We start from the raw sequence: 72,089 nt of genomic DNA, 5'->3' as shown, positions 1-72,089 counted from the left end.
TCTCGCACCCTCGCGATCAAGACTGTTTAAGCTTATAGGTAAGGCAAAGTAATATGTGGAGCTGCAGCAAGCGACTAGCATATATGGTGGCTATCCTGTTCACAAAAGAGAGCGAGAAGAGAAGGCAAAGCACGAACGAAGAACTATGATCAAGAAGTGATCCTAGAACAACCTACGTCAAGCATTACTAAAATACCGTGTTCACCTCCCGGACTCCGCCAAGAAGAGACCATCACGGTTACACACGCGGTTGATTCATTTTAATTAGTTAAGTTTCATGTTATCTACAACCGGACATTAACAAAATTCCCATCTGCCCATAACCGCGGGCACGGCTTTCGAAAGTTCAAATCCCTGCAGGGAGTCCCAACTTAGCCCATCACAAGCTCTCACGGTCAACGAAGGATATTCCTTCTCCCGAGACATTCCGATCAGGCTCGGTATCCCGGTTTTACAAGACATCCTCGACAATGGTAAAACAAGTCCAGCAACACCGCCCGAATGTGTCGACAAATCCTGATAGGAGCTGCACATATCTCGTTCTCAGGGCACACTCGGATAAGCAATCCGTACAACTAAAACCAGCCCTCGAGTTTCCCCGAGGTGGTGGTGCAAGGGGCTCTAGTTTGGACCAACACTCAGAGGAGCACTGGCCCGGGGGGTTTAAATAAGATGACCCTCGGGCTCCGGAAACCCAAGGGAAAAAGAGGCTAGGTGGCAAATGTTAAAACCAAGGTTGGGCATTGCTGGAGGAGTTTTATTCAAGGCGAACTGTCAAGGGGTTCCCATTATCACCCAACCGCGTAAGGAACGCAAAATCCGGGAACATAACACCGATATGACGGAAACTAGGGCGGCAAGAGTGGAACAAAACACTAGGCAAAAGGCTGAGCCTTCCACCCTTTACCAAGTATATAGGTGCATTAAGATAACAAGATAATATAGTGATATCCCAACAATAAACAATGTTCCAACAAGGAACGATCTCCAATCTTCACCTGCAACTAGCAACGCTATAAGAGGGGCTGAGCAAAGCGGTAACATAGCCAATCAACGGTTTGCTAGGACATGGTGGATTAGAAGTTTGACATGGCAATTTGGGAGGCATGATAAGCAAGTGTTAGGCATCATAGCATAGGCATAGCAAAAGAGCGAGCATCTAGCAAGCAAAGATAGAAGTGATTTCGAGGGTATGATCATCTTGCCTGCAAAGTTGTCAGACTTGACTTGATCCTCGTAAGCAAACTCAACGGGCTCCTCGTTAGCGAACTCGTCTCCCGGATCTACCCAAACAAGACAAACAAGCAAAAGGAACACAATCAACCATGTGCAATGCTCGAACAACATGATGCAAACATGGTATGCTATGCGGGATGCGGTATGTGATGCATATGAAAGATTTGACAAGGAATGATTGAACCTGGCCTCAACTTGGAAATCCAAGAGTGCCACTGGAAAGGTGAGGTGATTTCAGTTGAAATCGATATAAAGATCACCGGAATCGGATGCACGGTTTGGAAATGGCAAGCAAAACAAATATGGCACCGATCTGCGATAATCAGCAAGTAGCCATCTAAATGCATCAAGATAAATATGCTACAGCACTCAAACATGACAACAAAATATATGGCAGGGATCCACTCATGATGCTTGACAAAAGATGAACACTGAGCTACGGCTAATTCATCCATTAACAGGTTCAAACAAGCATGGAAAAAATGCAAATGATAACAGGTTTCAGACTTCGTGAAATTAACACAAGTCTGGAATTTAACATCAGGTAGCACACTTTGGAGCATAAAAACTACATGCTACAGGAACTTAACATGGCAAAGCAAGGCATGTCATGGAGCTACTATAAGCACTTAACAAAAGTCCCTTAGTGACCTTGAGCCAAAAGAGATCAGAAAATACAATTGCAAGCATGTGAACATGGCAAAAACATAATCAGATTACAGACTTGGTGAAAACTGGAGCATGCAAATCAGTTAACGAGTAGGCATGTTCACGAGCTCGATGCACTCACTACAGAGCATGTCATGACAAACTAAGCATACACCCATAAATAATACATGGCATAGAAGCTAGACATGGCAAGAACAATAACATAGCATGCACGGATCAATAGCAACATCCTCGGCAAAATCGCTAACAAGTCAACAATCTGCCAGGAATCACGAAATAGCAAAAGTAGAGCTCGATTGACTTAGGCTAGGTTACTCCATAATTGCAAAAAAAGAAATGGATGGATATAGCACCACAATGTTAACAAAAAATCCTTACTGATCATCCTCAAAAGAGGTACGGATCACTAGGAAACAACATGAACATATGGCATAATGACAAAATCAGGACAAGGACTTAGAGAAATTCTAAGTCCCTGAAATCAGCATTACCGATTGCACTACTTTGCAAGCTTATGCTAGTCACCACACATATCACAAGAATACATGGAAAGCACCTCTGTAAAGATGGCATGGCATATAACAAAACTCATGTAGAGCTCAGGAGCATATCATGCACACATTAAACATGGCAAAAAAGACAAATAGCTATTTGATGAAACAGATCTGACAATTATATCACATAGCCCTCTTCCAACAGCATTTCGGGCATCAAGATGAGCTCAAATGAAAATGATGCAATGATATGAAATGATGTACTCTCTGAGGCGAACATTTTGGTATGCTACATGCTCAAATCAAAGCTACGGATGCGGAGATACGACATGATGAAGTATGCATAAAATTAGGGTTTTGGGGACAAAAGTCAACCGGATCTGGATCGGATCTAGCGGTTACTGTAGCTGGATCGGGACCTCGCCGGAACGGTGGTTCGCCGTCGCCGGAGATCAACGGAGAGGCGGCCGGAGGTGCTGCCGGAGTCGAGGGAGGCCGGAGATGGTGAGGAGGGGCGGCGCCGGCGTTGAGCTCCTCCACGGGCACGCGGGCTCGCAGGGGTCCAGCGACCGGCTCGGGCGGCGCAAGCGCAGGGCGGTGGGCGAGCTCGCCGGCGAGCAGGTGGCGGAGCACGGCGCTCCGGCGGATCGAGGCGGCGGGGAGGAAGAAGAAGGCGGCGCGCGCGGGGCAGCTCGGGCCCGGTCGGGCGACGGGAGGGCCCGGCCTGGGCCTCGCGGGCCGGCGGGGCTGAGGCGGCGATGTGGGCACGGGCAGCGTCCAATGGGAGGAGGACACGTGGCGGCGGACGGGCGGAGCGGACGTGTCCGCCCGTCTGGATTTCGTCCGGCGGCTGGAGGAAGAGGGGGGCTAGGGTTTCGCTAGAAAATTTCGGGGAGTGGCCTATTTATAGAGGTAGAGGGAGCTAGGAAGCTCCAAATGAGGAGTGGTTTTCGGCCACGCAATCGTGATAGAACGCTCTAGATGATGGAAGGGTCTTTGTTGAGTTTTGGGCCAAATTGGAAGGGTGTTGGGCTGCAACACACATGAGGCCTTTTCGGTCCCTCGGTTAACCGTTGGAGTATCAAACGAAGTCCAAATGGCACGAAACTTGACAGGCGGTCTATCGGTAGTAAACCAAGGCCGCATGACAAGTCTCGGTCCAATCCGGAAATGTTTAAACCCCCACACACGAAAAGAGGTAGAAAGGACCACCGGAGGAGATAGGAGCGCCGGAATGCAAAACGGACAACGGGGAAAATGCTCGGATGCATGAGACGAACATGTATGCAAATGCAATGCACATGATGACATGATATGAGATGCATGACAAAGGCAACAACACACGGAGACAAAAACCCGAACTCGAGGAAAATAAAATAACTTAGCGCCGGAAACGGCAAGAGTTGGGATACATATAAGGTAAATTACATCCGGGGTGTTACAACAATCTCATGGTCTAAGGAAATGATACTTGACATTCGGAAAAGCTCTAGCAAACGAACTACACGATCTTGTGCTATGCTTAGGATTGGGTCTTGTCCATCACATCATTCTCCTAATGATGTGATCCCATTATCAATGACATCTAATGTCCATAGTCAGGAAACCATGACTATCTTTTGATCAACGAGCTAGTCAACTAGAGGCTCACTAGGGACGTGTTGTGGTCTATGTATTCACACATGTATTACAATTTCCGAATAACACAATTATAGCATGAACAATAGACAATTATCATGAACAAGGAAATATAATAATAACCATTTTATTATTGCCTCTAGGGCATATTTCCAACACCTCATCAACCCCCCTCTGGGGAGGAAAACAGTCCGGACGAAGATGCACATATCATCTCGGAAAGGCACCTGGAACAAGCGAACCTCCGTAGCAGGCTTATTGCCACAGCGACGAGTCTGAAGAAGCAGAAGCAAAGGCTTAAGGCCGCACAAAATACGCTCAACAATAGGTGGAACAAAGTGCTCGACAACAAAGAAAGGTATGGTGGAAGTTACCACACAAAGAGCTATCCAAAGCGCAAGCTATTACCTGAATTCGATGATGAGGCCTTAGAGCCCACACAAGCGAAAAATAAAACAGCCAACTGGCCGGATCAACCACCTTGTGGCCGCGATAGAGCGGCTAACAAGGCCGCACATAAGTCAACACACGATCTACGTGAGGACTTGCGCCAAAAACCCAGTATGACCAGATCCATCTATGGATCTAGGAAGCGCGCTCCGGCACAAAATCAAAACGGAATACTACAACCGTCTGAACGCCATGATACATCCAAATATAGGGGTGCCGCACACCCCCTATGTTTCACCGATGAGGTGCTAGACCACGAATTCCCAGAAGGATTCAAACCAGTGAACATAGAGGCGTACGACGGGTCCACAGACCCTGGTGTCTGGATTGAGGACTTTATCCTCCATATCCATATGGCTCGCGGAGACAATCTCCCTGCCATCAAGTACTTGCCCCTCAAGCTTAAAGGACCAACTCGGCACTAGCTGAAAAGCCTCCCCGAAAACTCAATTGGAAGTTGGGAGGAGCTCGAGGATGCTTTTCGGGCTAATTTTAAAGGGACCTATGTTCGACCTCCGGATGCAGACGATTTAAGTCATATAATTCAACAGCCGAGAGAGTCAGCCCGAAAGCTTTGGAATAGGTTTCTCACTAAGAAGAACCAAATTGTCGAATGTCCGGACGCTGAAGCCTTAGCATCTTTCAAGCACAGCGTCCGAGATGAATGGCTCGCCAGACACCTCGGCCAAGAAAAACCGAGAACAATGGGAGCCCTGACAAGCCTCATGACCCGCTTTTGCGCGGGCGAAGATAGCTGGTTAGCCCGTAGTAGCACCAGCGACCCAAGCACATCTGAAGTTAGGGATGGCAATGGAAGACCACGACGCAGTAAAAGCAAGCGTCGAAATAAAGAAGACAGCCCAGATAATACGACGGTAAACGCCGGATTCAGGGACTCTCGACCAGGTCAGCGGAAAAAGCCTTTCAAAGGCAGCAGAAATGGATCGTACAGCCTAAACAAGATTCTAGACAAACTATGTCAGATTCATGGCACCCCCGATAAACCTGCAAATCACACCCACCAAGAATGCTGGGTCTTCAAACAGGCCGGTAAGCTAAACGCCAAACACAAGGGGAGGGAGACACCAAGCGAAGACGAGGACGAACCTCGCCAGCAAAGCATCGGAGGACAGAAAAAATTCCCACCAAAGGTTAAAACAGTAAACAAGATCCATGTGACGAAGAGGAGAAGAAAGCACGCGCTCCGAGACATATGTGCCGTAGAGCCCGTCACCCCTAAGTTCAACCCCTGGTTGGCCTGCCCGATCACTTTTGATCGCAGGGTCCACCCGACAAGCATCCAGCATGAAGGATTGGTTGCCTTGGTGTTAGACCCAATAATAAACGGATACCATCTCACACGACTCCTTATGGACGGCGCCAGTGGTCTAAATCTAATATATCAGGACACGGTCCGCAAAATGGGGATAGACCCGACAAAAATCAGCCACAGTAATACTACCTTCAAGGGAGTAATACCAGGCCCAGAGGCCCGCTCCACGGGCTCTCTAATACTAGAGATTGTATTCGGTTCACCCGACAACTACCGAAGTGAGAAGTTAGACTTCGACATTGCTCCATTCCGAAGCGGCTATCAAGCACTACTCAGAAGAACAACTTTCGCTCCTTTTAATGCGGTGCCACATTACGCTTCTCTTAAGCTTAAGATGCCTGGTCCACGTGGCACCATCACCGTTGGTGGAAATATTGAGTGTTCTCTATGCGCGGAAGAACGTGCGGTGGCTTTAACAGCCGAGCACTAGACGGCCCCACCAACTAGAATAAATGACAGGTTGTCAAGACCGCGGACACGATTAGACGAGTCCGGCGCATCACTAGATATACCTGAGATCGGTTTGATGGTTAAACCCTCATAGACGATACCACGGGCTTCCTGCGTGTAATCAGGGCTATTTCGGCTCAACTTGACTTATCTTTAATTTCAATGGTTCATCGAGAATAACCAATTTTTTGGCACGACAACTTTCACCTAAGTTCTTCTCTTTTACAGATGACAATCGTGCTACACCCGTCTAGGACACGGCACAATGGAGGCACAGGTGTAGCCGTGCAGCAGGGACCCGCTCAAAGGTTTCTTTTTAGATTAAGACCCTGCGTAAACCTTTTTTTACTGTCTCGTGTTGTTCACATCCTCCGGATACTCAATACAACCGAGAAGGATGCTGACGTTATTGGCATTTCGCCACGTCAGAATATTGCACGTACCTGGACACTCGGGGTTTATTATTAAGGGTATTGTTCAGCCCGGCATATGTTATAAAGACCGAATACCTTAGGGAGTGTTCGGTGTCGTGAGTTTGGCCTTATATGCATCAGCTCCGAATCATGTTTTTGGTCAAATGTTGGGTTTGCCCGGCTCCCGCGTTTTGCTACCTTACGTTCCGCTCTATCGGCTAAGGCGGCACCGGGAGAACTACTGCGATTGTGCCCTGGTTCATCCGGATGAGCACCTCAGTAGAGAAAGCCAAAAAATGACTGTCATGATAAAGCGCGAGACTGGTCAACCACTCGATGACTTAGCGGAATCTACGGGATTCCTCCGCATTAACGAAGGGCCGTTTCCCGGTCATGTACGTACGCGCACCATATTCGGACAAGCGCGGAAGTACCAGGGGCTATATAGTAGTCTCACCGTCAAACTCCTATGGCTAAGTGAAAGTGTTAAAGCAATATAGTCTGATTGCCTCGTTCGTTGCGCTACCACCTCCTTAATGGACCAAGACGTTGGATCAAGTGTGAATACGCGTTTTTTTGCGAACACCCCTGCATATACGCGTGGGGGCTGAAGCCAACAACTGCAAACTTTCAGGTTATATACATATATACATAAACGGTCGCACAGGAGGCATCATAATACTTTCAGGCAAAAGTATAAACACAGCCTTTATAATTCAATAAAACATTGTTTTTACAATGGGAATACATGTCACTAGAACATAATATTCTTCGAGCACTGAGCCTCTATTGAACGAGCGCCTTCAAGGACTTCTTCAAAGTAGTGCTCGGCAGATACTCGGCCTACGGCCGAACTCTGGGTTGCAATAGTGGTGGCCTCCATCTCTGCCCAGTATGTCTTGACACAGGCAAGTGCCATCCACACACCCTCTATGCACGCCGATCTCTTCATAGCGTTGATGTGCAGCACAGCACCAATGAATTGTTGCACTAAACTAAAATAACCATTCGGCCTTGGCCCTTCCGGCCACAGATGATCCACAACGGACCTCATGGCAAGCCCGAACAACCTATGGAGCTTGGCCCACTTGGTCATTCACTCATTCAATAGCAGCGGACGCACTGGAACATGGAACTGTGACCAGAATAGCCTTTCCACTTCACGATCTTTTTGATCCTTGAAGTACTCGGCCGCATCAGCAGCACTGGCTGCAAAATCCACGTATGTGTCTGCAGAACTCCATAGTTGATCAAGAGGGGCATACTTCGGATCTCCAAACTTCGTCCGCAACAAAAAGGGCTTCCCAGCCACGATATCTCTAGCTTGACGCAGCTCCTCCTTCATCACTCTGATTTAAGAGCGGGCTTCCTTGGCTGCTACCATGGCCTTCTCCAGGTCCGTCGCCTTCGCTCGACTTTCTTTTTCAAGAAGCTGGTAACGGTCGGCGGCATCTTTCAACTCAACGGCCTTCTTGGCCATTCTTTCCTTGCTTTGGCAATGCGTGGTTTGTTCGCCCCTCAGCTCTTCGACCGCCTTTAGAGCGGCCGCATCACTATTCCTGGCTTGTTCCTTGGCTCGGGCAAGTTCCGCTTGAAGGGTGTCCACGGTGGCAGCTCCATCTGCAGTCACAACATATTAAAGATACTGGCATCATGCTCCTCTTACTATGTGTTGATCACCGGAGAAATCACATACCCTGTGCCTCGTCAAGCCGCTTGTTGACAAGCACGATGTCGGCATCTGCCGCATCAAGTTGCCGCTTTAGCTCGGCAAACTCATCAGTCCGGCTAGCCACCGGACCTTCAGCCACCTGCACATGAAGGCGGCCTGATTATTACCTGGGACTATGATCCTCTATTTGCCGCCGTTCTCGACGGCAACCAGAGTCTCAGGGGCTACTATCTGCATAGGGCACACCTAACGTGTGCGGTACTGTCAAAAACATACACTATTTCACGTACCTCAAAACCTTTCAGTAGACTCATAAAAGCTTCATGCAACCCACTTTCGGCGGATGAAATCCTTTCAATCACCGTACCCATTAGCGTACGATGCGCTTCTAAGATGGCCGCTTTCTCCAGAAGATCCTTCAGTGCGTCCGACCGCACACTGTACGGTTCCGGACTCTTTCTATTGCTCTCTTTAGGAGCCGAATACTGAGGACTTCGGGTGGCCAAAGGATTAGCCTCTGGCCTTGGCGGATCAGGAGAAACCCTCCGTGACGACACTTCAGGGTCGCCCGCCTCATGAGGCGGGGTGGCAGGGGGAGGTGTTTCGCTCTCCATCATCTCCAGAAGAAGATCCCCCGAAGACGAACTCTGTCAAGAAGGGCTATGATCCGAACTACAAGATATATGCTTCGATTATTGTCTTCAGGGGTAATGTAGGATATTTTTACTATTAAGTAGTTTTTGTTTACTTACAGCTTGGTAGAGGGCTGATCCCCTTGCGGACACTGTGCGACAAGAGTACCCTCCGAGGCAGGATGTAACGCCCTCGATGCGGCTATATCTCCTACGTGTCGGAGCACGACTTAGAGGCATAACCGCATTGAAAGCAATGTCGCAAGTAAGGTAATCTTCACAACAACCGAGGTAAATAGATGATAAAGGGAAAGGTACATAGTTGGCTTACACTCGCCACGTCACACAAGGTACATAAATAGCATTACAATCATCCAATCACTCATGGTTCGACTACGGTACCAAAATAAAAGATCAACCCCAACATGCGACATGGTCCCGATCGCCCCAACTAGGCACCACTACTGATCATCAGGGAAAGACACATAGTAACGACGGGAGGCTTCATCGAACTCCCACTTGAGCTCAAACGCATCATCTGGAATAGAGTCATCGGGCCCTGCATATGGTTTGGAAGTAATCTGTGAGCCACGGGGACTCAGCAATCTCGCACCCTCGCGGTCAAGACTATTTAAACTTATAGGTAAGGCAAGGTAATATGTGGAGCTGCAGCAAGCGACTAGCATATTTGGTGGCTAACCTGTTCGCAAAAGAGAGCGAGAAGAGAAGGCAAAGCACGAACTAAGAACTAAAGAACAACCTACGGCAAACATTACTCCAACACCGTGTTCACTTCCCGGACTCCGCCGAGAAGAGACCATCACGGTTACACACATAGTTGATTCATTTTAATTAAGTTAAGGTTCAAGTTATCTACAACCGGACATTAACAAATTCACATCTGCCCATAACCGTGGGTACAGCTTTCGGAAGTTCAAATCCCTGCAGGGAGTCCCAACTTAGCCCATCACAAGCTCTCACGGTCAACAAAGGATATACCTTCTCCCGAGACATTCCGATCAGACTCGGTATCTCGGTTCTACAAGACAACTTCGACAATGGTAAAACAATTCCAGCAACACCGCCTGAATGCGCCGACAAATCCCGATAGGAGCTGCACATATCTCGTTCTCAGGGCACACTCAGATGAGCCAGACGTCGGGTAGGCCAGCCCAGAGTTGCCCCTGGTAGCCCCGGACATCGCTCGGTTGGACCAACACTTAGAGAAGCACTGGCCCGGGGGCTTAAAATAAAGATGACCCTTGAGTCCGCGAAACCCAAGGGAAAAAGGCAAGGTGGCAAATGGTAAAACCAATGTTGGGCATTGCTGGAAGAGTTTTATTCAAGGCGAACTGTCAAGGGGTTCCCATTATCACCCAACCGCGTAAGGAACGCAAAATCCGGGAACATAACACTGATATGACGGAAACTAGGGCGGCAAGAGTGGAACAAAACACTAGGTAAAAGGCCAAGCCTTCCACCCTTTACCAAGTATATAGATGCATTAAGATAACAAGATAATATAGTGATATCCCAACAATAAAACAATGTTCCAACAAGGAACGATCTCCAATCTTCACCTGCAACTAGCAACGCTATAAGAGGGGCTGAGCAAAGCGGTAACATAGCCAATCAACAGTTTGCTAGGACATGGTGGGTTAGAGGTTTGACATGGCAATTTGGGAGGCATGATAAGCAAGTGGTAGGCATCGTAGCATAGGCATAGCAAAAGAGCGAGCATCTAGCAAAGCAAAGATAGAAGTGATTTCGAGGGTATGATCATCTTGCCTGCAAAGTTGTCAGAGTTGACTGGATCCTCGAAAGCAAACTCAATGGGCTCCTCGTTAGCGAACTCGTCTCCCGGCTCTATCCAAACAAGACAAACAAGCAAAAGGAACACAATCAACCACGTGCAAAGCTCAAACAACATGATGCAAACATGGTATGCTATGCGGGATGTGATATGTGATGCATATGCAAGATTTGACAAGGAATGATTGAACCTGGCCTCAACTTGGAAATCCAAGAGTGCCACTAGAAAGGTGAGGTGATTTCGGTTGAAATCGATATAAAGATCGCCAGAATCGGATGCACGGTTTGGAAATGGCAAGCAAAATAAATATGGCACCGGTCTTCGATAAACAGCAAGTAGCCATCTAAATGCATCAAGATAAATATGCTATAGCACTCAAACATGGCAACAAACTACATGGCAGGGATCCACTCATAATGCTTGAAAAAAGATGAACACTGAGCTACGGCCAATTCATCCATTAACAGGTTCAAACAAGCATAGCAAAAAACGCAAACGATAAACAGATTTCAGACTTAGTGAAATTAACACAAGTCTGGAATTTCAGATCAGGTAGCACACTTTCGAGCAAGAAAACTATATGCTACAGGAACTAAACATGGCAAAACAAAGCATGGCATGGAGCTACTCAAAGATCTTAACAAAAGTCCCTTAGTGACCTTGAGCCAAAAGGGATCAGAAAATACAATTGTGATCATGTGAACATGGCAAAAACATAATCAGGTCTCAGACTTAGTGAAAACTGGAGCATGCAAATCTGATAACGAGTAGGCATGTTCATGAGCTCGATGCACTCACTACAGAGCATGGCATGACAAACTAATCATGCACCCATCAAGAATACCTATCATAGACGCTATACATGGCAATAACAACAACATAGCATTCACGGATCAACAACAACATCCTCGGCAAAATCGCTAACAAGTAGACAATCTGCCAGGAATTATGAAATAGCAAAAGTAGAGCTCGATTGACTCAAGCTAGGGTGCTCGATAATTGCACACAAAGACATGGATGGATAGGTCACCACAATATTAACAAATCATCCTTACTGATCATCCTCAAAAGAGGCACAGATCACTAGGAAACAACATGAACATATGGCATATTGATAAAAACAGATCAAGGACTTAGTGAAATTTCTAAGTCCCTGAAATCAGCATTAACGAATGCACTACTTTGCAAGCTTGTGCTAGTCACCACACATATCACAAAAATACATGGATAGCACCTCTGTAAAGATGGCATGGCATATAACAAAACTCATGTAGAGCTCAGGAGCATATCATGCACACATTAATCATGGCAAAAATGACAAATAGCTATTTGGTGCAGCAGATCTCACAATTAACTCAAATAGCTCTCTTCCAACAGCATTTCGGGCATCAAGATGAGCTCAAATGAAAATGATGCAATGAGATGAAATGATGTACTCTCTGAGGCGATCATTTTGATATGCCAAACGCCCAAAACGGAGCTAGGGATGCGGAGTTATAGCATGATGAAAAACGCAAAATATTAGGGTTTCGGGCAAGATTAGGTCAACCTCAGATCCAGATCTGGATCCAGATCGTGCACGGGAATCGAGGATCGCCGGAACGGAGCTCAGAGTCGCCGGAGTAGCTGCGGACGTCGCCGGACTTGGTGGTGGTGGCCGGAGCTCACCGGCGTCGGAGGAGAGCTCGCCGGGGCGGCGATGGGCGGCGGGGAGGCGCGCGCGGGCGCGGTGGAGACCGGCAACGGCGCGGGCCGGCGGAGACCGGGCGATGGCGGTGGCCGGCGCCGGAGTAGCGGCGAGGGGTGGCGCCGGGCGGCGGGCGGCGCGGAGGAGCCGCGGAGGAAGGCGGCAGCGCACGCGGTGCAGGCGGGCAGCGGGCGCGATGCGGGCCGCGGGGGCCCCGCACGGGCCGAGCGGGCCGGCGGCGGGAGGAGGCTGGCGGTGCCACGTGGCGCCCTGTGGTTGGGCGCGGGCGGCGGCGCGGCGTGTCCGGCGGCGGACGGACACATCCGGCGCGGAGAGGGGAAGGTAGGTTAGGGTTTCGCCCGGATTTTTTGGGGAAGGAGGTCTTTATATAGGCATAGGGGGAGCTAGGAGAGTCCAAATGAGGTGCGGTTTTCGGCCACGCGATCGTGATCGAACGCTCTAGATGATGGAGAGGGTTTTGGTGGGTTTTGGGCCAAATTGGAAGGGTGTTGGGCTGCAACACACACGAGGCCTTCTCGGTCCCTCGGTTAACCGTTGGAGTATCAAACGAAGTCCAAATGGCATGAAACTTGACAGGCAGTCTACCGGTAGTAAACCAAGGCCGCTTGGCAAGTCTCGGTCCAATCCGGAAATGTTTAACCCCCACACACGAAAAGAAGGTAGAAAGGGACACCGGGTGACATAGGAGCGCCGGAATGCAAAACGGACAACGGGGAAAATGCTCGGATGCATGAGACGAACACATATGCAAATGCAATGCACATGATGACATGATATGAGATGCATGAGAACGACAACAACACACGGAGACAAAAACCCGAACCCGAGGAAATAAAAATAACTTAGCGCCGGAAACGGCAAGAGTTGGAGTACATATAAGGTAAATTACATCCGGGGTGTTACACAAGACCCTCTGGCGAAGATTTCTTCCCCCGTTTGGAAACCTTTGTTTCCGGGTCTTCAGAGGTGGTCCTCTTCCTTCCTTGGGAAGAGGGAATTTCAGATTCTTCTCCCTGGTTATCCTCCTTCGCGGAGGCGCTAATTCCCCCGGTTTGGATGAATAATGAGTGAGGCCTGCTTTCAACCTCTTTATTCCCTCCTTTATCTTCCCCTGAGGGCGCCTGATAAGGCGCCGGCTCGAGCATTCTAGCTAGTACTGGATTTGTTGAGCCTTCGGGAAGGGGGGCCGAACACCTGATCATCTTCGCCTTTGTTACCCAGTCCTGGACAAGGAGCGACTTTTCATAATGATGTTATGATAAATAAAAAGACAGTGTGTTCGGTCACGGGATTACTTACTTGGGTATAAGGGCGATTACAGCTCAGACCCGCATCCTCGGTGGTGTCCAGACGCTTTATTTGTGGTCCGAAGAACAATTTGTACATCTCTTCGAGCGTCATGCCGAGAAAGTGCTGAATAGTTCGCGGTCCTTCCGGGTTGAATTCCCACATACGGAGGGGTCGACGTTTGCAAGGTGGGACTCGACAAACTAGCATGACTTGCATTACCGTGTTGATCCATGATGTCAGTTGTGGTGGGGGCCCGAGCGAAAGGCAGGGGCGGCTACCCACTTGGCACTTCGGGGAGCTGTGATATAAAACCACTCTCGTTGCCATAAACCAGACACCTCTGGGAAGGAACCCTCTGGCCACGGAACATCAGCACTTTTGCTTATTACGGCACCTCCGCACTCTGCGTGTCGCCCCTCAATCATCTTCGGCTTCACATTGAAAGTCTTGAGCCACATGCCGAAGTGTGGGGTAATGCGGAGAAAGGCCTCACACACGACGATGAACAACGAGATGTGTGTTGGGAACGTAGTAATTTCAAAAAAATTCCTATGCACACGCAAGATCATGGTGATGCATAGCAACGAGAGGGCAGAGTGTGATCTACGTACCCTTGTAGACCGACAGCGGAAGCATTAGCACAACGCGGTTGATGTAGTCGTATGTCTTCACGGCCCGACCGATCAAGCACCGAAACTACGGCACCTCCGAGTTCTAGCACACGTTCAGCTCGATGACGATCCCCAGACTCCGATCCAGCAAAGTGTCGGGGAAGAGTTCCGTCAGCACGACGGCGTGGTGACGATCTTGATGTTCTACCGTCGCAGGGCTTCGCCTAAGCACCGCTACAATATTATCGAGGATTATGGTGGAAGGGGGCACCGCACACGGCTAAGAATATGATCATGTGGATCAACTTGTGTGTCTATAGGTGCCCCCCTGCCCCCGTATATAAAGGAGCAAGGGGGAGGAGGCCGGCCCTAGGAGGGGCGCGCCAGGGAGTAGGATTCCTACTCCTAGTTGCAGTAGGTTTCCTCCATTCCTAGTCCAACTAGGAGAAGGGGGGAAAGGGGGAAGAGGGGAAGGAAGGGAGAGAGGGGCCGTGCCCCAAACCCCTTGTCCAATTCGGACCGGGCTTGGGAGGGGCGCGCGCCACCTCCTGGTCCTTTCCACTATGGCCCATTAAGGCCCATTGCTTCTTCCTCGTATTCCTGTAACTCCCCGGTACCTCCGAAAATACCCGAATCACTCGGAACCTTTCCGATGTCCGAATATAGTCGTCCAATATATCGATCTTTACATCTCGACCATTTCGAGACTCCTCGTCATGTCCCCGATCTCATCCGGGACTCCGAACGCCTTCGGTACATCAAAACTCATAAACTCATAATATAACTCTCATCGAAACCTTAAGCGTGCGTACCGTACGGGTTCGAGAACAATGTAGACATGACTGAGACACGTCTCCGGTCAATAACCAATAGCGAAACCTGGATGCTCATATTGGCTCCCACATATTCTACGGAGATCTTTATCGGTCAGACCGCATAACAACATACGTTGTTCCCTTTGTCATCAGTATGTTACTTGCCCGAGATTCGATCGTCGGTATCTCAATACCTAGTTCAATCTCATTACTGGAAAGTCTCTTTACTCGTTTCGTAATACATCATCTCGCAACTAACTCATTAGTTGTAATGCTTGCAAGGCTTATGTGATGTGCATTACCGAGAGGGCCCAGAGATACCTCTCCGACAATCGGAGTGACAAATCCTAATCTCGAAATACGCCAACCCAACATTCACCTTTGGAGACACCTGTAGAGCTCCTTTATAATCACCCAGTTATGTTGTGACATTTGGTAGCACACAAAGTGTTCCTCCGGTAAACGGGAGTTGCATAATCTCATAGTCATAGGAACATGTATAAGTTATGAAGAAAGCAATATCAACATACTAAACGATCGGGTGCTAAGCTAATGGAATGGGTCATGTCAATCACATCATTCTCCTAATGATGTGATCCCATTAATCAAATGACAACACATGTCTATGGTTAGGAAACATAACCATCTTTGATTAACGAGCTAGTCAAGTAGAGGCATACTAGTGACACTTTTTTTGTCTATGTATTCACACATGTATTATGTTTCCGGTTAATACAGTTCTAGCATGAATAATAAACATTTATCATGAAATAAGGAAATAAATAATAACTTTATTATTGCCTCTAGAGCATATTTCCTTTGGTCTCCCACTTGCACTAGAGTCAATAATCTAGTTCACATCGCCATGTGTTTCAACACTAATAGTTCACATCACCATGTGATTAACACCCATAGTTCACATTGTCATGTGACCTATACCCAAAGGGTTTACTAGAGTCAATAATCTAGTTCACATCGTTTATGTGATTAACACCCAAAGAGTACTAAGGTGTGATCATGTTTTTCTTGTGAGATAATTTTAGTCAACGGGTCTATCACATACAGATCCGTAAGTATTTTGCGAATTCTATGTCTACAATGCTCTGCACGGAGCTACTCTAGCTAATTGCTCCCACTTTCAATATGTATCTAGATTGAGACTTAGAGTCATCCAGATCTGTGTCAAAACTTGCATCGACGTAACTTTTTACGATGAACCTTTTTGTCACCTTCATAATTGAGAAATATTTCCTTATTCCACTAAGGATAATTTTGACCGCTGTCCTGTGATCTACTCTTAGATCACTATTGTACTCCCTTGCTTAACATAGTGTAGGGTATATAATAGATCTGGTACACGGCATGGCATACTTTATAGAACCTACGGCTGAGGCATAGGGAATGACTTTCATTCTCTTTCTATCTTCTGCCGTGGTCGGGCTTTGAGTCTTACTCAATTTCACACCTTGTAACACAGCCAAGAACTCTTTCTTTGACCGTTCCAATTTTTGAATTACTTCAAAATATTGTCAAGGTATGTACTCATTGAAAAAAACTTATCAAGCGTCTTGATCTATCTCTATAGATCTTGATGCTTAATATGTAAGCAGCTTCACCGAGGTCTTTCTTTGAAAAACTTCTTTCAAAACACTCCTTTATGCTTTGCAGAATAATTCTACATTATTTCCGATCAATAATATGTCATTCACATATACTTATCAGAAATGTTGTAGTGCTCCCACTCACTTTCTTGTAAATACAGGCTTCACTGCAAGTCTGTATAAAGCTATATGCTTTGATCATCTCATCAAAGCGTATATTCCAACTCCGAGATGCTTGCACCAGTCCATAGATGGATCGCTGGAGCTTGCACATTTTGTTAGCACCTTTAGGATTGACAAAACCTTCTAGTTGTATCATATGCAACTCTTCTTGCAGAAATCCATTCAGGAATGCAGTTTTGACATCCATTTGCCAAATTTCATAATCATAAAATGCGGCAATTGCTAACATGATTCGGACAGACTTAAGCATCGCTACGGGTGAGAAGGTCTCATCGTAGTCAATCCCTTGAACTTGCCGAAAACCTTTTGCGACAAGTCGAGCTTTGTAGATAGTAACACTACTATCAGCGTCCGTCTTCCTCTTGAAGATCCATTTAATCTCAATGGCTCGCCAATCATTGGGCAAGTCAATCAAAGTCCATACTTTGTTCTCATACATGGATCTCATCTCAGATTTCATGGCCTCAAGCCATTTCGCGGAATCTGGGCTCATCATCGCTTCCTCATAGTTCGTAGGCTCGTCATGGTCAAGTAACATGACCTCCAGAACTGGATTACCGTACCACTCTGGTGCGGATCTCACTCTGTTTTTACCTACGAGGTTCGGTAGTAACTTGATCTGAAGTTACATGATCATCATCATTAGCTTCCTCACTAATCGGTCTAGTAGTCACAGGAATAGATTTCTGTGATGAACTACTTTCCAATAAGGGAGCAGGTATAGCTACCTCATCAAGTTCTACTTTCCTCCCACTCACTTCTTTCGAGAGAAATTCCTTCTCTAGAAAGGATCCATTCAAAGCAACGAATATCTTGCCTTCGGATCTGTGATAGAAGGTGTACCCAACATTTTTCTTTTGGGTATCCTATGAAGACGCACTTCTCCGATTTGGGTTTGAGCTTATCAGGTTGAAACTTTTTCACATAAGCACTGCAACCTCAAACTTTAAGAAACGACAGCTTAGGTTTCTTGCCAAACCATAGTTCATACGGTGTCGTTTCAACGGATTTAGATGGTGCCCTATTTAACGTGAATGTAGCTGTCTCTAATGCATAACCCCAAAACGATAGTGGTAGATCAGTAAGAGACATCATAGATCGCACCATATCTAGTAAAGTACGATTACGACATTCGGACACACCATTATGCTATGGTGTTCCGGGTGGCGTGAGTTGCGAAACTACTCCACATTGTTTCAAATGTACACCAAACTCGTAACTCAAATATTCTCCTCCACGATCAGATCGTAGGAATTTTATTTTCTTGTTACGATGATTTTCAACTTCACTCTGAAATTCTTTGAACTTTTCAAACGTTTCAGACTTATGTTTCATTAAGTAGATATACCTATATCTGCTTAAGTCATCTGTGAAGGTGAGAAAATAACGATACTTGTCGCGAGCCTCAATATTCATCGGACCACATACATCAGTATGTATGATTTCCAACAAATCTGTTGCTTGCTCCATTGTTACGAAGAACAGAGTCTTAGTCATCTTGCCCATGAGGCATGGTTCGCAAGCATCAACTGATTCATAGTGATTCCAAAAGCCCATCAGCATGGAGTTTCTTCATGCGCTTTACACCAATATGACCTAAACGGCAGTGCCACAAATAAGTTGCACTATCATTATTAACTTTGCATCTTTTCGTTTCAATATTATGATTATGTGTATCACTACGATCGAGATCCAACGAACTATTTTCATTGGGTGTGTAACCATATAAGGTTTTATTCATGTAAACAGAACAACAATTTATTCTCTTACTTAAATGAATAACCGTATTACAATAAACATGATCAAATCATATTCATGCTCAACGCAAACACCAAATAGCACTTATTTAGGTTCAACACTAATCCCGAAATTATAGGGAGTGTGCGATGATGATCATATCAATCTTGGAACCACTTCCAACACACATCGTCACTTCACCCTTAACTAGTCTCTGTTTATTCTGCAACTCCCGTTTCGAGTTACTAATCTTAGCAACTGAACTAGTATCAAATACTGAGGGGTTGCTATAAACACTAGTAAAGTACACATCAATAACATGTATATCAAATATACTTATGTTCACTTTGCCATCCTTCTTATCCGCCAATCACTTGGAGTAGTTCCGCTTCCAGTGACCAGTCCCTTTGCAGTAGAAGCACTTAGTCTTAGGCTTAGGACCAGACTTGGGCTTCTTCACTTGAGCAGCAACTTGCTTGCTGTTCTTCTTGAAGTTCCCCTTCTTCCCTCTGCCCTTTTCTTGAAACTAGTGGTCTTGTCTACCATCAACACTTGATGTTTTTCTCGATTTCTACCTTCGTCAATTTCAGCATTACGAAGAGCTTGGGAATCGTTTCCGTTATCCCTTGCATATCATAGTTCATCACGAAGTTCTACTAACTTGGTGATGGTGACTAGAGAATTCTGTTCATCACTATTTTATCTGAAAGATTAACTCCCACTTGATTCAAGCAATTGTAGTACCCAGACAATCTGAGCACATGCTCACTAGTTGAGCGATTCTCCTCCATCTTTTAACTATAGAACTTGTTGGAAACTTCATATCTCTCAACTCGGGTATTTGCTTGAAATATTAAATTCAACTCCTGGAACATCTCATATGTTCCATGACGTTCAAAACGTCTTTGAAGTCCCGATTCTAAGCCGTTAAGCATGGTGCACTAAACTATCAAGTAGTCATCATATTGAGCTAGCCAAACGTTCATAACGTCTGCATCTGCTCCTGCAATAGGTCTGTCACCTAGCGGTGCATCAAGGACATAATTCTTCTGTGCAGCAATGAGGATAAACCTCAGATCACGGATCCAATCCGCATCATTGCTACTAACATTTTTCAACACAATTTTCTCTAGGAACATATCAAAATAAACACAGGGAAGCAACAACGCGAGCTATTGATCTACAACATAATTTGCAAAATACTAACAGGACTAAGTTCATGATAAATTTAAAGTTCAATTAATCATATTACTTAAGAACTCCCACTTAGAAAGACATCCCTCTAATCTTCTAAGTGATCACGTGATCCAAATCAACTAAACCATGTCCGATCATCACGTGGGATGGAGTAGTTTCAATGGTGAACATCACTATGTTGATCATATCTACTATATGATTCACGCTCGACCTTTCGGTCTCCGTGTTCCGAGGCCATATCTGTATATGCTTGGCTCGTCAAGTATAACCTGAGTATTCCGCGTGTGCAACTGTTTTGCACCCGTTGTATTTGAACGTAGAGCCTATCACACCCGATCATCACGTGGTGTCTCAACACGAAGAACTTTCGCAACGGTGCATACTCAGGGAGAACACTTCTTGATAATTAGTGAGAGATCATCTTAAAATGCTACCATCAATCAAAGCAAGATAAGATGCATAAAAGATAAACATCACATGCAATCAATATAAGTGATATGATATGGCCATCATCATCTTGTGCTTATGATCTTCATCTTTGAAGCACCATCGTGATCACCATCGTCACCGGCGCAACACCTTGATCACCATCGTAGCATCGTTGTCGTCTCGGCAATCTTATGCTTCCACGACTATCGCTACCGCTTAGTGATAAAGTAAAGCATTACAGCGCAATTGCATTGCATACAATAAAGCGACAACCATATGGCTCCTGCCAGTTGCCGATAACTTGGTTACAAAACATGATCATCTTATACAATAAAATTTAGCATCATGTTTTGACCATATCACATCACAACATGCCCTGCAAAAACAAGTTAGACGTCCTCTACTTTGTTGTTGCAAGTTCTACGTGGCTGCTACGGGCTTAAGCAAGAACCAATCCTACCTACGCATCAAAACCACAACGATAGTTTGTCAAGTTGGTGCTGTTTTAACCTTGGCAAGGACCGGGCATAGCCACACTCGGTTCAACTAAAGTTGGAGAAACTGACACCCGCTAGCCACCTTTGTGCAAAGCACGTCGGGAGAACCGGTCTCGCGTAAGCATACGCGTAATGTCGGTCCGGGCCGCTTCGTCCAACAATACCGCCGAACCAAAGTATGACATGCTGGTAAGCAGTATGACTTATATCGCCCACAACTCACTTGTGTTCTACTCGTGCATATAACATCAACACATAAAACCTAGGCTCGGATGCCACTATTGGGAACGTAGTAATTTCAAAAAAATTCCTACGCACACACAAGATCATGGTGATGCATAGCAACGAGAGGGGAGAGTGTGATCTACGTACCCTTGTAGACCGACAGCGGAAGCATTAGCACAACGCGGTTGATGTAGTCGTACGTCTTCACGACCCGACCGATCAAGCACCGAAACTACGGCACCTCCAAGTTATAGCACACGTTCAGCTCGATGACAATCCCCAGACTCCGATCCAGCAAAGTGTCAGGGAAGTGTTCCGTCAGCACGACGGCGTGGTGACGATCTTGATGTTCTACCGTCGCAGGGCTTCGCCTAAGCACCGCTACAATATTATCGAGGATTATGGTGGAAGGGGGCACCGCACACGGCTAAGAATATGATCATGTGGATCAACTTGTGTGTCTATAGGTGCCCCCCTGCCCCCGTATATAAAGGAGCAAGGGGGAGGAGGCCGGCCCTAGGAGGGGTGCGCCAGGGAGTAGGATTCCTACTCCTAGTTGCAGTAGGTTTCCTCCTTTCCTAGTCCAACTAGGAGAAGGGGGAAAGGGGGAAAAGGGGAAGGAAGGGAGAGAGGGGTCGCGCCCCAAACCCCTTGTCCAATTCGGACTGGGCTTGGGAGGGGCGCGCACCACCTCCTGGTCCTTTCCACTATGGCCCATTAAGGCCCATTGCTTCTTCCTCGTATTCCCGTAACTCCCCGGTACCTCCGAAAATACCCGAATCACTCGGAACCTTTCCGATGTCCGAATATAGTCGTCCAATATATCGATCTTTACTTCTCAACCATTTCGAGACTCCTCGTCATGTCTCCGATCTCATCCGGAACTCCGAACTCCTTGGGTACATCAAAACTCATAAACTCATAATATAACTGTCATCGAAACCTTAAGCGTGCGGATCCTACGGGTTCGAGAACAATGTAGACATGACCGAGACACGTCTCCAGTCAATAACCAATAGCAGAACCTGGATGCTCATATTGGCTCCCACATATTCTACGAAGATCTTTATCGGTCAGACCGCATAACAACATACGTTGTTCCCTTTGTCATCGGTATGTTGCTTGCCCGAGATTCGATCGTCGGTATCTCAATACCTAGTTCAATCTCGTTACTGGAAAGTCTCTTTACTCGTTTCGTAATACATCATCTCGCAACTAACTCATTAGTTGTAATGCTTGCAAGGCTTATGTGATGTGCATTACCGAGAGGGCCCAGAGATACCTCTCCGACAATCGGAGTGACAAATCCTAATCTCGAAATACGCCAACCCAACATTCACCTTTGGAGACACCTGTAGAGCTCCTTTATAATCACCCAGTTACGTTGTGACGTTTGGTAGCACACAAAGTGTTCCTCCGGTAAACGGGAGTTGCATAATCTCATACTCATAGGAACATGTATAAGTTATGAAGAAAGCAATAGCAACATACTAAACGATTGGGTGCTAAGCTAATGGAATGGGTCATGTCAATCACATCATTCTCCTAATGATGTGATCCCATTAATCAAATGACAACACATGTCTATGGTTAGGAAACATAACCATCTTCGATTAACGAGCTAGTCAAGTAGAGGCATACTAGTGACACTTTGTTTGTCTATGTATTCACACATGTATTATGTTTCCGGTTAATACAGTTCTAGCATGAATAATAAACATTTATCATGAAATAAGGAAATAAATAATAACTTTATTATTGCCTCTAGGGCATATTTCCTTCAATGTGAAGGAGGGAATCCGGGGCCAAGTCATGGAAATCCAGCCCATAATAGAACATGAGCCCCCTAACAAAGGGATCTAGAGCGAGGCCTAGCCCTTGGAGGAAGTGAGAGATGAATACAACGCTCTCGCCGGGTTCGGGAGTGGGAATGACCTGCCCTCGAGCAGGCAGCCTGTGTGAGATTTCGAGGGTCAAATACATGGCCTCTCTCAGCTTCTTGATGTCTTCCTCTGTGACAGAGGAAGGCATCCACCGACCTTGAAGGTTGGATCCGGACATGGTTGAAGGTCCGAAGCGCGTGAGCTGAGCCTTGGGTGTTGAAACTTGAGGCGGGGAAGGATTCGATTGAGTACGAGAGGGAAAAAAGGACATGCCTTGGCCTCTTTATGAAGAGGGTGAATATCAAGCGTCCTCCTCGTGGCCGTTTGGGACTTGCCTGAAATCAGAGGAGTCATACCAATGGGCACGATTAGGTTACCCACGTCCCTATTGATGAGAATCCCATAATAAGGGGGACACGATCTCTGCTTTGATAAGACGTGTCAAGAAAACCGCCTTGCGATATGTGCAGTGCTTGTTGAGAAAAACGGTTCGAATAAAGACCGGGCCATGGCATGATGTCATGTTGCTAAACGTGTCAGCAGATTAGATTTGTGGAAATATTATTCTCTCTACGGTGGTATGTGGAACTTATTTTGCAGAGCAGGACACTATTCTTGTGTTCAAAATCTTCTATGGAGTATTCGGAAGAGGAACCCGCCTTGCAATGCCGAAGACAAATCTGCGCACCGGACTCATCGTCGTTGAAGTCTGGTTCAGGGGCTACTGAGGGAGTCCTGGATTAGGGGGTCTCCGGACAGCCGGACTATATCCTTTGGCCGGATTGTTGGACTATGAAGATACAAGATTGAAGACTTTGTCCCGTATCCGGATGGGACTTTCCTTGGCGTGGAAGGCAAGCTTGGCAATACAGATATGTAGATCTCCTCCCTTGTAACCGACTCTGTGTAACCCTAGCCCCCTCCGGTGTCTATATAAACCAGAGGGTTTAGTCTGTAGGACAACATACAATCATATCATAGGCTAGCTTCTAGGGTTTAGCCTCTACGATCTCGTGGTAGATCAACTCTTGTAATACTCATATCATCAAGATCAATCAAGCAGGACGTAGGGTATTACCTCCATCGAGAGGGCCCGAACCTGGGTAAACATCATGTCCCCTGCCTTATGTTACCATCCGCCTTAGACGCACAGTTCGGGACCCCCTACCCGAGATCCGCCGATTTTGACACCGACACCATCCAATGTGGTCATGTATAGGTTCGCGGCGTGGCCCGGGCGTATTTTCTCCCGCAAACCGGAGACAAACATGGGGGGGCTTTGTGGGCGTCCGGGCAACACCCACGCCTGCTTCTGACTGCCCTGGCCCACCCAAACCCCCACCCGCCCCTCCCGCGCTCTCCTTCCAATGCACACGCCGCTTACCGTGCTGCATTCATGCCGGCTCAGAGCACGCTGTGGACAGCATTGATGCTGCGATGTGACCAGAGGGAGGGCGGCGTAGACCGACATGGCCTCTCGGGAGCCGTCGCTTCAATGCAGATGTAACTTCCTGAGTAACCAACTACGGCCGCTGCGCCGCATTGCAGCGGCTGACTGACCCTTCGCAGGGCCTTGCCGTGGCTATAAAAGCCATGCTCATGTGTCGTCCACATTGCAATCTATCTTCTCTTCCTCTTCTTCCTCCCCTCTCCCCGCCCATCTCCCTCCACAACTCCGGTGATGGGAAATTCGTGGGCCTTGGCGCTGGCAGGCGGCGGTTCCAGGACACGCTCCGGCGGATCATGGCACCGCCACCCTCGAACTCCGGGGTCGTCATCCTCATCGGCGAGTGGCTCCTCGATGAAGACGGAGATTGTCATCTCCTCGGCGACAAGGAGGACCAACCGTCGCAGCAGGAGCAGCAGTCCGCGTCGGCGGTGGCGGGTCAGGTGTACGCCGCCATTGACGCGGAGTACGAGGAGTAGATGGAGTTGATGCTCTGTCGCTCCGTGCTCCACCTGAACGACCAGGCTCCACCACCGAGGGCGCTCCTTCCCGTGAAGCCGGAGCCGGCATCCCCTCGACGCTCTCCGTCGTGCAATCCTGGCGTCCAAATCGGACGCCGCGTGAAGGAAGAGCGTCTCTTGCCGCGGTCCCTGCGCGTTAAGGAGGAGCGGCTCTCTCCGCTGGCCCGACACGTCAAGGAGGAGCATCGCGCGCCGCCGCCCCTATCCAATGCGATTGCGACGAAAGCGCGCGATCACATTCTCCACTACCTCGGCAGTGGCGGGGGCGGCGGCAAATGTTCGTCGTTGCAGAGCGCCATGATGGCGCAGGAGTACACCGATAGGGAGCAGCGTCGGTGGGACAGGCGCAACGCGACGCGCCGGTCCAAATTCGCGGACTCCGACATCCCACCGCCACATATCATGGCGGACACGGAACTGGCGTACGTATGGGCCTTGGACCGCTCCTTGACAACGTGGGAGACGGCCAAGCGTCGTCTTCGCCGCCTCGACGGGGAGATGACCAAGTACGGTGAGGAATGGTCTCTCGGCGAGATCGCTGCCGGCAATGTTGCCTCCTCAAAGGACCGCCGTCCTCCCCCCCCCCCCCAGCCCACGTTCTCGATAGTCACATGCGCAGGAGGAAGCGGAGAGGATCATCCGCGAGCGTCAGGCGGCTGCCGGGAAGCCCTGTCGTCACGGCGCCACCTTTCGCCGCCCGAAACCTGGCTCCAACGCCGGATTGAGCGACGATGATGGAGGAGGAGCCGTCGGCCAGTCCGACATGACTTACAAGGTCACCGTCAAGTATAGAGTAGTTTAGCGTTTTATTTTATAGGTTTTTAGTTCACCGGACTATATGTACAAATTATCTTAGTTTTAATGAAATCCACTCCGTTTAGTTTGCACGAATTTCGTCCTGCTGATTTCAGTTATTGTTAAACTGTATGCGGACAGCGTTGGATGGCAGCTTCCCACATCCATATCTGCGGACTGGTCATTCCTATCCACCGACGAATGCAGGAGGAAATTTATGAGTCGCCGTTTAAGATGCCCTAAGGCAGTAGGAGGCGAGAATGCACGGTGAGTGTGCTATGCTACTCTTGCAAGCGTGACAAAGCTTGAGGTTTAGAACTTGCTTTGGACGTTTACATAATCCGGTACGGCCAAGAAGTTGATCCAACGGTTGACAATATCGAATTTTGGTGCTTTTCTACCACAAGATAAGAATACATCAACAAACACTATTTGAAGGTAGTACGGTGATCTAAACGCTCTTATATTTTTTTTACGGAGGACTACCTTTTAAAAACGCCTTTCAAAAACCGCTATTTAAAATTACGCAAATGTTACAACTCTAACGTCAGTTTTTTATTTTACCATAGCAAACTGAACGCTTTCTATGGCAAATTATATTGTCGTGAGGATGACAAATTCTTTTAGCAAGCAAGGCAAATTCAAGGAAAAAACTGAACATGGCAAGGATTTGCCATAATTTATTTACTAAAGAGAATTGACATTCTCACGAGTCATGATATTATAATTTATCATGAAAAATGTTCGTTTACCATGCTAAAAAAAGTCCGGCGTTAGTATACTATATAGTACGGATACATTAGTTGCGTAATTTTAGCAGCGCCATTGGTCATAGCTCACAAAGATTAAAAAGGAAACAAGGCCACTGGTCAGTCACGAGGCTTTTGACCGAAATACCTATTTGAGTTTTTTTCTTTTTCTTTTTGGAGATGAAGTACCTACTTGAGTTGAGACCCCTGGAAACCCTTGAGCATGAACTAGTGCAGACCGTACAGACCCACGACGGGGAAGTTGAGAACCCCGGATACAACTGCCTGCTCCTTGCGTGCGCAAGCCTATGCACTGTCTGGGCTGGTCATGATCGTAGGCGCTGTCTTGTCTGGAGGCGTCGTGCATTTGTGTATTCTCCTACTACTGCATTTGTGGTGCGTGTCTTTTCCAGTCCGTCCCATCAGACACACACAGCCTACTCCACTACCACAAGAGGAGTACTCCAGCTGCCAACCACGAAATCTTTTGGGCAGTGCGGTATACAATCTCTGCAGCAGCCAGATTTCGTGCGATTTGACGGACGCCGGTCGAGATTCAGGGAGCAAGAAACCCATCTTCTCCGGCTTGCTCTGGACTCATGCCAACCACCGGCGAAGGCGAAATGTGCGGCTGCTGTACGTACGTACAGGCTCATTGGTCACGAGTCGATCAAATCGTGTGTTCTACGATTATTATTTTTTATTAGGGTTCGACCAGTTGGAGCCCAAAACCCATTGGAGGCCGATCGAGGCGGCCTGGCGGAGTTGCCAAGAGATGTGTCCACCTCGTCTTCGGCCGAACAGGACAGGATTGCTACTCCAAGTCAAACCATATCCCTGCAAAAGCGCAATGAACTGCAGCTCGATCTTATCCCGTCGCATGGGTCGTCGAGCGGCTCCCGGTACGTACCTACGTAGTACACGGTTTTGTCATGATCTCGCCGTTGTTCCCGCGGCTCCGCACGGCGCGTACACGACGCTCCCGACGACGCCATGCCACGGCTGGCATAGTGACACAGAGAAAGTTTTGTAGCGTTGCGCGCGCCGGTTGCGGACGCCGTCCTAGTCGATGTCACATGAGTGCGTGACCATGGCCCAGCCTATCCATCTACAGGAGTACGGGTGCGGGCACCCGACGCTCCATCCATCGCCATTGTTGTCCATGTTCACTGGCTCGACCAGGCCTTATCCGGTACACCAACTGTGCCGGGCCGCAACGCGACAAGCCGAGCAAAGCGCCATGGTACGTAAAGGCATGGTGCCGGTACCGTGGCAGCACAGCTCCATCGACCCAAGACATTTCTAGATCTTTTAGGGCGTCCTCGATCCAGCGCGTGAGCTTTGCTTTTCCGGAGCGGTGGTAGGCCTGCAGCCGCAAGGCAAGTTGGTCAAATTGTACGTGCTTTGTCGCTTTGCTCGAATCGGCCGGGGAGCGTACTGTATTAAGGCCGGCGATGATGGTTAAGTAGATAGACGTACCGCCCGAACCACCCTCCCACGTGACCGATGCGATGCTATGCTCGTTACTTAAAGCAAAGACTCACGGAGCAGCAGATATTTTGCCAAGGCATCAACTCTGCTTACAGTTGCTGGGGAGTGTGTAGCATGCAGCAGAATACAGGTTCTGTTCAATATTAATCACTTGATTATTATCGCCATGAAAGGTTTGAAGTTCGTTGGAATCCAAACAACTCCATATCTTCATCAGGTAGGGAAATCAGAGGGAGGGAGATCTGCTTGCTTTCCCGGCCGGCCGGGCCGGGGAAACGAACAAGGTGCCGTACGCTGGGTGGTGCCGCCACGGCGGAAAGCGCCGCCGTTGCTCTCGCCGTCTCACGTGACGGCGACCCCCTCACCGGCAAGTGGGGTGGTGGATGGATGGATGGGTGTGGATAACCTCGGCTCGAGAGATCTTTAACTGGGGGCTTGCGTGGCGCGGCGTCGAGATCTTTTCTTGGCGCGTACTCCGTACATGGGATGGGGTAGACTCCTCCGTCCTTGCAGTTTGTCGCACATCCAGCGGCAACCAAATCGTGGCCACAAGCGCGGCAATCAATCGGGGGTAGTAGTATGTAGTACTACGCGTCGGTGCCGACTTGGGTCACGTTCTTCGCACGCCAGAATTTACGCGGCTTTATCGCATCCCCGCTGGCCTGCATTCAAGCCAAGTCAGATGATCTCAACTCTCAGGATATGTGATCCGGAAGCTCTCAACAAGTTTATATGTTTAATGTAACAGGTTTCTTTTAAGAGATGATCTGAGTATTATTATTTTCAGATAAACAGACGATCCGAGTTATCTTCAAGAAGATGCATCCATCTCTCTCGTACGCGGCGCCATACGCATGGCCAGAGGCGACTGAACGGTGGCCATCGGCAAGACCAAACTATGTATAAACCATTCTGTGTAATCTTTGTGTTCACTGAACCACGGCAGTGTGACCTCTAGCAATGTTCCAACGAGCGAACTTTGTCATTAATAGTTGAGAGCAAAGACGAGTTGAAATAGTGCCTCCTCCTCTGCCTAGCGTCGCTGGCCACTTCGACCGTAGCGGCCACCGCTTCCTGCCGTTGATCACCCTGATCACGGCAGCCACCCAATTCATCTTTGATCCCTCGTCCTTTCCTCTTGGCTTGTCGTTCCCTTGAGGGGAATAATTACATGGGTTTTTCGCTGGTGGCACGGTTCTCGTGATCGAAACAGCAACTGAATAGACTTTTTTTTTTTTGAAAATGATTCAGATCTATTACCAAAGTTCGCTGGAAGTAGAAAACACCTCAAACGTAATAAAAATTACATCAAGATACCGAGACCAGCAAACAATCACTACCGCCATCAGAACAAGCCGCCGACGCGCCGCTGTCGCCGCTCCCTTATCGGAGCCGACTTGACCTTGTCGATGACAGCCGGGAAGTCTTCTTGCACGTGTCCCTAAGGAGATCGCAGTCGTCGTCGGGGTCGTCGAACCCTTGAATAGATCTGATATAACTGACGCAGAATCTCGCCACACGACAAAAAACCCTAACCTCACCACCCAAAGAAGATGGTAGGAATCTACGCCGGAGCTCCTTGACCATGTCCAGATGGACGAACTCGAGGAGGATCAAAGCCCGGAAGACAAAACTCAAAGAACAAGCACCGCCATTCATCCGAGCGCCGCACCTGCGAGGACTAAAAACCTAACCTAAACTACTAACCGGAGCTTGTGCACCAGGATTCCCCTCCTCGCCATCGGCCGCCGGAGCGGCAGGCAAAGGGGAGGGCGAATCCACGGGCTCGCTGGCAAGTTTGGAGGGGAAAGTTTGTCCTAGCCGCCAAGAGATGGAGGAGGGAAAGAGAAACCCTAGGAAGGCTGCCATGTAACTAAATAGAGACTCGATTAGTCTCATTCTTCAATCTAACTTTGGTGGTCATGCTTCTCGTTTCAAAGCAGAGAGTCTCCAAATTTGGTCTTTTGAACTCCGTGTTTCTTCTTGCAATGTGGTTTTTTTATCATCAAAGGGTGTAATATTACCAATGATTTGGTTAGTTTGAGTTTTTTCCTCTAGGGATCTCATGATCGAGACGCTAGGAGTGATTATCAGCGTTTTCAACATGAATTTGGTCAAGGAAGGAAGGTTATTTCAAGGTCTAAAGATCATAGATAATATGCAGATGTTGTCCAAGTTCCTAGAATGTTCGGTGATCAACCATTGTTGCAAGCTCTAGCGTTAATCGGGATAATTCAGTCTTTGACCACTTTGATGGTCATCAAGCTTATGTTTCGTCAACTTTAACTACTCCCAACAACATCACCTTGGGTCGGGCGAGATCTTAGGGTTTTCAAAATTCTGCCCTGAATGCTCTCAAGCCTCACCTTACCTCTCTTGGTTCGGCCCAGACCCATGTAGGGATTTCTTTGTCCGGTGTTTGGATTATGGTCACTTGAGGCCCAGATACCAAAATCGGATCAAATGTAGGGGTTGTAAATGGTTTTGGCCATGTTATTGCCAATTGTCGGTCCAAGAATGGCCACTGGGAGATTATGATTTTGGCTCCTTTCTCTATTGTTCCAAATCAGCCCATTGCTTCCGAGATTATGTCTAAAGGGAGTAATCAACGTTTGCCCCCTCCGAGACGACGAATAGAGCTGCCCTAGACCCATTGCAAGTGATTTGAGGTCTTTTACTGCAGGACACCTACGTACCTCGCATACTGCTCCCCACTCTTGTGCTTCCCCACCTTCCCCATCCAGGGTTATCTCTCCGGTGAGCTCGCCAAAGACGACCTTCCTCTTCAACCCTACGTCATTCCATTGAACATCGTATACTCCCCTCCCACCTACATTTTGCCAAATTGCACTTTCTTAGAATCACTCCCAACTTTATTTCTTGATCTCAAGGCGGACCCATTATCTCCATATCCAAATTTCCTCCAAAATCAGTGTCTGTTCTGTGGCTTGTAATTCTAATCCTCGTCATATTGCTGGGAATATAGTTACGAACTTGAACACTACCATTTCAAAAATTGCTCCCAAGGATACTACTGAGAAGAAACTTTCCAATCCAAAGAAGAAGGGAGACAATGAGGGCACAAGCAAGAAGAAGGTGGCCCCAATGTGTGAGGATTACTGACACCAAAGACTACAACATCAAGAATGCACTTAGGAAGCGTTCGGAGTCCCTCCGCTCCAGACTCAGCTCGCGGAGCTGCAGACTGAAATAGTGGAGCTGGAAAATACGCGCTCCACGGCGGAAAGCCGAACAGGCCGTTAGTTATGATGGAAATGTTCTTTTGGACTATGAATGTAATAAATGTGAGTCGTCGGGCCTTGTCTTTATGTACTGGAAAGTCTAAGATTTTTTATCTATGCAATTAACTCTTCGATATACTTGTGTCTGTATTTGTTTCCCTTCCTGAAATTTCTACTATCAGATAATTAAAATCCAATCTAATAGCTAGAAAGTTTCCGATCCATTCAGGTTTTACGATGAATACAAAATGAAGACTCTTAACTGGAACAACGAAGAATAAATTATACTTCCTCCGTTCGAAATTACTCGTAGCAGAAATGGATGTATCTAGAAATAAATACATCTAGATACATCCATTTACACTAGTAAATTTACAGAAAAATTCCCCTCTGTTCCAACCTATTGGGTGTGTCCTTTTGATGTGCACTACCAAACACCCATTCAATAATGCAGGATTCAGGTGGATGCAGCACAACAATCATGTGTTTTTTCCATTCAAGTGTTCTTCATCACTACAGTGAACCAAAGAGATCCTCAATGGAGCAGCAAGCAATCGACTGATCGTGGTAGGTGAAGGGGGGCCTACGCATTTCAACCCAGCGAGCGAAAAGACGAGACTGCACCAACGCCACAACCAAACGCCGTGAATGTGGCGAGCGAGGAAAGGGAAAGAACCCGTGGTGAGCAGAGCAATCGAGCAGGCGTCTGCATCTGAACCACTACCATCATTTCTCTCTCTCTTTTCCTCCTGCAAATGACTATCACTTCTCCAATGCTGTGCCTGCTGCGTCCACTGTTACTTTGCCTTTGGCTTTCGTTGCAGGTAATTATCTTTGACTTTGCCTTTGGGTGCAGGTAATTATGAGTTGGCGCTCGCCGTAGGCCCCTCCCCTCTGCGCGTTTTGATGATGCCGTGGCTTCGGCATCTGAACTGAAAAGAAGGGTCGCGTTCAGTTCAGTTCCACCTCAGGTTTTCTCTTGCTCGTGGCCTTGCTCTATTCACAAGGATGGAATGGTACTCCCCGGTGCTCCGGAAGATGGTGTAGAGTGGGATAGCACAATCGTACAAGAGGCTGCTGCTATGAGATACAGATAGAACCTGAATCGTCGCCATCTACTACTACTACGATGTTTGCAGTCGTACTGAGCGAGGCTGGTGCGTGAGCGCGACGGAACGATTTTTGGAGAAAAAGAAGGAGCTGGAAACCGAGGAATGAAAGCTGGAGAAGGAACAGAGGGGGCGGAAGGAAAAGAAGATAAAGAAGGCTCTGCCTGTGGCCGCTGTCTCGTAGAACCGGACAGGCCTCGGGGCTTCCTCGACCACACGATGCAAAAGTCGCCGAGGACGCCCGCACCACGCCGCGGGCCGCGAGGCCCCACTCCAGTACTGCTGCTCCATGCCAGGCCAAGCCGAACCGATCCGATCGATCGAGTGCCGCGCGGCGCGGGGCGAGTGAGGAAGAGTCGCCGCGCCCATCACGTCGCTCTCCGGCTCCGGACACGCCACCACCCCATCATTCCACCTCCTCCCCTCTGATGGCGCTAGATCTCCGAGATTTGGGGTGGTGGCGCGACATTCCTCCGGCCCCGGTCCAGTCGCTCGATCACTCCGACTCCGCTACGTCGTCGTCGGAGACGAACACATGTCCGGCAAGGAGCGACGCGAGAAGAGGTCCGGATCAAGCTCGGTCACGCAAGAACTACCGATTGAATCTACGACGCCATAACTATACGTGACGTGACGCAAGAGCAACCAAATAAGGCGAAACAGAAACGTACCACTCCGAGCGGAGTACAACCGAGAAAAGGAAGCGGAGCACTACCAAAGAAAGTCCGCCATGTACTACGATGCCCGATCGACCCCGAGAAAAGGAAGATCTTTGGCTGGCATGTGCGACGGCGACAGGGACGACGCGCACGCCGCCGGCTGTACCAATCCCCTCCCGGCAGGGCCAGCGCACCCGAGGGGAAAACGACCAGGTGGCCACTCCGGTGCCGTCGCGCTCGCCCGCCCGCCGGTCTCTCTCATGGGGGGTTCCACGCCCACATCGCCCCCATACTGCTCACAGCCATCCGAGCTCCGCAGCCACCATTGTCGACCATGCCGCCTCAACCGTCGCCGGACACGCGCGCCGGTCACCACCACGTCACCGCAAGCGCCAAGAACAATCACACTCGACCATTACATTTCATTCCCACTTTTACTTGCTGGAAAGAAGAGATAGATAGATGTAGCAAGACGTGCAACACAAGAAAAAGGGGTAAAAGAGTAACCGGGAATATTTACTTTACTGATAGATAGATATAGATAAACATCATTTACTTGATAATAGCAAAGGATTACACAAATACATTGGGGAGTTCGTTCATCGCCATTGGATGAACAGGGATTAAAGGCTGCTAAGCAGCTAAGGTACAAAATATGCTGTGGGGGATCATCATCCTTACGAAGGAGATTACATTAATAATTAACAAAATGTGAAATCAACTAGAGGGCGGTCGAAATCGGTCTTCGGACGACGATAAACAAACACCAGCACCGGTAATCACAGGAATCAAGTCCACCTTCCAACCTCATCTTCACCATCCATCCATGCTTCAGCACCTATCCACAGAGAGGACGGACCACCGCCGCCTTCCAAGTTCCAATCCATCTCTTCCCTCCTTTTTTTGGTAACATTTTTTTGGGTAAATTCCTACACTTCCTCAAGAACCCCAAAACAAATCCACCCATCCATCCATCTTCATCTTCATCTTGCCTCCCTTCCGCCAACCAACCGGGAATATTCACATGGGAGATAGATAGCAGCTATGTACAGGAATTTGCAGCAACTGGAAATAGCAAAAGAAACTCGTGGATATTTTTTTGGGGGGCCATTTTTCTTCTCTTCTTACCGCCACCTCCGCCGTGAAATCTTGTCGAGCGCCTCGTCCCAAAATGAACTTCGAAGAACGGCTTGCCTCAGTTGATCAGGTCGGAGACCCAGCCGACGTCGGGGCCTCCTGCTCCGGCACCGACGACCTCGCAGCTGCGGGGCGCGGCACCGTCTCGGCTCAGCCGCTCGAACACCTTCTCGCGGAGCGCCCTCCCGGACTCCACCCTCTGGACTGGCTCCTCGTCGTCGATGAAGCGGAGGTTCAGTGGCTCCAGGTTGGCCATGAAGCTGGAGGCGCTAGTCTGGGTGCCCATGGGGGTGGTGGGGAGGCTGTAGAGGCCGGCGGCCTTGGGCGAGCCGTAGGCGGCAGGGGAGGTGGGGTAGCCGGCCCACCCACCGGACGGGGACGCCTGCGCCTTGGCGAGGCGCAGCTGGCGGAGCGAGGCGAGGACGTCATTGACGGGCGACCCGACGCCGGGCCAAGAGCCGCGGCGGAAGGAGGCGGCCCCGTCGGGAGACAATGGCGGCGACTCGGACGGGGGCGACTTGGGCGGGGAGGAGAGCAGGGTGCTGGTGGGCGAGGAGGACATGATGCTCTTGCTGAGGTAGCTCTCGAACGCCTGGCGACGGAGCGGCGAGCCGTCGTAGGACTCGGCGAGCGGCGAGAGGGGCGTGCTCCGGGGGCTGGAGTGCTGGGACGGCATGGCGCGGAGCTGGTCCGGGGTGTGGGCGAAGAAGCAGACGCGGCGGCGGCAGGCGGTGCCGTCCTTGCAGGGCTGCGTGCGGTAGCGCGCCGGGTGGAGCCAGCACTCGAAGACGCCGTGCGCGTACTCGCAGGCGTCCCCGCGCTTGCAGCCGCCCTTGCGGAAGTCGGGGCAGGCGGTGCCGGAGTAGTGGTACTTGCGCGGGTCGCGGCGGCGCGCCTTCTCCCCCGGGTGCGCGAAGGGGCACTCGGTCCAGTCGTGGCTGCGGCCCCTCGCGCAGCGGCGCACCTTGAAGTCGTACATGCGGAACTCGTCGCAGGCGTAGGCGTCCACCGCGGCCGCCATGGCCGCCGCCTCGTCCTCGTCCTCGGCGCCCGCGCCCGCGCCCGCGCCGACAAGGTCGTTGCACGGCAGGTACTGGCGCAGCGCCGCGAACAGGAACGGCGTCTCGTCGCCTCCGCCGCCGCCGCCGGCGTCGACGCCGCTCACGGGCAGGTGGTTGCCCCACGGCGGCACGCTCACTCCCTCGCTCATCATCATCATGTCTTGGCGCTGCTCTGCTTGCTCTGCTCTAGGGGAAGGAAGAAGAGATCTGGTAGTGGAGGACTGAGGCGGAGGCTTGTGGCCTTGTTGTGGGTGGGTGTGGGACGGATTGTGGAGAAGAACACCAAGCGGCGCGCGCTTATAAACACCCAGGCCACGGCCGGAGTAACAGCGCGGTCGTACGAACTAACTGACGCCGTTAGCGGGGCAGCCACCCCTCGCCCCCCACTGACACTTCACCCCCACCCCAACCCCCCGGCCCACCGTCAGCGAGAGGGGACGACGGGAGGCGGGGATAAAGGCGGGGTACGGAGCGTTACACGCGGCGGGCGGGGAGGCACGGTGTCAGGCATGCGGGAGGCGAGGTGTCTCGCGGGGGCGTTGGGCCGGGGACACGTCGTGGCGTGGGGAGGGGAGGGAGGGAGCCCTACGACGATCTTTATTTATTTTCGCCCTACGTGTATAGATTGGGGGTTTGGGGGTTTGGGGTCCGGTCCGTCGTCGCGTCCGTCGGGGTGGAAGGGAAGGGAGGAGGAGATATTCGTTCGTGTAGTTTCTGGAAACCTGGGGTAGGGACTGGTGGGGTGGCGCGGGTTGGACAGATGCACGCATGCAGATGGGTGGTGAGGTGGGGTCGTGCGGGCAGTGGCCTGCTCGCCTTTTTTTTTCCTTTCCCCTGACCTCGCATGTGCTTGTCACCTGTTTGGCTGCTTCCGATTTTAGAATTATCCTGCCTTTCCACTTAGCGTAAGAGGAACTACTATGGTGTATGTGTGTTTCTGTGAGCTGCTGGTATGTACTCCTCCGTTCCGAATTACTCGTCACAGAAATAGATGTCTCTAGATGTATTTTAGTTCTAGATACATTCACTTTTATTACGAGTAATTTGAAACGAAAGAAGTATGTATGTATGTATGTATGTATGTATGTATGTATGGGGAGGAATTTGTTCGGCCGTCAACGTCCGTAAATTTCCTAGTAATAGTAGTACTTGTTGAAAACCAGCATAATCCATGAGCGTTCTCCCGAGTGTAATTTGCAAGGATTTTCCACGGGTACAAGATATTTGTTAAAAAATAATCACAAATATCTAAGGGAGCAGAACTAGATATTTGTGTGAGCGGCGAGGATTAGAGGTAGGGGGAAAGTTTCTACGCTGTCGACGTCTATGTAATCCTTAATAATTGAATTGTACGTTAGATACTTATAACCTTAGTTTTGTCTTCTTGTGTTCGTGTCCAAGGGTCTGTATATTTCAACTGTGTTAGGCATGTACAATGCATAGCCTCAAGGTGATGCCTCAAATGTCACGTAGGATCGGATATGATGTAAAGTAGGTTCAGATAAGGAAGCAGGATCTTTTCCAGGAGGCGGGTGCTTGAAGAGAAAAAGTATGGTCCGGTGACAAAAACTGAAAAGGTTAGAGTGAAAAATAGACATGCATCTGTACTAGAGTCTTTATTTTCTATTTTCTTAATGAGGCCCACTAGTGGTAGCTTGCATTGGGGAGAAAAAATAAATGTAGGTGCCTCAAATTACTTTTTGTCATGGGGCATATGTATTCATATGCCACCATTGTACCTGCCCTTAGACGTTCCGCAGACAGCCGTTTGGTTGCCTGCTTGATGATCTGGCCTGCAGCTTTGGCTAGGTTTGAATGCTTGCCAATTGTTTTGGCTTCCTAATAAAAGATCGTAGATTAAAAATAAACTTAACCTCAATTAGTTAGTTAATAAAATGGGCATATTGTACTTTTCTAAAGAAAAAAAGACAAAAATAACAAAATATCTAAGCATACGCGCACGGACAACCGCACACCTTTCTTTCTCTTGTTCATGTTCGCAAAGGAAAACACTAGTTATCCCACCCTTCAAGCCACTTTGCAACTCGAGATGGCGGTGGCAGGAGGTCTCGTCGATTTTCTTCTTATTCATTTTCGCAAAGAAAAGCATTAGTTATCATGCCCTTCAAGCCGCTTTGCAACTCGAGAATGGCGGTGGCAGGAGTTCTCTTCGATCTTCCTCTTGTTCATCTTCGTAAGGAAAAGCACTAGTTATCATGCCCCTCAAGCCACTTTGCAACTTGAGAATGGCGGTGGCAGGAGGTCTCGTCGTTTTTCTTCTTGTTCATTTTCGCAAAGAAAAGCATTAGTTATCATGCCCTTCAAGCCGCTTTGCAACTCGAGAATGGCGGTGGCAGGAGTTCTCTTCGATCTTCCTCTTGTTCATCTTCGTAAGGAAAAGCACTAGTTATCATGCCCCTCAAGCCACTTTGCAACTTGAGAATGGCGGTGGCAGGAGGTCTCGTCGTTTTTCTTCTTGTTCATTTTCGCAAAGAAAAGCATTAGTTATCATGCCCTTCAAGCCGCTTTGCAACTCGAGAATGGCGGTGGCAGGAGTTCTCTTCGATCTTTCTCTTGTTCATTTTCGCAAAGAAAAGCACTAGTTATCGTGCTTCTCAAGCCACTTTGCAGCTCGAGAATGGCGGTGCTAGGAGCTCTCGTCGATCTTCCTCTTGTTCATTTTCGCAAAGAAAAGCACTAGTTATCATGCCCTTCAAGCCACTTTGCAACTCGAGAATGGCGGTGGCAGGAGTTCTCGTCGATCTTCCTCTTGTTCATCTTCGCAAGGAAAAGTACTAGTTATCGCCCTCAAGCCACTTTGCAACTCGAGAATGGCGGTGGCAGGAGCTCTCGTCAATCTTCCTCTTGTTCATTTTCACAAAGAAAAGCACTAGTTACCATGCCCTTCAAGCCAATTTGCAACTCGAGGATGGCGGTGGGAGGAGCTCTCGTTGATCTACCACCATGTTAACTGCAAGCCATCATGGCATCAAAGCCTCTGCTCCGCCGTACGAGGGTGTTGAGTTCATCAGCCTCATCATGGATGCTATAATAGGGACTCTTAGTTGTTTCTCTATCCTATTACGATGATTGCATGAAACTATGAAAGCACATCCAATCTCTTTGGTGGTTTTGATAATTCATACCAACATACATATCCTTGAACTAGTGATTTCCTTCAGTATAGTTCAGGCATGGTTCTTATAGGTACAACTTGGGAAGTGAAGGTGAACCCCTAGAGCTAAGGATGAGCTACGGACAAGGGTAAGATCAAGCCTAAAGGCTCTTTATTCTGTACTTTTTTTGCGGTCATCTTTATTTTGTACTTGAGTGATTAAAGATCGCATTGAGTCCATAAGTATACCAATGACTCCTATAAGGCATGTTGGAGTGCCCATCTTCATGGGTTCTCCGCGTGCGAAGAGAGGCTCTTGGACCTCCATCGCACGGTCATGTGTCGTGGGGGACACTCAAGGTCAACACGAGCCATTAAATCTGCGTAGACGACTCACGCCTCGGTTACCCGGCTGGACGGTCCAAGACGGATGGACCGCCTGTCGCGTCCGCTCCACCAATCATTGGGCGGCATTAGACGTTGCAACTTGATAATCATCACATTGTATAGCCCTGACACGTTGGCGTCTATTCTAAACCTGTTCATGGACAACCCGTCCAGGAGGCACGAACCCCGAAGCCCGACATTCAGGCCGGGCTCGGGCTCCGCTTTCTCACCCAAGCCCGGCCCAAAAGCCTCAGATGTACATATAAACATATTTTACTCGAAATATAGGTATAATGAATTAAAATAATATCCCAAATATGATTAATTATTTAATTTAATTAAGAATGTCACTGCTCATGTACTTCGGGCCGGGCTCGGGCTTGGGATTTTTTCTTCAGGCTTTGTCAAGCCTGGCCCGAACCCGACCTGGCCCGACCAATGATCAGGTTTGGCTATACCACAGAACCGTGGGCAGGTCATGTATGTTCATAAATTATTGGATGAAACTCAAGGGGCATAGTGCGTGGGACAACATGTGTGGATTATGACTCCAGTGTCGTTGAATTTGAAATCAATGAATTCGAAAAACTTGTTGAACATCCTAGTATTTCAGATGTAATATTTATATTTGAACTATTGTTGTACTAGGAATATTCGCATGTTATTTATGGAAGAATTGTGTTGTTTCTTATAAGAGCATCTACACCCGGGCGCCCCAAACCCTGCACAAACGTCGGGCGGGCTGCACAAACGGCCGGGCGGCCCGCCCGGTCACTGACCGGTCCCGAAAATCTGACCCAGATGGGCGCCTCAAACAGGACTCAAATGTCCGGGCTGACTGATACGTTCATTTTGCATCATGTTTTCTACTGTTGTTTATAATATTTTTAATCAATATAACACTTTGTGAAGCAAATTTAATGCCTTTTCTATCTTAATTTACAAGATTTATATGAAGAGTGAGATTGCCGGCATGTGAAATTCTGGACCTAAAAAAGCTATGATAGAGATACATATCCGCGTACAAGATTTATACAAAGACAAACGTTTAAGTGACATGGTCGAAAGGCCGGCTCCTGAAATCCATGTCCACCTACAAATAGTGTTTCGGGGGTTGACATTGAAGATGCCCTTACGATGGCGGAAGTCCTGATGTTAGTAGTAACTTGCCATTTTTGTTTGGAAATTTCTTGTCTTGCTGTTTGAATCTGTAATCAAGTGTTCTTTGAATGGCCTTATTTATGATGTGCTTGTTTTCGAGAAACCATAATTTTGAGAAAAATACTAATACCGTAATAGGACCAACAACCCATTAAAGCACGGTTAATAGTATAGCTAACTACCGGCTATATGGGGTTGCCATGTCACATATAGTCGACCTAATAGCCAACACGTATAAGAGTAAGTACAATAGTCCTATTCAGCAGGCTGCAACGAAGTCCATATCAGCAAAAATCTGAGCTGGAGAGAAAAAAAGAAAGGAGAGAGAAGGAGCGGGCTCTTCGTGAAGCGTCGGGCTAAGACACAGAACACGAGAGCCTTTCGCCCGCTTGCAGCCCGATGCGAGCGCTGGCACCGCCGCTTCGGATCCCGTGCGTCTCCCTTGCCTCGTGCGCTTCTCCTTCCACCTCCGCGCGCAAAATCCATCTTTCCCTCGCTCCAAATCGCTTGGTGCGCGCCAAATCGAAGCTATGAAGTCTCCAGCTTCCCCCAAATCGCCACCACCCCAAACCCTAGAACAGCCGCATCAAGGATATGGGTCAGCAGTCCAAAAGGACGTGTGCGCCGGTGCCTCAGGTCGTCCCACCGTCACTGCCTCAATTCATTCCGCCGTTGATGCCGCATCTCGTCCCACCGTCGTGCCACACCTTGTCCCGCCGCCGTCGGTGCCACACCTCGTCCCGCCACCACGCCAGCCCGGACCAGGTGCCTCGATTCCCCCACGGCCACCAAAGGCGGTGGCGGCCTCTACACCATGTTGGCTCCCCCATACGCAAGGCCCTTTGTGGTACACGAATGTTGATGCTCTGAATCCAGAAGCATGGTATGTGTTCCCCCCTGTTTACTAGTACAATGTTGCTATGATAGCCTTCTATTTGATACATATATTCACCTGTTTACACATATCTGGTTTAGTTAATACTGTCATGCAATGCTAGCTTGCTATGTGATAGATTTGTTTTTCTGCTTATCTGAACTCTGAACATGCAGATGGTCTTTATTGGTGTCAAACTGTCAAATATTTGCATGATATGCAGCTATGCGTTTCTGTGTGATATGAATCCACATGTATTTGATATGATGCTCAGCTGTTGTAATTTAAAAATGGTTATGACAGAAACAGAAAGCAAATAAGTGTTTCCATCTTATCTGAAACTCTCAACATTTAGAATTTTCCCTAATGAATTAATTAATGTTCTTATGTAGCGACCAGACCTCAAACGGTCTGATCTCTGTGCTCCGGTGTCATCCCTGGATCAGTAATGCTGACACCACACAGTACTCGGAGGATTTATTGCAGAGTAGCAATCACACACTTATTACATCGAGTGTCTCAAAAGAGAACTTATTACAATAAATATGGCTTAAGGCCATCTAATTACGATAACAGCGGAAGGCTTGGAAGATAAGTGAGTCCATCAACTCCAACGGCATCACTGAGTATAGAACCACGACCTAAAAACTCATTAATCGTCGTCTGAAAAGTCTGCAACATTAACGTTGCAGCCCAAAAACGGGTCAGCACATGGAATATGCTGGCAAGGTAACACATAGAGAGTAATGGAATGCAACAGCTATACTATATGCATATTTGGCTGGTGGAAAGCTCTATGGTTACAGTTTTGCATAAAACCAATTTTTCCCTACTTCAAAAGGAATAAATTTAATTACTATCATGGTGGTTGTTAAACATTGAGAATGGTTGACAGCATTCTCAATCCCAATTAAGCATCATCATTAACCCAACAACATTAATTTTAGAGTAACATGTTGAGATTCACATGATAATCCAGATACTAGATACTCAAGATGTCCATAACCGGGGACACGGCTAATCATGATTAGTTTGTTACACTCTGCAGAGATTTGCGCACTTTTCCCCACAAGACTCGATCGCCTTCGTTGGATTTCTCGCACTACATGGTGTTTGAGAAACGGATGACCGAGACACAGTCTTTCAGAAGCGCTAGCACCTTACGATGGATAGACCAGTACACCTACTTTCCCCTACATCTGCTAGTCTACCCTGTAAGAGTTCGCATGACTTAATCAACTATGCCAGAGCCCATAATGGCTTGTGGCTGCACACGGAAGTTTCTAGTTTGAAAAAATCTCATGATCCCTTTGAGCCTGGGTGGCGGTCCAAAAGAAAACGGGCATGTCCTGGAATACCCAGGTGCCTCAATCCACCCAGATGTGTATTTAAGTTGCCTCCTTAGATAAACCATTAATTATCAATCTCACATCTGTCATGGATTTCACTCACCCAATCCACGTCTACTAGCATAGCATGGCATAATAAGCAAACGTAGAAGTAACTCCCAAAGGTTTGATAATAAATAGGTAATAGGTACTACCTCATCTACTTCCCATCCCACAGTTTAATTAGATCCTAATTATGCAATGTGTGAAGATTGATCTAATGCAAAAAAACTGGGTTGTAGAAAAGGTATGATCAAAGTGTTACTTGCCTTGCTGATGATCCGTGAAACCTAACGATTCGAAGTAACAGGTGGCGCACTCCGGGTACTCTATCGCAGGCAAACAAACAAGCTTACAATAAGTACTCATCTAATGCACAGGTAAAACTCAAATAAGAGATCTAACCAGAAGGTTTAACTTAAGAACTCCGGTTGGCAAAAAGAATCAAATCGAACGAAGCAAAGAAAGTCAAACGGCGAAAGAAAACAACTTCGTTCTAGTAATCTGAACCTAAGTCAAATTTTACAGTAGCAAAAACTTGTTTAAATTGATTATTCGGATAGAGGGTTTTGAGACGAAACTCCAGGCGCTTGAATCGCCTGATTCCGAAAAACGAGCGAAAAGTTAAACTAAAACGAAAATCGGATCAGAAATCGCGATCAGAAAAATAACCGCGGAAAAATCCGACGAAAAAGAAAAACGACGAACGGATTTTTTTTAAACGGCACGGATTTCGAGGTGCGGCGAACCTCGGGCGACGCGCGGCTCCAGCGGATCGGCGGCGAGGCGGCGGCGGCGGCGGCTGGCGGCGGCGGCGCCTGGTGGCTAGGGTTGGGCGCGGCTAGGGTTTCGGGGCGGCTGGGCCTTCGGGCTGGCTTGCCCCGGCTTATAAAGGCCCCGGCCAGGCGGAGTCTTGGCCGAGTACGGCCCATAATCGGTTCCGTTTTTTTTTAATAATTACGCTCGAAAGAAAAAAATAAAAAGAAATACTAAACGGACTCCAAAAATCCCGAAATAAATTTTCCCGGGCTTCTAAAATCAAGCCCGACAAAGTGAACATTTATTTGGGCCTTAAATGCAATTTTGAAAAACGCACATTTTTCCTAATTCAAATAAAAACAAAAAAAAACTCCGAAATAAAACTATTTGATTTTTTTATTAAATCCTCAATATTTCTATATTTTGGGAAGTCATTTTATTCCCTCTCTCATATTTTTGTAATAGAAATAATTGATGATAAAATAAATAAAATCAAATGATTCTATTCTCAAAATTTGAGAAAAACTCAAATATGAAAATAACGAAATCCCCAACGCTCTCCATGGGTCCTTGAGTTGCTTAGAATTTTCTAGGATCAAAACCTAAAGCAAATAAAATATGATATGCATGATGATCTAATGTATAACATTCCAAATTTAAAATTTGGGATGTTACAAACCTACCCCCCTTAAGATGAATCTCGCCCTCGAGATTCGGGTTGGCTAGAAAATAGGTGAGGGTGGTCTTTGAGCAAATCTTCCTCTCGTTCCCAGGTGGCTTCATCCTTCGTGTGGTGGCTCCACTAAACCTTGCAAAACTTGATAACTTTGCTGCGAGTAACTCGGCTGGCAAACTCGAGGATCTTAACTGGTTTCTCCTCGTAGGTCAAATCGTTATCCAACTGAATAGTTTCCAAAGGCACTGTGTCTCTCAATGGTATGTCAGCCATCTCCGCGTGACACTTCTTTAACTGAGAAATGTGGAACACATCATGAATTCCTGACAATCCTTCGGGCAATTTCAACTTGTAGGCCACTTCTCCCATACGCTCCAAAATTCGATATGGTCCTACAAATCGTGGCGCTAACTTTCCTTTAACTCCAAAACGCTTTGTTCCCCGAAGTGGAGATACTCGAAGATAAGCTCTGTCTCCAACTTCGTAAACTGTCTCCTTGCGTTTAGAATCTGCATAACTCTTCTGTCTGGACTGGGCTACCTTGTGTTGGGGAACGTAGCAGAAAACAAAAATTTTCCTACGGTTTCACCAAGATCCATCTAGGAGTTCATCTAGCAACGAGTGATTAGATGCATCTACGTACCTTGTAGATGGCGAGCGGAAGCGTTCAAAGAACGTGGACGAGGGGGTCGTACTCAATGTGATTCGAATCACCGAAGATCCTAGCACCGAACGGACGGCACCTCCGCGTTCAACACACGTACGGAACAGCCACGTCTCCTCCTTCTTGATCCAGCAAGGGCAGAGGAGAGGTTGAGGGAGATGGCACCGGCAACAGCAAGACGGCGTGGTGATGATGGAGCTGCAGTACTCCGTCAGGGCTTCGCCAAGCGCTATGGAGGAGGTGGAGGTGTTGGAGAGGGAGGAGGAGGCAACCAAAGGCGTGGGATGAAAGCCCTCCTTCCCCCACTATATATAGGAGGGCCAAGGGGGGGGCGCCGGCCCTAGGAGATCCAATCTCCTAGGGTGGGGCGGCGGCCAAGGGGGGTTTCCCTCCCCCCAAGGCACCTAGGAGGTGCCTTCCCCTCCTAGGACTCTTTCCCTTGTAACCCTAGGCGCATGGGCCCTCTTGGGGCTGGTTCCCTTGGCCCATGTAGGCCAAGGCGCACCCCCTACAGCCCATGTGGCCTCCCGGGACAGGTGGCCCCACCCGGTGGGCCCCCGGGACCCTTCCGGTGGTCCCGGTACAATACCGATAACTCCGAAACTTGTCCCGATGGCCGAAATAGTACTTCCTATATATAATTCTTTACCTCCGGACCATTCCGGAACTCCTTGTGACGTCCGGGATCTCATCCGGGACTCCGAACAACATTCGGGTTACTGCATATACATATCCCTACAACCCTAGCGTCACCGAACCTTAAGTGTGTAGACCCTACGGGTTCCGGAGACCTGTAGACATGACCGAGATCGCTCTCCGGTCAATAACCAACAGCGGGATATGGATACCCATGTTGGCTCCCACATGCTCCACGATGATCTCATCGGATGAACCACGATGTCGAGGATTCAAACAACCCCGTATGCAATTCCCTTTGTCAATCGGTATGTTACTTGTCCGAGATTCGATCGTCGGTATCCCAATACCTTGTTCAATCTCGTTACCGGCAAGTCACTTTACTCGTACCGTAATGCATGATCCCGTGACCAGACACTTGGTCACTTTGAGCTCATAATGATGATGCATTACCGAGTGGGCCCGGTGATACCTCTCCATCATACGGAGTGACAAATCCCTGTCTTGATCCGTGTCAACCCAACAGACACTTTCGGAGATACCTGTAGTGCACCTTTATAGTCACCCAGTTACGTTGTGACGTTTGGTACACCCAAAGCACTCCTACGGTATCCGGGAGTTACACGATCTCATGGTCTAAGGAAAGGATACTTGACATTGGAAAAACTCTAGCAAACGAACTACACGATCTTTATGCTATGTTTAGGATTGGGTCTTGTCCATCACATCATTCTCCTAATGATGTGATCTCGTTATCAATGACATCCAATGTCCATAGTCAGGAAACCATGACTATCTATTGATCAACGAGCTAGTCAACTAGAGGCTTACTAGGGACATGTTGGTGTCTATTATTCACACATGTATTACGATTTCCGGATAATACAATTATAGCATGAATAAAGACAATTATCATGAATAAGGAAATATAATAATAATGCTTTTATTATTGCCTCTAGGGCATATTTCCAACAGTCTCCCACTTGCACTAGAGTCAATAATCTAGTTACATTGTGATGAATCGAACACCTATGGAATTCTGGTGTTGATCATGTTTTGCTCTAGGGAGAGGTTTAGTCAACGGATCCGCTACATTCAGGTCCGTATGTACTTTACAAATCTCTATGTCTCCATCTTGAACATTTTCACGAATGGAGTTGAAGCGGCGCTTGATGTGCCTTGTCTTCTTGTGAAACCTGGGCTCCTTGGCAAGAGCAATAGCTCCAGTGTTGTCACAGAAGAGCTTGATCGGCCCCGACGCATTGGGTATGACTCCTAGGTCGGTGATGAACTCCTTCACCCAAATTGCTTCATGTGCTGCCTCCGAGGCTGCCATGTACTCCGCTTCACAGGTAGATCCCGCCACGACGCTCTGCTTGCAACTGCACCAGCTTACTGCCCCACCATTCAAAATATACACGTATCCGGTTTGTGACTTAGAGTCATCCGGATCTGTGTCGAAGCTAGCGTCGACGTAACCCTTTACGACGAGCTCTTCGTCACCTCCATAAACGAGAAACATTTCCTTAGTCCTTTTCAGGTACTTCAGGATATTCTTGACCGCTGTCCAGTGTTCCTTGCCGGGATTACTTTGGTACCTTCCTACCAAACTTACGGCAAGGTTTACATCAGGTCTGGTACACAGCATGGCATACATAATAGAACCTATGGCTGAGGCATAGGGGATGACACTCATCTCTTCTATATCTTCTGCCGTGGTCGGGCATTGAGCTGAGCTCAATCTCACACCTTGCAAAACAGGCAAGAACCCTTTCTTGGACTGATCCATTTTGAACTTCTTCAAAATCTTATCAAGGTATGTGCTTTGTGAAAGACCTATGAGGCATCTTGATCTATATCTATAGATCTTGATGCCTAATATATAAGCAGCTTCTCCAAGGTCCTTCATTGAAAAACTCTTATTCAAGTAGGCCTTGATGCTGTCCAAGAGTTCTATATCATTTCCCATCAAAAGTATGTCATCTACATATAGTATGTGAAATGCTACAGAGCTCCCACTCACTTTCTTGTAAACGCAGGCTTCTCCATAAGTCCGCGTAAACCCAAACGCTTTGATCATCTCATCAAAGCAAATGTTCCAACTCCGAGATGCTTGCACCAGCCCATAAATCGAGCATAGGAGCTTGCACACCTTGTTAGCATTCTTAGGATCGACAAAACCTTCCGGCTGCATCATATACAACTCTTCCTTAAGGAAACCATTAAGGAATGCCGTTTTGACGTCCATTTGCCATATCTCATAATCGTAGAATGCAGCAATTGCTAACACGATTCGAACGGACTTTAGCTTCGCTACTGGTGAGAAAGTCTCATCGTAGTCAACTCCTTGAACTTGTCGATAACCCTTAGTGACAAGCCGAGCTTTATAGATGGTCACATTACCATCCGCGTCTGTCTTCTTCTTAAAGATCCATTTATTTCCTATGGCTCGCCGTTCAACGGGCAAGTCAGTCAAAGTCCATACTTCGTTTTCATACATGGATCCTATCTCGGATTTCATGGCTTCTAGCCATTTGTCGGAATTCGGACCCGCCATCGCTTCTTCATAGTTCGAAGGTTCACCGTTGTCTAACAACATGATTTCCAAGACAGGGTTGCCGTACCACTCTGGTGCGGAACGTGTCCTTGTGGACCTTCGAATTTCAGTAGGAGCTTGATCAGAAGTATCTTGATCATCATCATTAACTTCCTCTCTAGTCGGTGCAGGCACCTCAGGAACATTTTCTTGAGTTGCGCCATTTTCTGGTTCAAGAGGTAATACTTCATCAAGTTCTACTTTCCTCCCACTTACTTCTTTCGAGAGAAACTCTTTCTCCAGAAAGAGTCCGTTCTTGGCAACAAATATCTTGCCTTCGGATCTTAGGTAGAAGGTATACCCAATGGTTTCCTTAGGGTATCCTATGAAGACGCATTTTTCCGACTTGGGTTCGAGCTTTTCAGGTTGAAGTTTCTTGACATAAGCATCGCATCCCCAAACTTTTAGAAACGACAGCTTAGGTTTTTTCCCAAACCATAATTCATACGGTGTCGTCTCAACGGATTTCGACGAAGCCCTATTTAAAGTGAATGCGGCAGTCTCTAAAGCATAGCCCCAAAAAGATAGCGGTAAAATCGGTAAGAGACATCATAGATCGTACCATATCTAATAGAGTGCGATTACGACGTTCGGACACACCATTACGCTGAGGTGTTCCAGGCGGCGTGAGTTGTGAAACTATTCCACATTTTCTTAAGTGTGTGCCAAATTCGTGACTCAAGTATTCTCCTCCACGATCTGGTCGTAGAAACTTGATTTTCCTGTCACATTGATTCTCAACCTCACTCTGAAATTCCTTGAACTTTTCAAAGGTTTCAGACTTGTGTTTCATTAAGTAGATATACCCATATCTACTCAAATCATCAGTGAGGGTGAGAACATAACGATAGCCACCGCGAGCCTCAACACTCATTGGACCGCACACATCAGTATGTATGATTTCCAATAAGTTGGTCGCTCGCTCCATTGTTCCTGAGAACGGAGTCTTGGTCATTTTACCCATGAGGCATGGTTCGCACGTGTCAAATGATTCATAATCAAGAGAATCTAAAAGTCCATCTGCATGGAGCTTCTTCATGCGTTTGACACCTATGTGACCAAGGCGGCAGTGCCACAAGTATGTGGGACTATCATTATCAACTTTACATCTTTTGGTACTCACACTATGAATATGTGTAGTATTACGTTCGAGATTTATTAAGAATAAACCATTGACCATCGGAGCATGACCATAAAACATATCTCTCATATAAATAGAACAACCATTATTCTCGGATTTAAATGAGTAGCCATCTCGTATTAAACGAGATCCTGACACAATGTTCATGCTCAAACTTGGCACTAAATAACAATTATTGAGGTTTATAACTAATCCCGTAGGTAAATGTAGAGGTAGCGTGCCGACGGCGATTACATCGACCTTGGAACCATTCCCGACGCGCATCGTCACCTCGTCCTTTGCCAGTCTCCGTTTATTCCGCAGCTCCTGCTGTGAGTTGCAAATATGAGCAACGGCACCGGTATCAAATACCCAGGAGTTACTACGAGTAGTGGTAAGGTACACATCAATTACATGTATATCAAATATACCTTTGGTGTTGCCGGCCTTCTTGTCCGCTAAGTATTTGGGGCAGTTCCGCTTCCAGTGACCCTTCCCTTTGCAATAAAAGCACTCAGTCTCGGGCTTGGGTCCATTCTTTGGCTTCTTCCCGGCAGCTTTCTTGCCAGGTGCGGCAACTTCCTTGCCGTCCTTCTTGGAGTTCTTTTTACCCTTGCCCTTCTTGAACTTAGTGGTTTTATTGACCATCAACACTTGATGTTCCTTCTTGACTTCTACCTCTGCTGATTTCAGCATAGCAAATACTTCAGGAATGGTCTTTTCCATCCCCTGCATATTGAAGTTCATCACAAAGCTCTTATAGCTTGGTGGAAGCGACTGGAGGATTCTGTCAATGACCGCGTCATCCGGGAGATTAACTCCCAGCTGAGTCAAGCGGTTATGTAACCCAGACATAGTGAGTATGTGCTCACTGACAGAACTATTTTCCTCCATCTTACAGCTGAAGAATTTGTCGGAGACTTCATATCTCTCGATCCAGGCATGAGCTTGAAAAACCATTTTCAGCTCTTCGAACATCTCATATGCTCCATGTCTCTCAAAACGCTTTTGGAGCCTCGGCTCTAGGCTGTAAAGCATGCCGCACTGAACGAGGGAGTAGTCATCAGCACGTGTCTGCCAAGCGTTCATAACGTCTTAGTTCTGTGGGACGGGTGGATCACCTAGCGGTGCTTGTAGGACATAATCTTTCTTGGCAGCTATGAGGATGATCCTCAGGTTCCGGACCCAGTCCGTATAGTTGCTGCCATCGTCTTTCAGCTTGGTTTTCTCTAGGAACGCGTTGAAGTTGAGGACTACGTTGGCCATTTGATCTACAAGACATATTGTAAAGATTTTAGACTAAGTTCATGATAATTAAGTTCATCTAATCAAATTATTCAATGAACTCCCACTTAAATAGACATCCCTCTAGTCATCTAAGTGTTACACGATCCGAGTCGACTAGGCCGTGTCCGATCATCACGTGAGACGGACTAGTCATCGTCGGTGAACATCTTCATGTTGATCGTATCTTCTATACGACTCGTGTTCGACCTTTCGGTCTCTGTGTTCCGAGGCCATGTCTGTACATGCTAGGCTCGTCAAGTTAACCCTAAGTGTTTTGCATGTGTAAAACTGTCTTACACCCGTTGTATGTGAACGTAAGGATATATCACACCCGATCATCACGTGGTGCTTCGAAACGACGAACTTTAGCAACGGTGCACAGTTAGGGGAGAACACTTCTTGAAATTGTTGTAAGGGATCATCTTATTTACTACCGTCGTTCTAAGTAAACAAGATGCAAAACATGATAAACATCAAATGCAATCAAATAATAATAGTGACATGATATGGCCAATATCACATAGCTCCTTTGATCTCCATCTTGGGGCTCCATGATCATCTTGTCACCGGCATGACACCATGATCTCCATCATCGTGTCTCCATGAAGTTGCTCGCCAACTATTACTTCTACTACTATGGCTAACGTGTTTAGCAATAAAGTAAAGTAATTTACATGGCGTTTCTCAATGACACGCAGGTCATACAAAAAAATATAGACAACTCCTATGGCTCCTGCCGGTTGTCATACTCATCGACATGCAAGTCGTGATTTCTATTACAATAGCATGAATATCTCATACATCACATATAGATCATTCATCATTCATCACAACTTTGGCCATATCATATCACAAAGCACTTGCTGCAAAAACAAGTTAGACGTCCTCTAATTATTGTTGCATGTTTTACGTGGCTGAAGTAGGGTTCTAGCAAGAACGTTTTCTTACCTACGTGAAAGCCACAACGTGATTTGTCAACTTCTATTTACCCATCATAAGGACCCTTTTCATCGAATCCGCTCCAACTAAAGTAGGAGAGACAGACACCCGCCAGCCACCTTATGCAACTTGTGCATGTTAGTCGGTGGAACCGGTCTCACGTAAGCGTACGTGTAAGGTTGGTCCGGGCCGCTTCATCCCACAATACCGTTGAAGCAAGATAAGACTAGTAGCGGCAAGAAAGTTGACAACATCAACGTCCACAACCAATTGTGTTCTACTCGTGCAAGAGAACTACGCATAGACCTAGCTCATGATGCCACTGTTGGGGAACGTAGCAGAAAACAAAAAATTTCCTACGGTTTCACCAAGATCCATCTAGGAGTTCATCTAGCAACGAGTGATTATATGCATCTACGTACCTTGTAGATGGCGAGCGGAAGCGTTCAAAGAACGTGGACGAGGGAGTCGTACTCGACGTGATTCGAATCACCGAAGATCCTAGCACCGAACGGACGGCACCTCCGCGTTCAACACACGTACAGAACAGCCACGTCTCCTCCTTCTTGATCCAGCAAGGGCAGAGGAGAGGTTGAGGGAGATGGCACCAGCAGCAGCACGCCGGCGTGGTGATGATGGAGTTGCAGTACTCCGTCAGGGCTTCGCCAAGCGCTATGGAGGAGGTGGAGGTGTTGGAGAGGGAGGAGGAGGCAACCAAAGGCGTGGGATGAAAGCCCTCCTTCCCCCACTATATATAGGAGGGCCAAGAGGGGGGCGCCGGCCCTAGGAGATCCAATCTCCTAGGGTGGGGCGGCGGCCAAGGGGGGTTTCCCTCCCCCCAAGGCACCTAGGAGGTGCCTTCCCCTCCTAGGACTCTTTCCCTTGTAACCCTAGGCGCATGGGCCCTCTTGGGGCTGGTGCCCTTGGCCCATGTAGGCCAAGGCGCACCCTCTACAGCCCATGTGGCCCCCCGGGACAGGTGGCCCCACCCGGTGGGCCCCCGGGACCCTTCCGGTGGTCCCGGTACAATACCGATAACCCCGAAACTTGTCCCAGTGGCCGAAATAGTACTTCCTATATATAATTCTTTACCTCCGGACCATTCCGGAACTCCTTGTGACGTCCGGGATCTCATCCGGGACTCCAAACAACATTCGGGTTACTGCATATACATATCCCTACAACCCTAGCGTCACCGAACCTTAAGTGTGTAGACCCTATGGGTTCGGGAGACATGTAGACATGACCGAGATCGCTCTCCGGTCAATAACCAACAGCGGGATCTGGATAACCATGTTGGCTCCCACATGCTCCACGATGATCTCATCGGATGAACCACGATGTCGAGGATTCAAACAACCCCGTATGCAATTCCCTTTGTCAATCGGTATGTTACTTGTCCGAGATTCGATCGTCGGTATCCTAATACCTTGTTCAATCTCGTTACCGGCAAGTCACTTTACTCGTACCGTAATGCATGATCCCGTGACCAGACACTTGGTCACTTTGAGCTCATAATGATGATGCATTACCGAGTGGGCCCGGTGATACCTCTCCGTCATACGGAGTGACAAATCCCTGTCTTGATCCGTGTCAACCCAACAGACACTTTCGGAGATACCTGTAGTGCACCTTTATAGTCACCCAGTTACGTTGTGACGTTTGGTACACCCAAAGCACTCCTACGGTATCCGGGAGTTACACGATCTCATGGTCTAAGGAAAGGATACTTGACATTGGAAAAACTCTAGCAAACGAACTACACGATCTTTATGCTATGTTTAGGATTGGGTCTTGTCCATCACATCATTCTCCTAATGATGTGATCTCGTTATCAATGACATCCAATGTCCATAGTCAGGAAACCATGACTATCTATTGATCAACGAGCTAGTCAACTAGAGGCTTACTAGGGACATGTTGGTGTCTATTATTCACACATGTATTACGATTTCCGGATAATACAATTATAGCATGAATAAAGACAATTATCATGAATAAGGAAATATAATAATAATGCTTTTATTATTGCCTCTAGGGCATATTTCCAACACCTTGAGCCTATCGCGAATCAACTTCACTTTCTGTTCAGACTCCTTAATCAAGTCAGGTCCAAACAACTGACGGTCTCCAACTTCGTCCCACGACAACGGTGTCCTGCACCTCCTTCCGTACAAAGCTTCGAAAGGGGCCATCTTCAAACTGGTTTGGTAACTGTTGTTCTAAGAGAACTCTGCATATGGCAAATTATCGTCCCAACTAGATCCATAATCTAGCGCACAAGCTCTCAGCATATCCTCCAAGATCTGATTGACTCTCTCGGTCTGTCCATCTGTCTGCGGATGAAAAGCTGTACTGAATTCTAGCCTGGTTCCCAAAGTTTCGTGCAACTGCTTTCAGAACTTTGAGGTAAACTGGGTTCCTCTATCTGATACGATACTCCTCGGAACTCCATGCAGACATACTATTCTGGTCATGTATATTTTTGCCAACTTAGCACTGGTATAAGTGGTCTTTACTGGGATGAAATGAGCTACTTTCATCAATCGATCGACTACAACCCAAATCGAGTCATAGCCTGAACGAGTCCTGGGCAATCCCATGATAAAATCCATGCCTAACTTATCCCACTTCCATTCGGGTATCGGCAATGGTTGTAACAATCCTGCTGGCTTCTGATGCTCTGCCTTTACTCTCTGGCATACATCACAAACTGCTACATACTCTGCTATTTCTTTCTTCATTCCGGTCCACCAGAAAATATCCTTCAAATCCAGATACATCTTGGTATTCCCTGGGTGAATCGAATAGGGTGAATCATGGGCCTCTTGCAGAATTAACTTCCTGATCTCCGGGTCATTGGGCACATAGACACGGTCTTCAAACCATAGGGTATCATGCTCATCCTCACGAAATCCTTTAGCTTTTCCTTCTTTCATTTTCTCCTTTATGGAAGCAATCTCCTTGTCAGTCTTCTGAGCTTTCCTGATTCTATCCATCAAAGTTGACTAAATTTCCAACATTGCTACATAGCCTCTCGGAACTATTTCCAAACATAGTTCACGAAGATTTTCTGCTAACTCCTTGGGTATTTCTCCCGTCATTAATGTATTGACATGGCTCTTGCGGCTTAATGCATCAGCTACTACATTAGCCTTCCCGGGATGATAATGCAATCTCATATCATAATCCTTGATGAGCTCCAACCATCTCCTTTGTCTGAGGTTCAACTCCTTCTGTGTGAAAATGTACTTCAAACTCTTATGATCCGTGTACACCTCACAATGATTTCCGATGAGGAAATGTCTCCATGTCTTCAAGGCATGCACTACGGCTGCTAACTCCAAATCATGCGTAGCGTAATTCAACTCATGGGGCTTCAGTTGTCTTGAGGCATATAAAACAGCTCTCCCTTCCTGCATAAGCACTGCTCCAAGTCCTCGACGTGAAGTGTCGCAATACACCTCATAATCTTTGGTCTGATCTGGCAAAATCAACACTGGTGAGGTAACCAAGCGTTTCTTCAACTCCTGGAAACTAGCCTCACACTATTCAGTCCATTTGAACTTGGTATCTTTCTTCAACAACTCCGTCATAGGCTTCGCAATCTTTAAAAAAATCTCAATAAACCTCCGGTAGTATCCCGCGAGTCCAAGAAAACTCCGGATCTCTCCAACGGTAGTTGGGGCTTCCCACTTGGTCACGGTATCAACTTTAGTGGGATCAACAGCTATACCTTCTTCAGATATAACGTGTCCGAGGAATCCTACTTCCTTCAACCAAAACTCACATTTGCTGAACTTGGCATATAATTGATGTTCTCTGAGCTTTCCAAGTACCAAACGCAAATGCTCCTTATGTTTCTCTTCATTCTTTTAATAAACCAGGATATTATCAATGAACACTACGACGAACTTATCCAAAAACTCCATAAACACTTTGTTCATCATGTTCATAAAATAGGCAGGCGCGTTAGTCAGACCAAATGACATAACGGTATACTCATACAGCCCATACCTGGTGGTAAAAGCTGTCTTCGGAATATCCTGTTCTCGAATCTTCAACTGGTGGTACCCTGATCGCAAATCGATCTTGGAAAACACTTTAGCTCCTTGCAATCGATCAAACAGATCATTGATCATTGGTAGCGGCTACTTGTTCTTGATTGTTACTTCATTCAATCCTCAATAATCAACAACCATCCTTAACGATCCATCCTTCTTCTCTACTAATAGTACTGGTGATCCCCAAGGTGAAGAACTTGGGCGAATGTAACCTTTATCCAGTAACTCCTTAATCTGTTTCTTAATTTCCACCAAATCCTTTGCTGGCATCATATATGGTCTCTTTGATATTGGCCCTGTGCCTGGCAATAGCTCAATCAAGAACTCGATATCTCTATCCGGTGGCATGCCTGGCAACTCCTCTGGAAATACATCAGGGAATTCCCTTACCACTAGTACTTCCTCCTGCACAACTCCTGTTAATGAATTTACTTGTGTCTTGTTTGGCGCATGCCGGGATACATACTTGATCCTTCTCCCTTCTGGGGTGGTAAGCAAAATTGACTTACTAACACAATCGATATTTCCTTCATACATCGACAGCCAATCCATACCAAGAATCACATCCAGACCTTGAGATTCCAGAATAATTAAATCTGTTGGGAAAACATGCCGTCCTATACTTAATGACACTTGAAAACATCCTTGACTGGCCATGTACTCTGCTCCTGGTGAGCTTACTAGCATAGGTGTTTTGAGAACCCTAGTGGGTAGGCTATACTTTTCCACAAATCCCCTTGATATGTATGAATGCGATGCACCAGTATCAAAAAGAACGAGTGGAGTAAATGACTTAACCAAAACTTACCTATTACTGCATCGGGCTGAGCTTCAACCTCCTCCACATTAACGTGGTTCACCTGTCCCCTGTTGAAAGGGTTCGGCTTCTTCCCAGAACTTCCATTGCCGTTTTGGCCTTCAGGACATTCACTGGCATAATGTCCGGTCTTGGAACACTTGAAACAGTTGACTTGACTCAGATCTCTCTTGGCTGGGGTTGATGGGGTGCTGCGGTTCTGGCCATTGCTTCCTCCATTCCCATTACCATTCTTGGTGCCATTGTGATTGTGCGAGCTACCTACTCCATGGGTATGCTGAAAATGTCCTCCCGGTCTAGGGGTAAAACGTGGCTTCTGCTGAGCTCCTGAATTATACTTTCCTTGTCCATACTTCCTCTTGCGGTTCTCAATTTGCTGATGCTTCCCTTCAATCATAAGAGCACGGTCTACCAACTCCTGGTAGTTGTTGAAGGTGGTTACCATCAACTGCATACTCAACTCATCATTCAGTCCTTCCAGGAACTTCTCCTGCTTAGATGCATCCGTAGCAACGTCGTCTGGGGCATAACGTGCTAGCTTACTAAACTCCTCCACATACTGGCCAACTGTCCGTCCTCCTTGGCGCAAGTTACGAAACTCACGCTTCTTCATGGCCATAGCTCCTGCTGAAACATGGGCAGTACGGAAAGCCTGCTGAAATTGATCCCATGTGACAGTGTCGACTGGAAAGGTGGCTGTGAAATTCTCCCACCATGATGCTGCGGGTCCTTCTAACTGATGTGCGGCAAACTTAACCTTCTTCGCATCTGTGCATCCTGCTGTGGTCAACTCCCTAGCTGTCTTGCGAAGCCAATCATCTGCTACTATCGGCTCGGTGCTACTGGAAAACACCGGTGGATTTAGCCTAAGAAAGCGGGCTAAGTGGTCAACAGGTGGTGGTGGTGGTGGGTTGTTGTTGTTGTTCCCCTGATTCTGATTCTGGACTAGCAACTGCATCAAGGTGTTCTGCTGCTGGATCAACTGGGTGAGCTCCGGCGGAAAGGCAAATCCGGGGTCACGTCTCGGAGGCATCTGAGGGTTTAGAAAAGATGAGATATAAGAATAGAGGGGGTCTAAAGAGAAAACACTACCCATATGCACATGAGGCAAAAGCAAACAATTCACTTCATTCAATCAAACAAAGGCATACAATCGATCTAACTATAGCAGAGTGCTCGGACTACTATATTTATATGGTGGACTACTACTACTGATGAGGTGGTCTACTAGAAATATTCTACGGTTGTAGACTCCATGATATCTGCTCCTGCTTCATCAACATAATCATCATCGCTACTATCTGCTTCCGAGTCGATGCCGTCGATGATGATGTAGTCTTCCGGGCTAATCTCCTTGGGTTCTTCGTCTTCATCTATTGGTGTCGGACCTCCCATAAATATTCCAATCTTCTTGATCGGGTCGTCATTCTTCTCCACCAATACTTCAATTTCTTCTTCATAATCTTCGCGTGTAGCCTTGAGTTCTTCCTCCAGTTCCTTGATTCTAGTCTTAGCCTTCTTACGGTCTATCATGTCGGCGCACATCTGATTCTCCTGTCGTCGAATGTGCTGATTTAACTCCTGGATAAAAGCTGCGATTGATCTATCCTTCATGGTGCTAATCATCTCCCAGTGTTCATCTCGGCGCCCACAAATCTGGTATATAGTATCCTTAAGATCCTTGCGGTAGACTTCTCCAATGCGTCCCATGGCGATGTGAGCTGCCATACTCTTTCCTAGACTCCAAGTTGGTGCATCAAAAGAAAACTCTATGGGCTCAGTGACTGGCATGAACGTCCTTCCTGGGATTTGAACTTGAATCATCCAGCGCTCTTCTTCAGGTAAAGTGGTATTGTAGGTTCCTGTGAAGCTTGGTACTCCTATGTTCAGGTATCTAGTGACTTCCTTCAAGTGGCGTCCAAAGGGTGTATCTTCATCCGGTTGGGTGAACTTGTTCCTTGCATCCGCCATCCTAAAGAGTAGAAAAGATGAGAGGTCAGAAGAGAAGAGAGTGAGTAGTGATCTAGGTCTTTAGCTTAGTGGTCGTGTCCTACAGTCAGCGTGTGCTCTGATACCATCTCTGTAGCGACCAGACCTCAAATAGTCCGATCTCTGTGCTCCGGTGTCATCCCTGGATCAGTAATGCTGACACCACACAGTACTCGGAGGATTTATAGCAGAGTAGCAATCACACACTTATTACATCGAGTGTCTCAAAAGAGAACTTATTACAATAAATATGGCTTAAGGCCATCTAATTACGATAACAACGGAAGGCTTGGAAGATAAGTGAGTCCATCAACTCCAACGGCATCACTGAGTATAGAACCACGACCTAAAAACTCCTTAATCATCGTCTGAAAAGTCTGCAACATTAACGTTGCAGCCCGAAAACGGGTCAACACATGGAATATGCTGGCAAGGTAACACATAGAGAGTAATGGAATGCAACAGCTATACTATATGCATATTTGGCTGGTGGAAAACTCTATGGTTACAGTTTTGCATAAAGCCAATTTTTCCCTACTTCAAAAGGAATAAATTTAATTACTATCATGGTGGTTGTTAAACATTGAGAATGGTTGACAGCATTCTCAATCCCAATTAAGCATCATCATTAACCCAACAACATTAATTTTAGAGTAACATGTTGAGATTCACATGATAATCCAGATACTAGATACTCAAGATGTCCATAACCGGGGACACGGCTAATCATGATTAGTTTGTTACACTCTGCAGAGGTTTGCGCACTTTTCCCCACAAGACTCGATCGCCTTCGTTGGATTTCTCGCACTACATGGTGTTTGAGAAACGGATGGCCGAGACACAGTCTTTCAGAAGCGCTAGCACCTTACGATGGATAGACCGGTACACCTACTTTCCCCTACATCTGCTAGTCTACCCTGTAAGAGTTCGCACGACTTAATCAACTATGCCAGAGCCCATAATGGCTTGTGGCTGCACACGGAAATTTCTAGTTTGAAAAAATCTCATGATCCCTTTGAGCCTGGGTGGCAGTCCAAAAGAAAACAGGCATGTCCTGGAATACCCAGGTGCCTGAAGGAAATATGCCCTAGAGGCAATAATAAAGTTATTATTTATTTCCTTATAATCATGATAAATGTTTATTATTCATGCTAGAATTGTATTAACCGGAAACATAATACATGTGTGAATACATAGACAAACAGAGTGTCACTAGTATGCCTCTACTTGACTAGCTCGTTAATCAAAGATGGTTATGTTTCCTAACCATGGACAAAGAGTTGTTATTTGATTAACGAGGTCACATCATTAGTTGAATGATCTGATTGACATGACCCATTCCATTAGCTGAGCACCCGATCGTTTAGTATGTTGCTATAGCTTTCTTCATGACTTATACATGTTCCTATGACTATGAGATTATGCAACTCCCGTTTACCGGAGGAACACTTTGGGTGCTACCAAACGTCACAACGTAACTGGGTGATTATAAAGGAGCATTACAGGTGTCTCCAAAGGTAGATGTTGGGTTGGCGTATTTCGAGATTAGGATTTGTCACTCCGATTGTCGGAGAGGTATCTCTGGGCCCTCTCGGTAATACACATCACATAAGCCTTGCAAGCATTACAACTAATATGATTAGTTGTGAGATGATGTATTACGGAACGAGTAAAGAGACTTGCCGGTAACGAGATTGAACTAGGTATTGGATACCGACGATCGAATCTCGGGCAAGTAACATACCGATGACAAAGGGAACAACGTATGTTGTTATGCGGTCTGACCGATAAAGATCTTCGTAGAATATGTAGGAGCCAATATGGGCATCCAGGTCCCGCTATTGGTTATTGACCGGAGACATGTCTCGGTCATGTCTACATTGTTCTCGAACCCGTAGGGTCCGCACGCTTAAGGTTACGATGACAGTTACATTATGAGTTTATGCATTTTGATGTACCGAAGGTTGTTTGGAGTCCCGGATGTGATCATGGACATGACGAGGAGTCTCGAAATGGTCGAGACGTAAAAATTGATATATTGGAAGCCTATGTTTGGACATCGGAAGTGTTCCGGGTGAAATCGGGATTTTACCGGGTTATCGGGAGGTTACCGGAACCCCCTGGGAGCCATATGGGCCTTCATGGGCCTTAGTGGGAAGGAGAAAGGGGCAGCCCAAGGGGGCTGCGCACCTCCCCCCTCCCCTAGTCCTATTAGGACTAGGAGAGGTGGCCGGCCACCCCTCTCCCTCTTTCCCCCTTGGGAATCCTAGTTGGAATAGGATTGGGGGGAGTCCTACTCCCGGAAGGAGTAGGACTCCTCCTGCGCCCTCTCCCTGGCCGGCGCCCCCCTCCCCCTTGGCTCCTTTATATACTGAGGCAGAGGCACCCCAGAAACACACAAGTTGATCCACGTGATCTATTCCTTAGCCGTGTGCGGTGCCCCCTGCCACCATATTCCTCGATAATACTGTAGCGGAGTTTAGGCGAAGCCCTGCTGCTGTAGTTCATCAAGATCGTCACCACGCCGTCGTGCTGACGGAACTCTTCCCCGACACTTTGCTGGATCGGAGTCCGGGGATCGTCATCGAGCTGAACGTGTGCTCGAACTCGGAGGTGCCGTAGTTTCGGTGCTTGATCGGTTGGATCGTGAAGACGTACGACTACTTCCTCTACGTCGTGTCATCGCTTCCGCAGTCGGTCTGCGTTGGGTACGTAGACAACACTCTCCCCCTCGTTGCTATGCATCACATGATCTTGCGTGTGCGTAGGAAATTTTTTGAAATTACTACGAAACCCAACAGTGCCTCAATCCACCCAGATGTGTATTTAAGTTGCCTCCTTAGATAAACCATTAATTATGAATCTCACATCTGTCATGGATTTCACTCACCCAATCCACGTCTACTAGCATAGCATGGCATAATAAGCAAACGTAGAAGTAACTCCCAAAGCTTTGATAATAAACAGGTAATAAGTACTACCTCATCTACTTTCCATCCCACAGTTTAATTAGATCCTAATCATGCAATGTGTGAAGATTGATCTAATGCAAAAAAACTGGGTTGTAGAAAAGGTATGATCAAAGTGTTACTTGCCCTGCTGATGATCCGTGAAACCTAACGATTGGAAGTAACAGGCGGCGCACTCCGGGTACTCTATCGCAGGCAAACAAACAAGCATACAACAAGTACTCATCTAATGCACAGGTAAAACTCAAATAAGAGATCTAATCAGAAGGTTCAACTTAAGAACTCCGGTTGGCAAAAAGAATCAAATCGAACGAAGCAAAGAAAGTCAAACGACGAAAGAAAACAACTTCGTTCTAGTAATCTGAACCTAAGTCAAATTTTACAGTAGCAAAAACTTGTTTAAGTTGATTATTCGGATAGAGGGTTTCGAGACGAAACTCCAGGCGCTTGAATCGCCTCATTCCGATAAACGAGCGAAAACTTAAACTACAACGAAAATCGGATCAGAAATCGCGATCAGAAAAATAACCGCGGAAAAATTCGATGAAAAAGAAAAACGACGAACGGATTTTTTTTTAAACGGCACGGATTTCGAGATGCGGCGAACCTCGGGCGACGCGCGGCTCCGGCGGATCGGCGGCGGGGCGGCGGCGGCGGCTGGCGGCGGCGGCGACTGGTGGCTAGGGTTGGGCGCGGCTAGGGTTTCGGTGCGGCTGGGCCTTCGGGCTGGCTTGCCCCGGCTTATAAAGGCCCCGGCCAGGCGGAGTCCTGGCCGAGTACGGCCCATAGTCGGTTCCGTTTTTTTAATAATTACGCTCGGAAGAAAAAAAAATACTAAACGGACTCCAAAAATCCCGAAATAAATTTTTCCGGGCTTCTAAAATCAAGCCCAACAAAGTGAACATTTATTTGGGCCCTAAATGCAATTTTGAAAAACGCACATTTTCCTAATTCAAAAAAACAACCAAAAAAACTCCGAAATAAAACTATTTGATTTTTTTATTAAATCCTCAATATTTCTATATTTTGGGGAAGTCATTTTATTCCCTCTCTCATATTTATGTAATAGAAATAATTGATGATAAAATAAATAAAATCAAATGATCCTATTCTCAAAATTTGAGAAAAACTCAAATATGAAAATAACGAAATCCCCAACTCTCTCCGTGGGTCCTTGAGTTGCTTAGAATTTTTTAGGATCAAAACCCAAAGCAAATAAAATATGATATGCATGATGATCTAGTGTATAACATTTCAAATTAAAAATTTGGGATGTTACATCTTATAACTAACCAACACGTAATAGTCTAGTCTCCTTGACAACCTTTGTATTGTACTTAACTAGTAATAAGAAAGCCTTCCTTATATTTCAGTAGATTAGAATACTGCCTAATCAATCTTAAAAATTACAAATGAAAGCAAGTTAGCAAGTCCGTGTGTGTTGGTATGATTTGTACTACAGTATGTTGTCATAGTTCCTATTTACAGAAATGTTCTTTGCTTAAATGTGATGTCTTTTTTATTAAACCCTGTTGTAATATGAAGTCGATTGTTTGTTCATCTAGTATTGTCTCGGCAGGGGAGTGGATTCTCACCCACCTGGTGGGTTCCTTGGTTTTTTAAGAACACGCCAAGCCTTTCACAAGCTGTGAGCAATGAGACTTCATCGCAACAAATCAAGAAAGAAGATGCCACCAATGGTGGCGAGTGTGCAAGGACTAAAAAGCACTTGCTGTGGACAAAAGAGGAAGATCTTAGATGGTAAGCTTTTTTTCCATGTTGGTCTCCATGTGTTACATTACTAGGAGAAGAATAAACCTCTTTTGGTAATATTGTAGGTTGGTGACCCAATAGTTAATCATAATGCAACTCTTACTGTCATGAGCATGCCATCTTCATCTCATCATCATTTTCATCCAGGCGGAAATATTTACCATCTGCTTTGTTTCCATTTTTTCATACAGTGGCTGAAGATTGTTGATGCAGATGGATCCGTCGCTCCTTTCTATTGAAGTTCCAACTTATCATCGTCAAGATCAAAACTAATGGCTTATTTGCATTGTCTCTTGTTCGGTTAATGTTTTCTTAAAAAGACCGGTGCAATGTTTAAGTGTCGATGTCATGGTGTTATGCGCCATTAGTTTGTTGATCGTCGGTGCCAAGATTAAAACTAACGGCTTGTTTGCCGGGCGTCTTATTTAGTTCTATGTTTGGCTAATGCTTACTTGGGAAGACTCAAGCAATGTTCAACTGTATTGTCATGGTGCTATGCGCACCTGTTTCTTGCTTGTTTATTAATTAGTTTTCCTTTGTCTTCTATTGGCATGAATGGAATATATCTATACATAATTATTAAAATTGCTTGAATATTGATCAGTGTCTTTTGGTATATCCAGTATATCCTATTGGTATGAATGGCAGATACATGCTGATTGAAATGGACACAAAGATGTTGTATGTATTGGATCACAACAGGTGCAAATATTAAATGTGCATGTCTTTATTAGGGTCAGTCTTAGAGCCAACCTAAAAGCTAGCTTATTGTATGGGAAGGCTTTATACATGATGTGGCAGGGGCTTATAATCAGCAACAGGCTGTGCTATTAACCATGCTCTACTAGCAAGTTGATAAGAAGTACTCCCTCTCTCTCAGTTTACAGGACGTGCGCGTACCCGTAAGTCGTCAATTTGACTAACCTAATACAAGTCATATATTACAAAAAATATATCAATATAAACTTCAGATGTTCTATTTTCAAAAGGTATAATTTTTGTGTTATATAGTTTATATTAGGGTGATAAAATTGGCAATCTAGGTATACGCGTAGAACTTGTAAACTGTGACGAAGGGAGTAGTACTTTATTAATACATGATCCACCTTACATTCTCGCATTGTTTCTTGGAGCACGTGCTACAGCCGGCTGTTAATCTGCAGCCCGCTTCTCTTCTCTCTTCTATTCTCTCTCATTCAACTCTGCAAAAATATAATAATTTAATCCTTACATCTGACTGACTGTACATAATTATACTTGCTCTTGATACGATTATTAACCTGGCCGAAACGATTTGCTTGCGATCAAGTTTCAAGAAAGTGAAAAGTTGCCACGCAATCCAAGGGAGGCGGTCCCAATCGGGACAGCGCCCGCAAGCGCCAAACATTCGGGCGGGAAACCATGCGCCACACCACACGTAGGCACCGCTGCAATCATCCATACCGCGGCCGCGTCTGCGTCGCCACGGAGGTAGCGTGACCTTCGAAAGTTTCGGAGCCAACAGATTAGGCAAGTCGCCGGCTTAACCACCATCTCCCGATTTTTCGCCCAGGTTTGGAATCCTCGTATTGACAAGGACATGCTAATAGAGATTCAAAAAAAGGACGTACTACTAATCTACTGTAATAAAATAGGCATGCCAATTGAGTTACGGAAGTGCTGCAAGAGCATGAGTACGCTACACTTTACGCTTTACGGGTGGAGTAGCTGGTAGTAGTACCGGCGATGTCTGTTTGGACACGCGTGGCGTGGGGGAAGGGAACCGAAACCGCCCGCCGACCGGTCGCGGAGCCGTGCACCGTGCCGCCAGCCGATCACGGCTGCGGCCGGCCGGACACGACGCGCTCCTCCCGCCGAAACGGACGCAACAGACCGCATTGATGGTCGTGAGCACAGCAAGGCGTCGTGCGGTGCGACGACAAGGTCGGGATGGAACGCCACATACGCTACGCCGTTGGGAAACGAGACGGAACGCGACAAAGCGAGGCATTCCGCCTCACGGCGCGAAAACTCTGGAGCTGCAGGGTGCAGCGCACGAGGAACAGTGGCCTGTAAATCTCAAAATGGCGCTGATGAACGGGCATGCATGCATGCGATTTTCTGCTGATCCGGCGGTCGAGAGCGAACGTGCACGCACGCGCAGCCGGGCCACCGGCAGGATGGCCGCGCATGCCACCTTCTTATCCTCATTTACAGTGCCGGTAACAGGGCGGAACAGATCTGCCGCAGACGGCCTGCGCCGCGCCATGATGGAGATCCTAATCCGAGCAGCAGGGCAGAGGGGATAGAGGAGAGAGGCGAGGAAGAAAGGGATCGGTCGACGCGAGGGAGGGGGGGAGGGCAGCCGGAGGCGTACGACGTCGCTCCACGCGGCGCGGCGCATCACGAGATGTGGCGCGCGGGGGTACGGCCGGGCCCCGCGCTGGAACCACTCCCCCGAGGCCCGACACGGCGGCTGACGTGTGCTCTCCTCCCGGCGCCACTGCGCTGCGACCCCGCTGCTGTTGCATGCATGCACCTTAGCCCAGGGACGAAGCTAGAAAAAATCGGCACTGGTGTCAGCCAGTACCCACTACATACTAAACTACAGCAGGGAGATATAAATAAAACATACAAATCCGAAGATAATACAAAGAATGAAAATATGCAATCAGCAAACAATATGAGAAAAGCTTGCCATACCCAGTAAACTCAAGAAATCACTTACATACAAATTAAGAAGAAAAAAATCTAAGAAAAAAATGGCTACTTTGGAGTTAGATTTGTAATTTCGAGAAATAGATGAACAAACAAAACATATCAGACTACCAAAAATGAATATCGTCAAGCGAAAATATAAAGTGACTCCAGACTCACATTTCCCTTCACGCCCTTTCACCTCTTTCTTTTACGAGAACATGAACTTTCACCTTCTTAAAGAGATCAGTCATGCCATCATTTGTAATGGAAGAAAATATATTTTTCCCCACATACGGAGTAGCAAATTAGTCAATCACTCATAATCTGCTCACCCATTTTGTTATGCAAAATATGGTTGCCAATATTTTTTTTAAATCATCGACAATCAACAAAATTAGCACCAAATTTAGAAGTAGATGCACCAAATTTTGCGTATCTACGTACGATCATGGTGTACCTTGCAGGAAACAAGGACTAGGGGACTTCCGTCAGCGACTATATTAGATTAAAATTGTGTCGTTGCCGCTGTGGCCGCCCGCCCGCCATCAAAACAAACTGTTGTTGATTCGCACTTGTGTTGTTCCACTGAGAGGTGAGAGAGAGATTGGAGATTTCTACGGTTTCTTTTGGGGTGCGAGAATTCAGGACCGAGGCGGCGAAGAGACAAATAGGCACATGGGACGTGCGACCTGCACGTACGGCCGCGTATATCGGAGGCCAAGCAGCGATCATATCAATGTTTTGTGGGCTTTGTGTTGGCTACTTATTACCTTTTTGTTTGCACGACTGTAAATCAGGCTGACACTTTGGGCCTGTGCTGCTTTTTAGCATCTGGGCTGGGGTCAATCGATTTTTCTGGCTGGGGTCAAATGTAAAACTTGTTAAGCGTGTTAGAAGTAACGTTGAACTGCACCGGTGTCAGTTGACACCAGTGCTTGTACGGGAGCTCCGTCCCTGCCTTAGCCCTCGTGGCGCACGTCTCTCTGCCTGTCGTTTCCCCGCTTTGGCCTCTCTCCACTGTTTACGATCATCTGGCCTCGTTTTACGCCGCTCGTTCTTTGAACTCAAATGTCTTCCTGGTCGCTCTCGGTGCTCTGCTCACTTCCGGAGTTTCCGCATCTCAAGGGATAGGCTCAGCTCTCTCTCTCGCTCCCAGCAGTGGCGGTGCACGAGGTTCACGCCCTTGGAGTTGACAGAACCGACACTGCGCGGTTCCGTCAGAGTCGGTAACACAGACGCACCGTGCTGCCATAAATCGGACAACCCGAGATAACTGTGGGTGGATAGCTGGAGCGCAGCAGCGCCAACATTAAGATTGGGGCCATGTTCAGTGCTCATCTCTCAAATTTGCCGCTTCACTAACTATGCTCGCGGATCGAGCTCCGTCGGGGCACTTCATCCTGCTCCCCGTTTGTATAGCTCCCTTGCTTTATATTGTGATTAAACAAGGTGCGTCGAAATAAGACCGACACCGTTGTCTTGCGCTAATTTCCTACTGTAATAATGAACGCGAAAAAAGTGCGTGCAAAGTTTACAAGACATGAACATGAAACAAAGGTCGACTTTTGTTTGTTAAGATAAGTTTTACAAGGCACTAGTTACTTTGCAATTCGTACGTGTTACACGATGACCATGCACACGACGCGGAAAGCTAGAGATGAGCTTGAACATTATATACACTTTAGATAGATCTTGGATGGTATGCGATGTGCCTAGAACACGCGAACAACCTGCCTAGCGGCCTAGCCGGTAGAGGCTTCGCCAAGCACCTAGCTTTGGCTTAATTAGCAGTGACGTATCCAGCAACAGCAATAGCAAGCAAGGCACCTTTGCTTGGCTGGCTGGCTGGCTTTGCTCCCTCCCTAGAGCCTGTCCCCTCACTCCCTGGCCATGCTCTAGCCAGTCCTCGTCATGCCGACCCCTTCGCTCTGAGCTCCCCTTCCCTCCCTCTCCTTTGCATCTTGTCTCTCTTTCCCAATCTTTATCCCTGCACCACTGCATGCATCCAGCCACAGGCGTGAGCGTGGCCGATGATCCGCAGCTAAGCTTGACACACAAGGCTGGCCGGTGAGAGTACAGAAGCGGTACTGCCGGTGACGCACATATGCATGCAGGTGGTTGCTTGCGCGGAGCCGTGTCTCCCGAATCTACACTTGCCCGGACGTTTCAGGAAAAATTCCGTCTTCATCCGACACATGCCCGGCTCTCCTTTGCTTCACGGACGTGTGTACGAGCAAGCGATCGGTGCATGTCGTGCCACCTTTCCTTTGGCTTTGGCTATGTGAACTCACCTTTTTTGCTTCCTCCCGAGCCAAGTAACAGCAGTACTGTTACTGTTACCACAATAGTACATGACCGTGCGAATACGTACTACGATGGTACTGCACGGGTACTACGTAGCACGGTTGTTTTTTCACGTGCAACGGTGCACGGCGCGTGCATGCACGAGCACGACGGGCCTCTGTCGACCCGTCCAGTCCGTCGTGTGGATAAGCGCGCCTCCGTGTGTCGCGTACCCGGGGTGGAGCGGTGCGGTGGACGTGGACCGGGCACCGAACGAGGAGACGAGCCGTCCATATCTGCATCCAGGTACAGTGCTCCTTGCTGCTTTATTATTCAGAGTGGAGCCACAAGAGGCAATTGTGTTGTGTGCTCTTTATTCTTAGCTTAGCCATTTTGTTCCGTCGAGCTGGGGGAAATGCTTGCCCAGATTTGTTCGTGGCCACGTTAGGGTGCCGCCAGCTGCGTCCCCGTACGGAGAACCACCAAGGACATGGCTATTGAATTATTGGGTTCGTAGAATAGAATAGTTCGAATCATGCAACTTTTAGATGTGTACTCACACTTACAAGTACGAGGACTATATTTTGCATTTCATATACTAATGGAGCACATATGTCCCCGTCGACTAGGAATTATGTTTTCAATTGGTTTTGAAAAATAATACTATAACAAAAAAAAAGTCCAATGTAGCCAAAATTTCCTTCTAATCCCGAGTTCATGCTATGCACAAGCGAAATCCGAAAAATAGAAGGAGAATTTTAAACAATTCTGAATGTTTTTGACAACAAACATCCCATATTTTCCTCTGTGCGTGTAAATATTCATGACACAATCACATATTTTTAAAATCATTTTTTTGTGGCCCACAACATTAGAAACGTACATGTCGAACCGGGACTAAAGGGGTTGCGCCAGGAGCGAGGCCCTTTAGTCCCAGTTGCTGGCTGGAACTGGAACTAAAGGTACCAGCCGAACCGGGACTGGTGCACGCCGAGGCCCGGCTGGCACCCTGGCCGCTCAAACTGGGACTGTTGCTCCGATTAGTTCCGGTTCGTAAGTCGACCGGGACTGTTGCTCTGATCTGACAAAAACCAAAGCCCCGTTTTCTATTAGTGCAATGCGCTCTCCACACACACCACATCTTAGAAATTAAACAAAAGCACATCAAAGTAAAAAATCATACAAATAGAATTGACTACATAATGCAGCGACAACAGTCATAACAATATGCATGCATTTGCTGGTAACAGAGATGGAAGCAATTGCCTAATATTCAAGGAAAAGGTCAAGAAATGTACAATTTCATAATATATAATTAGTGATGTTCTTACTTGCATATGGTGTCAAGTACATAGCTTTACTAGAAATACATATCAAAAGTGAATGTATCCATGTTTTAGAAGGGGCAATGGCCTTCAATGTATTGGTGCCACCTGACTGATGCATTCGAGGATCCGACTCAAGGAGTTAGAGGACACTCTGGATGTATCAACATAGGTTATGTCCCATGATTTGGTAATTTGCGAAGGAAGGAATGCCGACACTATGAGTTTTTTTCTTTCCGAAATGGAATGTGACGCATGAATTCCTAGAAAAGGGACGCGAGGAAAATGATGTGAGAGCATCTTCAACAACCGCGACAAAAGACACGCACGCGGTGAATTGACTTTTTAGCGCGTGCGGGACGTTTTCGCGCGCTCCAGCGATGGCGTGAAACTAGCGCGCGTGAGAAAAGGCGGTAGCAGGCGCGTTACATTTGGCGCCGCGTCCGGCGTGCCTATAAATTGCAGCGCCCTCTGCCGCTCTCCCTATCACTTTTCATCGCCCTCTGCCGACGACACGCCACCATCGCGCCATCATGCCGCCTCGTCGCCGGGGAGGTACGGACTATCGCGGTGTCCGTCCGGCACCTACTCCGCTGAGATTCGGTCGAGCGGCGGCATGCGGCTCCGTCTCGGAACCTTCGACACCGCCCAGGAGGGCGCCCGCGCGTACGACGCTGCTGCGTGGCGTCTCCTGCGGTCCTGTCAGGACATGAACTTCGCCGACGTGGCGACGCGGGTGTCGGAGTAAATAGCCATGGGTAGCCTAGCCGGCTTCCCCTGGCACTTCTGCAAAAACTACGAGCCAGCCCGGCTCTCAAGAATCCAAGACATAGGGCCGCCTTCCCCTAGCCGGCTGCGATCTAGGCCGGCTTTCGGAAGGCGGTCCAACTTTAACCCTCATGAGAGGGCCGACTCCAAGACGCCGGCTGTGAGAAGGACGACTCCTTCGAGCCGGCTCCCCGCAAAGCAGTCAAGACCGTACCCACAAAGTTTGCACCCACCTAACGGCGGTACGACGGGGCGTGGCTACAGAAGAGCCTGCCACCCTTGAATCCCGGGGCACGCCTGGCACAGTGCGCCGTACGGGGTAGGCATGACCCGTCCGGCGCAACATTGTTGCCATGTTGACCCTGGCCTCACCCACGACGGGCCGCCAGCGCGGCCCACAGGCAGTGGCCCCCTTTGCGCAGAGAGAAGGCCGAAGGCGGCCACGCTTCCAACCAGCCGGCCCAAGACGGAGAAGGCTCCCCGCAGCCGGCTCGCCGCCTCCCTCGAAGGAGACGCCCCATTAAGGAGACAAGACGCGGTAAGGCTACAGCGATCGTCCGACAGGCGGCGGCACTGTAACCGCGCTTACCACGATGAAGCTCACGTCAACAAGATGAAGCCACAGTGACCAGCCGCTGACCAGGCCCGGGGCATTGGGGCCCGCTTGCTGACCAAGGAGCTGGCAGCCGGCGGGCCCCAGCAGCCGACGCAGGAGCCGGCGAGCACAGTCACAGACGGCTGGGCCCCGCGCCCAGCCGGATTACCATTGTACCCCCGGGGGTAGGCCTATATAAACCCCCCGGAGCACCCATGCAAAGGGTTCGACCCCCTGCTAGTTCTAGACACCATAAAAGGAGAAGAAGCAGGCTAGCCGTGCCCTTTCTTCCTCCTCCCCCCCCCCCCAAAAAAACAGCTCAAGGAGCATTGTGTAGCTACTTGATTCATCGAGTGAACATGCGGAGACCCCGCAGAGCAGCAGTAGGGGTGTTATCTCCTTGGAAAGCCCCGAAGCTGGGTAAGATCCGCCGGCGTGCATGTCTTCGCCTCATCCTGCTTCCAGGCACCGGCGACGTCTTACTGGTTCCCACAAAGATAAGCCACCCGTTGGCATATGTCGCACCTACCACCCGACATTTGGCGCCCACCGTGGGGCCAGGCGCACCGTCGTCCGGAGACCTGTTCTGGACGGGAACCCTCTTCCTCCCCAGCGAGCGTAGCCAGCCCGGCACGCCCGATGGCGCTTGCCACGACGCGCTGCAAGGCGTCACCAGCATCTGCGTGGCAAGCGGCCTCGCCGATCTCCCCGACGAGGCCTTCATCCCCGACGAGCTCGCCTCCGATGTGGGCACTGACCGCCTCGCCAACCTTCTCGGCCAGCTCCATGTCTCCAGCGAGCCCGCTGCGGACCTGGAGTCGGTTGGTTCCACCGACCCGATGCCTGTCGACTCCGACACGGCCTCCTACGACGCCTTCCCCACCAACGTCGCGATCTACAACGACCCGCTTCCTCGAGCCGACGGCCACGATGCTGTCGCCGCCGAAGTGATGGTTGTCGGCCACGGCGGCCCGGCCGACGAGAGCGCCCGCGACGCCTCGCGCGCGGCGGCCCATGACTTGTCCGCTCCTCTCCCGGCCGACGCCGACGACGAAGCCCTGGAAGCACGCCGCCTCGCCCTCCTCGCAGAGGGCCGGAGGCTGGCCTCCGTAAGATGCCTCACTGAGGCCTACCGGCGCGAGGCTGACCGCGCCGCCTTCGGCACGCCGGCCCCGGGCGGGCCAAGCCGGGCCGGCCTTGTCAAGCAACGCGGCGCCGTCATCGCCGACACACTGGGAGTCGACCGCCCGGTCTATGCCACTCCGCTCGAGAACTTGCGTGCCGCCCAGGCGGCCGTAGACGAGCTGGACGGCCTGGAGGCCGAAGACCTTCCCCACATGACCCGGCGCATCCAGCAGTTGATTGACGCCGCCACGCAGCGGCACGAAGCCGACGCTCGCGCGGAAAGCCTTCCCCCGCGCCGAGAGCACGGCGCGACGTCCCGGACGCCGACTACGAGCGATACCCGCGCGCGACGCGAGAAGGAGCCGGCTACCAGCCGCAGCCGGACCCGGATCTCCATCGAGCGGGACGCGGACGGTCATCCCCGAGCCATGGAGCGGCGGGGCGACCCGCCTCTGCCTCCGCCCCGTGGAGAGAGATATCCCGCCTCACCGCCAGCGGCGCACCCGACTCTCAGCGGCCGGCTGGGCCGCCGCGAAGGAATCGGCGAGAACGACGCCCGTCATCGGATCGACCGCCTGGCGCGATCCCTGGCATTGGAAGAAGAAGACGATGTCGGCCCGCCTTGCTTTGGCCCCCGCATCCGCGACGAGCCCTTTCCCAAAGGGTTCTCGCTCCCAAGAGACACGCCCAAGTACAACGGCTCCGTGAAACCGGAAGACTGGTTGATCGACTACTCCACCGCAGTTAGCATCGCCAATGGCAATCGGCGCGTCGCCGTGAAGTACGTGCCCCTCATGCTGCAGGGCACGGCGCGGACCTGGCTCAACAGCCTCAAGCCGCGTAGCATCAACAGCTGGCTAGACTTCACAGAAGCCTTCATCCGCAACTTCACCAGCACCTACAAGCGGGCTCC

The 72,089-nt window shown here is 48.1% G+C and overlaps 1 protein-coding gene and 1 long non-coding RNA gene across 2 annotated transcripts; one reads left to right on the top strand and one right to left on the bottom strand.

The window, feature by feature from the left end:
* Nucleotides 1–33,527: 33,527 nt before the first annotated feature.
* On the bottom strand, nucleotides 33,528–35,471 carry LOC125542907 (zinc finger CCCH domain-containing protein 2-like). The gene has a single exon (XM_048706132.2). It carries the CDS (start codon nucleotides 35,343–35,345, stop codon nucleotides 34,185–34,187), a length of 1,161 nt encoding a protein of 386 aa, XP_048562089.2. The 5' UTR covers nucleotides 35,346–35,471; the 3' UTR covers nucleotides 33,528–34,184.
* Nucleotides 35,472–40,150: 4,679 nt separating this feature from the next.
* Nucleotides 40,151–62,945, top strand: LOC147978616 (uncharacterized). Its single transcript, XR_015599604.1, has 2 exons — nucleotides 40,151–40,733; nucleotides 62,194–62,945. It is a non-coding gene; the product is annotated as an uncharacterized LOC147978616 (long non-coding RNA).
* The last annotated feature ends 9,144 nt before the right edge of the window (nucleotides 62,946–72,089 follow it).

The sequence above is a fragment of the Triticum urartu genome, chromosome 3A (genome assembly GCF_056163025.1).
Source record: "Triticum urartu cultivar PI428250 chromosome 3A, HENAU_Tu73, whole genome shotgun sequence".
NCBI lineage: Eukaryota > Viridiplantae > Streptophyta > Magnoliopsida > Poales > Poaceae > Triticum > Triticum urartu.
Note: the sequence above shows the minus strand (reverse complement) of the source record. Positions and strands in the feature narration are given on the sequence as shown.

Excerpts from the sequence above, each read along its gene's own strand:
- LOC125542907 (XM_048706132.2), bottom strand. The coding sequence starts at position 35,345 with ATGATGATGATGAGCGAGGGAGTGAGCGTGCCGCCGTGGGGCAACCAC.